The sequence below is a fragment of the Mesitornis unicolor genome, unplaced genomic scaffold (assembly GCF_000695765.1).
Source record: "Mesitornis unicolor isolate BGI_N332 unplaced genomic scaffold, ASM69576v1 scaffold12757, whole genome shotgun sequence".
In the NCBI taxonomy this organism is placed as follows: domain Eukaryota; kingdom Metazoa; phylum Chordata; class Aves; order Mesitornithiformes; family Mesitornithidae; genus Mesitornis; species Mesitornis unicolor.
In genome coordinates this window covers 17584-89672 of record NW_010194402.1, presented here as the reverse complement: position 1 = coordinate 89672, position 72089 = coordinate 17584, and the positions used below count along the sequence as shown (strand labels likewise).

The window sequence follows — 72089 nt, the reverse complement described above, 5'->3', positions numbered from 1 at the left end:
GTTTTTGTGTTCTGTACTTGGAATAGTAGACAGTTTTTGCCTCAGTCTAGTAGTCTTGTAATCATGTCTACGGCTTTGAAATAGTGGTGTAATATTTATTTTAATTGCCAAGCTAAAAGAATTTGTTCCATTAATCAGGTTTTACTACAACAGATAATCCTTTATAAGGGATCAGTAAATCAATAGCCCATGTGATCTCATACGAAACAAGGGATTTTAAAGAACTCCAGTATTTAAGTTTGCTTATTAAAACTTGGGTTGAAATAATTGCCCTTTAGAAGAAAAAAAAAACAAACCAAACAAAGAATCTTTCATACAGTGCAGAGATTGAATTTTACTGCCAGTAATTTATATTACTTACTGACTTCTGTATTCTCAAAACTTGTATTTTTAAAAAAAAAAGGTTCAATAAAACTTCCAGTTCTTTATGCCAGTAAAATTAGTAAACTTAAATACTGTTTGACACGTTGATTTTTACGTGTCAGTTTGCTGCTTGAGACTGATTAAGTACTGTTACTTAAAAATGTTAATGTCTTTACTCTGCTTACTAGTTAAGCTATATTGGCAAATGCTAGACAAAAGGTTTTAGTTACTTGTGTTAGAGCCCACTTTTCAATAAATAATTCTCAAGTTCATTGTGCAGATGCATGGAACAGCTGATGCTGTTCAGAAAAGATTGGAATGAATTCTTGTTAGTGTTTCTGTTTAAACCCTGAATTTGCTTCAGGGTTTGCATCTTGTGTAAGGTCCTGCCACAGGCAGTTACACACAACTAGCTCCAAGCTCAATATTGTTCCTGTTGAGGTAGAACTTCTTTCAGTTTAAGAGCTGAACTACTGGAATAGATTTGGTTACATTTTCACAGTGTTGGTTGCATTAATTCTGCATATCTCCTTAATTTCGTTTCAATTCATGGGATTTTTATTGCTTCTCTGTGTTAGTGCATTTCATATATGCAATCATTTCTACAGCTTTCAATCAAAATATGGGTAAAATCCAAGGTTACAAGTAATTATTTTTTGTGAATATATCGAATGTTTTTGTAAGGTGCTTTTGTTACTGCTCTAAGTAGATCAGTAAAACTGGTGGTTTACTACCTTATCTCCTTTTCTACAATTCCCACCCCCTTCTCTTCCCCTCCCCCCTGCCGTTGAATGCAACTTAGCTAACACCATCGTGAATCTTATTTTTGATCAAGATTGCAGTTGTAGTGCAGTAACTTATGTAACACTTTTTCATAAGTTACTTTTTCTGCTTATAGAAACAGTGAAAGCATTTTGAAGCAACCCTGTCTTTTCTTCCCTTCTCTTCCTGCATGTGAAAATTGTTAAACCTTGTCAAAATCTTTAGCTTTAATTTTTTTTCCTGTTGTGTACATCCCAGATGTGTAAATGTCAGTAAAGCTGTTATTTTTTATTGTTGTTATTATTATTTGGCCCTAGAGAATCTCAAAGATCTCAATTTTTTGAATTGCTGAAAGGAAAGATGAGGGTTCTTCCCAAATAAACACTGAATCTAATTGGAGCTTTAGAAAACTGGCATTGTCAGAAAGTTTCTTTGCTTTAGCCATGGCACAAAAGTGTAGACTTTTGCAATAGTTACCTCACTTAAAAGTATGGGTTGTTTTTGGGGCTAGATATGTCCACGTAAAGTACAACTCAGCTTTTTTTACCTTCATAAGATTGTGTGTACAAGATGTCTTCTAACAGAAAAAGTATTTCTTAAGGAACTTTGAGATGCAAAGCAATGTTATACAACAGAGTGAAGCTTTAAAAAAACCTCATTCTTGAATAAATGTGCCTATTCTAGTTGTGATGAATTCTTGCTTCTGAATGATTATCACTTTATTTTCAAGCTCTGGGCTTCTGTAGGCTTAGTGATTCTTGATACTCCATTCTCTTTATTGTCTTTCAGTGTGCCTCAAGTTCTGCTGGAACTCCTGTCTCTTCATTTCTTGTTGTGAAACTATAGTCTGTTTCTGTATAGAAGATATTTAATGTTTTGCTGCAGTCTTAATACTTCAAAATGTGCATTTTTGACAGAAATTTTCTGCCTGGAAGCTGTTTGTGTGTTAGACCACCACATATGAATAATAATCAGTAGGCTTTGGAGAGAAACTAGATGAAATCACACGTGGAAAGATTCTTTCATCCAACTGAGCATAAGAAGACAGGGGTTCTGAGCAACCGGGTCTAGTTGAAGATGTCCCTGGTCATTGCAGGGGGCTTGGCCTAGATGACCTTTAAAGGTCCCTTTCAATGCAAACTATTCTAGGATTCCATGATAAAATAGAATAATTTCTTATTATTCCAGCAAGAAAAAGATGGAGAGTTTATCACTCAAAAACATTTAACAGCTTCAGACTCTTTCTGGATGGTATTATCTTGCATGAGGTAGCAAATTAGTGGCTCACAGAGAAGTAAATTTGTAGACTTGTTTAAAAGAAAGTTTTCAAATTGAATTTCTGGTAGGCCTACATGGAAGACTTTTTTCTTTAATGTCTTGACACTTCCTCCTTTAAATAAATCTTACTATCTTAGATAACCAAAATTAACAAATGAAACATAAAGAAAATAACGAAAGTAAAAATTGAGAACTTAATTGATAACTGCTAAGCTAGCGGTGTAGTAGGTCAGTATCATAGTCAGGTGTAGGCTGTTTGTAACGTTCCCTTAGGTATAGGAAGCGAGAAAATAATTCCGCAAGATTGTCTGCCTAAAATATGGTGAGGGTACTAAGCTTTCAATTTATGATGCTGCAAGTAACGTACTAAAACTATGGTTTTCAAAGTTAAGTTCTCTTCTTGTATTTGTAACATACAAATAGTGCCATTCTGTGATCCATCTCAAGTATGTGACTAAGACTTTCAGTTCATGTAATTTCCAGGGAGAATTTCTGAATAGGAGTGGAATTTTTCTGAGCTTATCCTCCTAGTTTGAAAACTTCTCATTAATTTTTGATGTTAACTAAGTTTAAAAATACTTGTTTATTTATTTTACTATGTTAGAGATAATGTCACATGACTTTGTTTTGGTAGTAAAATTTCACATGCATGAAGAGAACTTCAGCAAACATTTTAAAATGTCAGAAGTGTTTTTATCTTTTATTTGTTTTCATGTTAATTGGAAACTTTTTAATGTGTGAACTTACATGTGTTTATTTAAATATTACTAATGAAATTAAACTTAATGAAAGGAGGCAACTGTTTCCTTAGTGTTTTAGTAGAGTAAATGGAGAATGTAGTTGTGTGTTATGGAGAGTGAGGCATAACTATGTTACTGATTTTCTGGTATCAACTGCATGTCGATCATGCTCATTATTTCTCGAAAATGCAGAATAGAAATACAGCGGCCCCATACCCCCAGCAGATGACTTGGTATAAAATGGCTTTAAAATGATTACAGACAAAACCAGATTTAAAGCAAAAATCTATAATCTACAAATCACTGTGTTAATACAGAAAAGATTATAAAGTTTATGCTGGTTGATAGATGTGTCTGACATGGAATAGTTGAGTTTTGGATGTCAGCTTTGTCCGATATTGCATTTAGGGCATGAGACCTTAGAGATAAAGCCTATAAAACGTATGCTCCCTGTATTTGGTTAAGCCGAAGTGAAATTAGAAAGTAGAATAATATTACAAAACATGTTTCTCTTTGAGATGTGAATGAAGAACTTCAGGTTTGTTTTATTTTCTATGGAGGCCATAAATGACCCAACAGAACACCTAACAAAACAAGACAGAAACTCCAACATATTTTAATACAGTACTATTTAGTAAAAGGGTTTTCTTCTGTATGTTCTGTTTGTAACATATTTCTGTTTCTGTGGGAAACAGAAGGTCTCATGTGAAATTAATTTCCTGGGGTTTTTGAAAATGGGATCACATTTAATGTATTGAGATAGAATTAAACTTCCGTGGTTCTGGTTTACTTTTTCTTATGCTTAATGACGGGCTGATGTCTTTTATAACTTTTGGAAGTTACTTCTTTTTTGATATTGAAAATGATGGACTGTTTGTATGTGTTGATATTTGATATATTAAAAAAGGGTAATGTAGCGGAAACACTTATATATGTTTGAATTTGGCTCGATGCCTGTTTCCCTACTTCTGTCTGTTGCGGGGAGCAAATAGCAACAGAAGCCTTGGTAATTCTGTGCATGTGATACCCAGTTCCATTTGCAGTATGTGTCCAACAGAATTTAAAAAACATCTAGGATACTATTTTTCATGCTTTAGCATTTTCAAATCTGATAGATACAAACCAACATTTGTGTTTAATTTCTTATGTAAGACTCTAAAATATACACTGTTTACATTTAAATAAACTATACATATATATTTCATAACATACTTGTAGTGACTCTTGTAAGTAAAAGTAGTCGTTGTCTGGAAAAAAGCTTACTGCCTTTCATTTCATCTTGATTTTTCTCAATGTATGTCAGAAACATACATTGGGACTTAAGCGAGGACTTACGTAGCTTATATATCTCTTAATGTTATTGTTTACCTTTAAAAATACCTTATACCAATATTCTTTTGCGATTGGCTGTAACTTCAATTGTCACAGTGTTAAATTTTAAAAGATCTTTTTATACTTTCTTGTTCTTTCCTTGGAGCTTTCCGTAAGTATCTTCCTGGCTTTTTCTTCTCTTCAGAAAACCATCTTGTTGTGCTACTACTAATAATAAAAATTTTAAAAAGCCCCTAAACAAAGCAAAAACCCCGAACAGAAAGGCACTTGGGTTTGTGTAGCCAAGTGTCATAGTTTGTCAGCTTTGAGGCAGATCCTGTTGTGTTGCTTTTTTTATACTCCTGTGTATTGAATTCTTAATATATGTTCTGGCACCTAGATTTTGGAAGCTGGTCAAAAATCAGAGCTTGAATGAAAGTACTTCATAAATCATAGCAATATTTGGATGGACATGCATGTAGCAGACACCTTGAGCTCGTTGGTGTACAGATTAGGTGTCTCTGAAGACCTGCGGTTTATGCTGTAGACTTGACTGCATTTGGAGTCTGGATAGCTACATCTGGAGCTTGTGACTTTTCTAGGCTTGGTCAGAAATGACAGATTCTGAGCTTGCTGGCAGTGCTGTTAGAAACGGTTTTGTCAAATCTTGTGGAGTGTTTGTTTGTGTTTTCTCTTACTCTAGCTCCTGCTATAGTGTTACAAAAGTTCGTTTTAGGTTTATAGGCCACAAACTCTACTTGGAAAAAAAAACCCACAAATTGCCTCAAATAGAGTTCAGAGAGTAGAGAGTTGTATTTAAAATGCATCCATGATGTCAACTTGTTGCAGGTAAATACATACATTATTTTTTTCACTTGATAGTTGTTAATTGCAACAAGTAGTCTGGGATATGGCAAGGATCTGAAAATTGGAGCTGGACATTTTCACTCAAGTAGTGTAGATGTTTTTCCACTTCATTAATTCCATTTTCAGTTTATTGCTCGCTACTGCGTTGCTGGCTGGGGTGCATCAGGACCAGAGTTTAGTAGCAGCTCTGGCTGTAAAGTACAGTTCTGTCTGCTTCTGCATAGGTTTCCTTCTCCTCCCCCTGCACCTTTGCTGTCGCAAGTGTTTGTGCAGGTGTACAGAGAACTGATTCAGGCAGAATCAGTTTCCTGATCCTTCCTGCAGTATGACTGCACAAATGTGCTTATGTGGGTACAAGGAAGGGGATAGCACAGGGACAGGAACAAGTGGTGCGGGCAGGAATCCTCAGGAATCCTTTCAGAAGGACTGGCGTTGTCATCTTCTGCTTTAGAGCCTATGTGAAATTACCGCCTTGGCTTTTCCTCATGTCCTAAATATGCTGAAGTTGTTGAGGAGCAGCTGACAGTATTTGAAGCTGTACAATTAATATTTGGCAATGTGTGTTGTTCAGGCAAATGTAGAATATTCAGGAACCTCATGGTTTTCCTTTGAATGGGACTTCTTGAGATTTTTCTAGAGGTGGAAGACTGCCACTTTAAACTTGCATGCAAATTCTGTCTGACTTTTTTGATGGGAAGAGGCATGTGTTTGTAGTATGAGTTTTATATAATCCAAAAAATTGTGTTAGAATTAATCTCAGCTAATTATCTGTAATGTATGACTTATTCTAAGTTTTAAAATTCATGTTTAACTGAACTGAGTTTCCTCTTTTTCCACTCTGTGATTTCAGTGCATGATTTGAGGCACAGTGTGAGCATTGAGGGTGTGCTCATTGTGTAAGAACTGGCTTCTATTGACCCTTTTAACAACTAAGGAATACTTACAGGAACCCTACACCATTTGCTACTATTTTTGTGAGCCCCAAAATACATTTATCAAAATGGTATCAACCAAGATGCATCTAAGATACATGCAACTGTGGTTTATTCTAATGTTGTGATGATTGTAAATATCACCTTATGTGTTAAGTTTGAGCAAGAGCGTAAAGATATGTTTTTTTCAAAGAAGTGTGACTATCTCTTTTTTACATTCTGAAAACTTTTTTTTTTTTTAAAAAAAGGACACTTTAGATACAATTTGCATTGAATAATTCAGGGTGAACTGGGACACTGTCAGTAGATCTGTCAGCCTGGTTTATCACTTGGTGAAATTCATCATGAGAAAAATATTTAGCAGCATATTAGTAGGAGCAAAACTGCCAGTTGTGCAGTCTGGAGTTAGATGTGAGTGCTAACTGCAGAGCAGTTTGTGTAAGCTCCTGAAAGTAGGATAGTCCTTAAGTAGCCAGCAATCTGCTCTATGAAATCTTCACATAAGCTAATAGGACTATTTAAAGAACCTGATATTTATATGTCCTTAAAATCACTGATATGTTGAATGGCACTAAAAGGAAGTGTTTCATTACGGTGTTATTGACTAAATGATTCTATGCACTCAGTGCCTTTGTATTTCTGAAAGTAGAAAGATTGCATAGGCTGACATATTTAATACTCAGATGCTAGAAACTTAACAGATTGTGCATTAAAAAAAAAAGTGCCCTGATGTTAAGTTTCCTTTATTGTAAGTACAATGTTACATGTCTTTAATTTAGGTTTCAGTTGTATAATTCTGATATGCTCTGTTAAAGTATAAATACATCCTGACAGCATGTTGTTACAGGAACTCTGAGGGAACTGACGATGCTACAGATGGTGCTCACAGAGGATTAAATTTGATTCCTTGGTTAGAACAGTTAATAATATATGTACGAGATCAGATGGTGTAGAAGAAGACTGAAGTAATTCAGTAATGTCAGCAATGTCATGTGTAGACACCTGATTCATGGATCTAGGATATGATTATGAATCATGTGAAAACAAATAGAGGAAAAACTGGTGTGATTAAAAAAATTAGTTAAGATGTATATAATTTTATATATGTTTCAGCTTATTTGTCTAAAAGTGTAAGGATTTAGGTCTTAAAAGATGCTTTTAAAATCTTAAAAACACATCTGTAAACTTGATTTTCCTTTTTACTAAACTTACTATGTAAGGTGGTAAAATCCTTTTCAAGTGCTTCCCCTTTCCCCCCTTTTTCATTCTAAGAAATTGCGAACTACCTTTTCAGCATGAAAAGAGTTTGTAAACTTTTAAATTATCAGCCATGCTGTGGTGGTTGGATTCTGCAGATCATCGTCTTCCAGAAAGGAATTTTGTGGCTCATGCTCTTGAGCCGTATCTGAATAGGAATTGGTACACTGAATATTGACTATAGGCTTTCACCAGGAGGTTACAGATCAGGCTTCCAGATTAATGCACAGCAGAGGTGTTAACAAGGAAGGAATTGGAAGCAAGAAGATGAAGTTTTATCTAGAAAACAGTTATTAGGAAGTTTGCTTCAGAAGTCACACGGACATACTGTCAGGCATTTGGAGGTCGCCTGTAAATCACTCTTCTGATTTCCTGACCAAATTAAGGAGGTGGCTTAAGTGTTGTGCTGCTGTTCTCCCTTAAGAGCTGACAGATTCTTGGGTGGATTAAAGTATATGATCGTGGATATACTGCATCTTTTCTAGCTTCCCGCCGTTAGAAAAGGGAGAAAGTTGCTAGAACAGCAGAAAAGAACTAGTCAGACCTAAAATATATAAAAAGCTTAGATTTGTGTTGTTATATGTGCTTAGAAGTGTTATGCATTGTCACTGGATATATATGAATACACATTCATAGTTTATTTCATCCAACGTAATTAGTGTTCTGTTGACAAATGAACCCAAATAGTAAATTCACAGTCCGATTTCTTTGATAGCTGATAGGGATTATAAGACAGAAATAATGACTGTCTTGATCATTTTTTCTGAGTTAAGGGTGTGTTTTTATTGCAGGTGAAGTTATGAATTTAGGTCATCTTTGAACCTATGTATTTTTTTTCTTGGAGCTATCTTAATTTTAGATGTTAATGATTACTATAACTAATCATTTTTAAAGGTGCATTAAATAATCTTCACTGCCAAACCAAGACAAATGAAAACTTAGATTTAAGTGGCATTAAATATTTCCCTTCTTGGTCTTGCACTAATAAATATAAATGATACAGACTTTCCTATTGCTGAGAGTAGGTATCGGACATCATCAGACATGAACTGAATGTTCATATGTGTTTGTAGGTTTATGCAGTAAGTATTGTTAAAGTACAAGTAAGGTTGTAAGAGAATTTTTGATGGCTTGTGTAAGATGCATCTCCCAGCTTCCTCTCATTCTGCTTTGATAGGGTTGGCAGGAGTTCCTCTTCTAAATCAGTCTACTTTGGTCATTATATACAGTAATTGTCCAACTTCCTCTTCCCTTCAAATTGTGTCATTGCTCAGGGAGGGTGTGGGAAGGAGATGAAAAAGCCATGAATCCATCTTCTTGATTTTTGTTTAGTTAGAAAGAGCACTGTTGTAACTTAATAATTAATTTGCTAGCAGTCTAAATGAGATGTTTATACTGATATTTTTGTCCTGTCAGAATAATCCTTGACATGATTAATGTATTCACACCCCTTTTTTGTAACTTCCTTTTAAACAAGCATTGCTGATTTGGAATAGTTGCTTATAATGTGGTTAAATTAAAGCAAAACCAGATTTGACATAAAATTTAATTATCTAGACAATTCCTTTTGTATCTTTTCCTTTGAGTAAATGTTTTTATTGCTATGAAGTTCTTGAATAGATTTCTAAGGTAGTGGATGATGTTTTGAGTATCGCAACAGGTAATCAGAAATGAAACAGTGCCTGCTGTTTGGCAGTTTGTTTTGAAGCTTTTTATCTAGTAAAGATTAGAAGCTTTAATCGAAACCTTTCTTAATACTTGATATTGCTGATGGCATTATTTGACTGAATTTCTACTTTAAATAATGAACTATGATTTCACTTTTCTGTGTATAAAAAATTAAATTTAAGTTCAGAATTAGACAGCTTTTTTGTGGGTGTGAAGAAAGCAGAGATGAGCTAATGGTGGTTTAAGGAAAAATTAAAGCCTTTCTTGCCTCATCAAGTTTCAAGTTTCCATGTGGGGGGGAAAAATGTAACCGATTTGCATATATTAAAAGATACTGAAATAGCAGAATAAATGGACACGTCTGTGACAAAACCAAGTTTGGATCTCTCATGCAAAGATCACTTGTATACATATTGAAGTGGTGATGATTTGTTTTAAGGTGGTTTGAAATGTCATCTTACTTTAATGAAAAATATTTAGTGGATTTTAAAAGAATTGTGGGAGCTTTCACAGAGCTGAACTGCAAGGAGTTGTCAGATACTAGGCTTTGCAGTCAGGAGATTCATGGAGTTTAATCTCTTGAGTCTCATCTGCTGTTATAAACACAATTTCAGAAATTACTTGAATTTCTGTTATGCAGTAGTGGACAAGCCTAATGTGAGACTTTAAATTTTAAAATCATCCGGAGATGACAATGTCCTGAATTTCCTTTCCTGTTGCATCCCTTCCCCTTTCTCTGCTGTCATTAGTATTATTGCATTTTCCTCTTCAGGAAGCTCATTTAAGTAACATCAGTGTTGTGATTAGAAGATAAGTGTATTCTGCCCTTTATGTCAAAATTTTGTCTGTTTTTAAAAATGTTTTTAGTGGAAAGGTGTGCTGCAATGATGAACCTTATTTTTCACTCTGATCATTTAAATAAAAGTCACAAATGACATTGTCAAGTTAGCTGTTATATCCTGCTCAGCCTACTTGCCATATGGAGGAGTTTAATTATTAGGAGTAGGAGTGATTTGCTTTGGGAGCTTTTAATTGAAAGATTAAATGAAGCTCACTCTGAGGCTGTCTCTTCAAGCTTTTGAAGATTTTAATGACATCTTATGTAAGGATTTAAGATGAAAGTAACACGTTTGTTGCTTTTACTGTGAATCGCTGTTTTGAACATCTAGTGAAATTCTTGAAAACACTTGTTTTCCTGTAATTTCAGCAGTCCCTGATGCTCAGATTTGTACTCAGGTCTTTAAAAACCGTTGTTATCTTACAAGTATTTTTGCATTGAAAAGAATGATATGGAATGGTTGAAGAAACTGTAATGTATTACAGTGTAAAACTAAAGCACAAAAGAAATGTAAGGAAATAAAAATCCTAGTTAGATGAAGATGACTTTGCTGAGGGCTGGGGATATTGTGGCCACCTGGTTTGGAAAATGCAAATAAGTCCTACTTCTGTCATCATGGCTTGCTGAAACATAGTTACTTTTAAGCTGAGAGTATGTACTTAAGCTGACACCCATGCGTAGTGCTTGCCTTTTCTGTGAGGCTTCCCTTTATCCCAGATGGCTCCTTAGGAGCAAGGAATAATAAAACTAGCAGAATATGGTACGCTCATGAATTCATCAGAAAAAGGCAGTCACAGAAACACTGCAGGCTTCTGTAGGACTGCCATATGTTACCATAAAGAAGTGCTAGTACTTCACAGTGAAGGCTGAACATCCTTACAGAACAAAAATGATGTGTAGTAGCCAGTCTCTCCAAATAACTCCCATCCACTAAATTGCTCTGGGTGAGCTAGTAGGGAAATTTAAAGACATTTAAATTTTAAATTGGAGGTGCATATCTGGTTTATGCTCCAGTGTCCGTATGCAAAAGGGTATGTGTGTAAGAACCCTGCAGGATTATTAGCTATTTGTTGGTCTGTCAGTCCTTTTCATTCTGAAGTCTGTTATGCTCACAACAGTTCGGGAAAAATCAATGCGGGGTAGATGAAATACTGCCAGGTGCCTATAGCCTTTTGCTTTGGGACCATCTCAAATGGAGTATTCCTAAAATAAATTTCAACGGCTTTGGTGTCATGAGCGCTTGAGGATATGGGTGTAATTAATTTTCCTTACCACTTTGTGTTGATGGTGTCACTTTGTAAGTTTAACTACTGTTGCTTTCAGGAAATGGGATGAAACAGATGTGGTTCTAAAGTTTTGGAGAATTTTGAACTGAAGTTTTTCTTGTAGTCTTATTTTAGTGTCAATGAAAAAGGGAGAAGATGGGGGGGGGGGGGGGGAGGGGAAGTAGTGGGGAGGGGAAGGCCCCCAAAACACTTTGTGTTAATTTCCCCTTATCTGTAAATACAAAGCTTCCTTCGTAGTGGGTTGGATAAGTCTGTACTCGGTTCATTATCAAACTCTCTCCTATAGGACTGCCTGCACCCAGGGCTTTGCACAGCTCTCTGGACTGGTGAGGACTATTTTCTTCTCTTGCCTCCGAGCTAAAAGGCAGTTACTGAGCTACTCAAGACAGGAAGAAGGTTTGGTTCAACAGCTTCTGCCACATTTGTTGAGCCATAAATTTGATATTTAATTTTTTAGTAACAAATTCCCTCCTTATGACCAGAAGTTCTGAAACTTCCTCACTTCTGAGCAACATTGAACACTGGGCTGTAAAATAACTCCTGCTTAGAGTGACATATGGTGTGTTTGTATGCCTCTTGTGCACCTCGTCTAAGCTGTATCTCTTGTTTACTTTGCTAATTCTTCTGTTCTATTTGTTAAAGGAAGGGTCAAATCCTAAGCTCTTATATTCACTCCTTGAGTGTACTTCTTGTGCTCTTTCCAGTGATGATGATGTTAGACGAAGTGTATTTATGACAACACACCAGACTAGGACAGAGAAATTGGTCCAGAGGTGAAGTTAACTTTGGAATCCCAGAACCTCTTCAATAAGATGGATTAATAGTGAAAAATACATTATCAATTAGTCTTATAATTTGTTGCGGGGCCTCAGGCCTATATTTATGGTGCTTGCTGTGTCTTGAGACTTCTCCTCTTGCCTCTTATCTTAATTAACTGGATGTTTGAGAAGTTTCTAACCATACTTCATGAGTATTAGTTTGAATTGTTTTTGCCGTGCAAGTGAGGCAAAAATACTGCATTTTAGACTCTTCTGCAGAGCTACAGATGATTAAATTTCCATCAGCTGTTTTTTGGATTTGGTAGGGCTCTATAGGTATGCTTGTGAAATGCTTTTCACTTATTCTTTAGGTTGTGGCTTTGCAATTTCTTGTTGTTTTGATATTGTTCTCTGAAGAGGACGATAACAAGTTGTCAGTCTGGGAATGTTTAATTTTACCATATGCATAAGCTTGAAAGTAAATCTGGATTCTGTTTAGAGCAGGTTAATTTTTATTACAGTTAAGCTGTGGTCCTACTCCATGTTTCTCAGTCCCAAAAGGAGCAACTGGAATTCTGTCATCTCTTAAGAGAGATACCAAGTGTTACTGGAGCCAGCATGTAGGACATCTGAAGCACAAGCAGCCTGTTTACCTCTGTAGAAGAGCCGTAGCTCTTTAAAGCGCCTTCATAGCTCTTTTCAGTGCCTTCAAAAACGAACAAAGACGTATTTAAGATAAATAAGTACTCGGTTAAGAAACCAATCAACTTCAGCGTTGAGAAAATGTACTCTCAGAAAAACTTTTTGATTTGAAAAGCTGGGCTTTCAGCTGAACAAAATGGAAAAGCATTTGAGTGGGTGCTTAGTAACTGTGAACGCTATTTATCTGATGTTTTCTTCTATGTAAGAATAGAACTAATTACAAATTAAACAAGTTGGGGAGTATTTGAGGGACGGGTTTTGTCTGTTCTGACAATTATGCTTTCTTTTAACTTAAAATGTAGTATGGATCTAATCTTGCAGTGCAAAGATGGTTCATCTGATATTTGTATAGTAGTGTCGTATTCTTTGTTCATGGCTATTGAGATTTAATTATGAATCACCTCAAAGTTCTGCTAGTGTTTTTTTCATTGCAAGGCAAAAATGTCAAGGCTGTGCATTCTGCAAATTATATCTTTTCTAATGAAGCAAAAGTGGACAAATAATATAGGCTTTTTTTTTTAAAAAAGTAAAACAGTTACTCAGTTTTACTTTTTTTTTTTTTTTACCCTCCCAAGAAATATTAGTTGCATTCCAAAGCTGAAAACTGGTTGGCCTGGTTTAGTAATTTTTCTTTCTTATTTATACAAAGTAGCTCTGAAAACAGCATCTCTCTGTTCTGGGACACTGTCAGTGAAGTGTGGGGGTTTTTTGTGTGTTTTTTTATTTTTTAATTTTAAATTGATACATAGGCCCAGATAACTGGCAACTGTTAACTTCTGTGTAATAGAACTGCTGTATAAAGTAAGAATGCATCGACTCCTGTCTAGCTGTAGGGATCAGTCCTGTTAATGTGTGTTTGAGATTACAGCTAATGCTATGGTTGCTACCTTTGTACTTCTGCTTTGCAGACTTATTTTTGAATTTATTATAAAGACAGAAAAGCAGAATCATGCCACTCAACTGGTATGAAAATATTAACACGATAAATTTATCTTTCTGTTCAAACTCTTGATCCTATCTATTTCTATATGTGCCTCCTTTTCACTGCTTATTATAAATGAGCCTTTAATAAATTCCATAGTAACATGAAAGCTTAATCTAGATAGAGTATATGAAGCAAAAATTACTCATATGCTGCCTCAATTTGTATTTGCATTGGTATGATTAAAATGGAGTGTACCAGTTTATGGGACTAGTCAGTGCATTTTTATAATTGCTATTACAGTGGGAATTCACTAGATTTTTAAAGCTGAACTTTCAAAAAAAAAAAGAATTTCTGGATCCTTCTCCGCCTTCTCTTCTTTGATGGTGCTCAGTACATCAAAGTTCATGAAAATGCTGAGGTCTGTGAAAGACCAGTCTTTAATGGTGGTTGATCATCATGCATTGTAGAATTTTAGACTATTTGGCATTTGCCTTGTGGAAGGGGAAGAACAGAGATACAACAATCTGACAGGGTGGAAGCAGAGCCATCAGATGCGCACAAATCGTGAACCTTCAGTAACGAATGCAAATGAATCCATACTATTTTTGACCTGAAATCCTGCTCCACAGTGACTGCCGTTTTTGATCAGAGCATGCAGGACTGAGATATCATGTATTGTTATCAGCTGAATTTTCTTTGTGATGGGCTTTCTTCTCTTGCAGTTCTTGAATATTTTGCATTCAGTAGTATTATCTACTTCGACTTTAATCTGGTGTGTGGTTACCATCCCTTTGTTTATGAAGCTATGATTATAGGATATGACATTTATTTTTCTCTTCCTCCACTGTGCTCTGTTTAGCTCGGGCTTTCAGAAAGGAGTTTGGAAAACACAGTGACTCTATTTGCTGTTGCAGTGCTGTATTACTAAGGGTGCCTGGTAGGTAGAAAACGAGGTGGAGATAGCAGTTACGGAGTGGGGAAAAAAAATACAAGAGTCAAACTATTCTAGCCTTCAGTTTCCTTCCTGGATAAAAAAGGTTTGTTTTTGCGTTTTGTTGTTGTTTGGTTGGTTGGTTGGTTTGGTTTTTTTTCTTCCCCACCCCTTCACTTTTTTGGTGAGAATTATTATTCTACAGCTAAATTTGACATCTGTGATCTGGTGGCTATGTGCAGTGAAGTACGTGGACACATATATAGAAATTTAAGTCCTTTCTCTTGCTTGGGAGCTTTATATTTTAGAATGACAGTAGATGATATTTCTCTTTTGTTTTGGTTTTCCCTTCACTTTAGATCCCTGCAGTTCACTCAGCCCACCTTGCTTTACTGAGGAGGACCGATTCAGCCTAGAAGCTCTCCGCATGATCCATAAGCAAATGGATGATGACAAAGATGGTGGTATTGAAGTAGATGAAAGTGATGAGGTAGGAGTAAAAAGCCTTCACTTGTGCATATGTCAGGTCTGTCTTTCCCCCCTCCCCTCTTTTATATAGTTGCTCTTTATATTCCAGCACTTGAGTAGTCGCTGGCTATTTTTCTTAATTCAGCCCTTCCCACAGCCAAATGTGGAAGAAAAATCTAATTTCTAGAACTGTCTGAAATGGAATATTATTGTCCGTTGTTATAGCCTAAAGGAAAGTTTTACACAACTATGTATAAACGTTATTAGTTTTTGTGATTAGTGTAAGAGGTAGGCAAATGATGTTGGTTTAGCCTGCAGTGAGGTAACTAAGACTTGATGTGATCTGCCGCTTGGTATTTTAGTTTCTTTGCTCTAAAGTTTTCTTGCTTAAGGCATTGCTGGGCTTTCCTGTTTAACTTACATCCGTTCCAGGCGCTTCATGGTACAAAACACTACCTGTTACATACAACAGTCTAGGAAGCTTTCTTACGTGTTTTTGCTTACATATTGCAGGTAAGTAGTAAGTACCTCTTGCTGTAGGTTAATGATAGATTTAGTTCTGTGAACCTAGGAAGGTTATTGAGACCTGCCTGAAGTTTTTTGTGCTTAAGTGCTTGAATGAGCTTGTTAGGCAGGCTGCTGGTGGTCCTGGCAAAGAACTTGCCTTTACACTTACCAACTCTACCGTCGGGATTCTCAGAATTACTTGGTAGGAATGGAAATATCCATGTAGTTTCACTGTTCTTGTTTCTGCTTTCTGCAAGTTGTCAGGTGCAGGCTTGAGAAAGGAAGGGGGTGGAAGATGTCCCTCATCTCCTGTCCTCTAAAAATAAGACTATTGCAGTGTAGTTTTGAAGCCCGTTCTCACTGGAGGTCAGAGGGAGAGGACTCTAGCCCTGATTTCTCTGCCCATTTCTTAACATCTATGGGAAGATCATTCTCCCTGAACGAGTTAAGTTGTGAATTATCATTGTCAAGTTTAATGGGTTACCACTTACTTTTCTGTGTGACTATGTACAACCAGCATCAGCAGTGATTAATGCTTGCTTGGTTGATAGGAGTTTTCTGAAGGAATATGGTACAATGGAGAGAATGATCCAGAATAAATAAAATAGTGTACTTTTTAACTTTGGAGGAAAATATCTGCTCTGTACCTTAGGGAGTGTCATGGTGAGGTAGTTCAGGCACTGGAAGTAGTCTAGCTCTGTTATAGCAGAGTGCTTAATTATTGTCATTAGTGTCTGGGATAGGCACAACCCAGTCTGCAAACTGAAACATTACTGATGGAGTGTGAGCTTTCTGAGAAGCTTCTCAGCATTGTGTGATTCTCTTGACTTGTGCTGCATTTCTTATATGTGAAAGTTAAGTAAGTTAAAAGAAAATACTGAAATATTTATACATTGGATACTTTTTATTAGTGTTCAAGAGATCTGCCCTGATTTCCAGTGGACCATCTTTGTATCTGACGTTAAGTCTCTTCCTAGTCCAGAGGAATGTTGAGATAAATCCAAGCAACAGAAACCACTATTAAAACCTGTTAAAATTATTCAAATTAGACCAATTCATGAATGATGCTGTTATAGTTGGTGTAATGAGAGATGAGTGATATTATATATTCAGAATACTCACTGTTCATAAAATAAGATGACTGAAATGTAGCCCTTTTTTCTGCTTCCTCATTTTCAATTATTGAAGAAATATTTAATTTAAAACCTTAAATTAGCATTTTTCTACATATAGTTTCCATGAAAGTCAGTGTTGAATATGTTTGCAGAGTCCTGCCTTCTAAGACGTTAAAATCAAACCTGAAATTAATGAGAATGCAATTTAATTGCAAGTTCAGCTAGTAATGTATATGTTCTTGTTGTAGTGCTCTTACTGGATCTTTACCATAATCCTAAAACATCTGACATTTTAACAACATAGTTATGTGGTTACCTGATGACAATGGGTCTGAACATATACTAAATATGTTCTAATATGCTACTTCGAAAGTAGATTTTTTTTTTTTTCTGTCACAGTGGGTAATGCTGCCTGTTTTGATTAAGAATGAGGACTGATTATTAACCACCTCCCTCTATTAAAAGTGAAGCTCACATGTGTCACGGAATCGCACCAAAATGGCTACACGCACACAGATAATGAACTCAAACAAGCTTTAATCTGCAATTGAAATGAAGCAGACAAAACTTCATTCACCAAAACAACATCCCACTGACATTCAACAAATACAGGTTCAGTATGCTGGTTGGGAATACTACCAGACACGGCTGAGTTAAGAATTCTTAAGTTTTAGGCCAAACGATCCAAAATGTGCACTCACTCACTCACCAAAAAGGGAGGGCTTTCAATCTCGAGAAGTTACCTTAAGTGGCGTCCCAACTCAAGGGAGAGTCCCCAGCTGCAGACCCGCTGCTCCGAGGAGGACCGACTCAAATGAGTCCTCCGGCGGGGCCCCATTTATACCCTGGTCGAATCTGATCTGTGGTCAATACACGGTCGTGTCATTCCCTATTGGCTGAGGACCCCAACTTTCCCGCCTTTGACCCCCACTGTGTGGACCAGACATGAGCTGTGAGGGGGAGGCAGTCCTGGCACCACCAGGGCCAGAAACTTTAGCACTGTCTTTTGTTGGGTCTTTCTCAGGTCTTTAGTAGGGTGGGTGCATCTGCCACAACATGAAATACAGAGGTTTTACCTAGCAGCAGGGTAATGGATTTCTTGTTTCAAGCTGTATGGTATTTGCTTGCAAGACTCCTGGAAGAGCAGTAGATTGAATACGTTGAATAGATATTCATCGGCTTTTTATTTGACAGGAAAAATGTGACAAAGTACAGTAACTTTCTGCTATTTTACCAGCACTAACAGTGTTACAGATTACAAGTGTACATTTACACCAAGGAAGGAAGTTCTTGTAAATAAGTTAGTTTGAGATGGAAAGATAACAAGAGCTAAAAATGTTGAACTATTTATTTTAACTATTTTATTATGCTAATCCAGTTGAGAACTCCCAATAGTGATTCCAGACATTTCATTTGCACACTGTGTATTTTTCTTAATGTTCTTCACACCCTGTTTTATGTTGTCGTTTCTTTTCCCTTTGTGAAATGAAGTAACACATAAAATCATTCTGTACAGAAAGAATTTCTCTAGGATATAAGAAAATTTGAATTTTTATAAGAAACTTTATTTCCTCAGAAATTTTCTAATTCTGGAAGCCTGTCGGATCTACCTTGTGTGGACTGGAAAAACACTTGTATTTGACTTTGATGAATTGATATGAGGAAACTTGATCTAAATTTTTAGCATGGCATTTATTAGTCATTGAAACACATGAGGAATTTGTTGAAGTCTTCTAAGGAAGACAGAGGGGCTCTCGTTTGAGCATGGACTAGTTAGATATTTTTTCCTTATTCTTTGGTCTGTTACCAAAGCTACACTAAGTGGTATAACTTAAGAGAGTTTTATAAAGATGAAAAAACATGAACTTTTAAATTCACTAAAATATACTTTTCTAATTTTATGTTACAAAATACTTGGAAAGAAGAGCTTTTGTTGTAGCTATGCATATGTGTGATTGTTGGGGTTTTTTGTTTGTTTGTTTTGCGGTTTTTTGGTGGTTTTTTTGGTGTGTGTGGTTTTTTTTCCATTCAGGATTCACGTAACTTTCTAATACTTGCCCTGAATTTTCAGTGTAGAATTATGTACTTCAAAACAAGAGGTGTTAACTTTAAAAAACCCAAATAGTTTGGGTAATAAATTTGTATTGTACTTTAGAGTATGCTTTACTGTGCAGTTACTAATTTCTGTAAAGTAGACTCTCAGAGTGTGAAAGCGAAAGAGCATGGTACAGGAGAGAAGAGAAATAAGGAAGGATGTGGAAAAAGACTATATTTACCCTTAGGGCAGGCTAATATGAATTTCTCCATCAAATCTAGCTCCTGCTATTGTTACTTTATTATTAATGTACAAAAGATTGCAATTGTTTGAACTGGTTTAAAGAGTAGGCTGTAAAAGGGTAAGTGAAAGGGAGAACTTATTACTGATGTTTTAGTCATGTTGTGGGAGGCTATCTGCCTCAGGAAGCATCTGTTGCACCACATGTACGTGACTCCTTTTAACGATGAAGAGGTGCAAGCAGTAAGACACTTATCGTATGTTCACTATTTACATAGGTTTTTCCTGTTTCCAAAGCACCTCTATATGTAGATCCTACATCAAGTCATTTTCTCAAGAAATCTCTGTGTAGAAATAGAATAAGTTGATGTTTTTTAAATATTAATATATTACTGTGCATCTAATGTTGCACAAAGCTAGTGGCATGAATTTACAGCTTTGTGTGGGATCTCTGGATAGATCACTTAATATCTTGATATTTTGTTTTGATTTTTTTTGGGTGCATTTGCATAATTACTTAATAAAAAAACCCAACCCAACAAAAACCCAACAGAAAACCACAAAAAAAAAGACAAAAAACACTGTGCAGAGAGGAAGAGACTGCAGTATTGAAAGCACAAAATGATTGGAGAATGAGTTTTACCAGTATGGTCAAAGAAGTTGGAACCTCAGGAGTGATATGCAGAAGTGCCTGACTTAAAATGTTGTCTGGAGGCAAGAATAAAAAAGAATCTAGTTTTGGTGGCCTAAAACAGGAGGGAGAATTGTCTTTTATACAGCAATTAAAGCAGAAAAAGTAGCTAGTGTAATCTGGCTGGGAATAGCAATAATAATACAGCGTTTGGGCTATAGTAAGCTTGACAGAAGCAAAGTATTTGACAGCCCAAGATCTTCCTTTAAAGTGACCATTTCTGAATGGATGTGTTCTGTGAAGATACTGTTTGACGGCTTGAGGTCATATTTTGATCCAAGATACCAGTAATCTAAGAGAGGTGAAACAACCATAATGTTTTGAGAGAGTATGCAGTGTTTTTTTGAGAGAGGATGAAGAGGTGGAGTCTTATAAAGGGAAAAAAAAAGGTCAAAGGAAGAATCCAGAAGTGAAAATGAAAACGGAGAAGCTGCAGAGGTCAAGTGTAAACAACTCAGTTAAAAATAAATAATTTATAGAACTGGGGTGAGTTCAGAAATGTATGCTTCAGTATACCCTCTCTTTACAGCTAATTTGTGATTAAGGGTTTTATAATAAAGGGGAACCAGTTCATGCTCTTATTACTTACTTTTATTATGTAATCAGTTTGCTAGTCATAATCTTGGTTGTTTATGCTTCTTGTCTTTTAGCAATTCAAATGGTACATGCATCTGTACATCACAATTTATTTTACAAGCTTGATAAATTAAAATATTGCACATTAGTATTACTATTTTAGGCGAATCTGGAGAAATAAAATTTAGCATGTAACTTTTAAACTAGAAATTATTTTCTGAATTACTGCTGAAATAAAGCTGACTCTTCAATTTATGTAAAGATGAGTTGGTGAAAGAAGTCTTTGGATATCTTTGCTCTTTAATTCCTTAAGAGATATAAAACATAAATGAAACATCATTTACTAGTTTGGACCAGAGACATATTTCATTCAATAATCTGTTCTGGACAGTAGCGAGTACTAAATACTTCAGGCAAAATTGCAAGAAATTCCATGACAGGAAATCCTGAAGAACTAGATGCCAAGATAGTGTGGTGCTCCCGTTTTAAGTATGTATAATTTGGATATTAGGAGCATAAAGTGTGAGTTGAAAAAACACTTCCATAATTGAATATTAAACTCAGATTGACTCTGAAGTGAATTAAGTATTTTTGAACAAAAGCAAGTTTATGTGCAGAATTTCTCTTCCTTTTGATTGTTACATCTTGGAGAGAGTAAAGATTTAGCAGTAGTTTTTTTGGAGGGGGAGGGAAATACAGCTATGTGTGGAACAGATGTTAAAAAATAATGGATGACATAATTCAGAAGCTTGATCTCCCTTTGTTTAGTGCATCTTGGGACCTTGTTAACCTTCAAGAGCCTACCCCAGGTGTTATTTCATTTGGGAGAGTTTCTGCTACAGACTGAGCTCTTGCTTTTTTTTATTGTCTGCAAGAATACACTCAGCAAGATGTTAAATATCATTTAAAGTTCCATTAGTATTCTGGTTTTGTCCTTATAATTTTGTATAATAAAGGTCCCTAAACTGGTGTTCATATTTGTGTATACAAATTTATGCTTTAGTGTCAGCTGGTTAGGCAAAATTCTGCGTAGTAGAGAAATAACTGCTGCAGTGTCAGAACCTGAAAACGCTGTAACTGCTTTGCATGATACTGGGATGGCTCCTGAGTGTGTTTTACGTCTCGCTGTGCAAGAGCATTCTGCTACAAAAACTGATCTTTCAAACGAGTATTTTGAGCTTCCTAACCAGCGTAGCAAACGTTTTCCCCCAAAAGCTATTGGGTTACTTTGGTTCCCTTAGTTTGTGTAGATTTGTTAATAAAGGTATTTTGGGTTATGTGGTGTTTTTTTTTTAAATTGGAGTTTGTAATTCAACTGCTAATGTATTTGTCCCCAGGCAGTGTGTCTGTTAGCCTCCTGAAGCTTTGTAAGCAACTCTGAGCGTGTCACAGAGTGTTTTTTCAGAGCAGGATAGGTTAGAGCCAGGTCTTCTCTGAAAACATTGTGACCAGGCTGTGGTTGTGGCTGTGGCTGTGCAACGAAGTCCTGTGGAGAGGCAGGATGTGTTATCATGGGTACGATTGCATAGAAACCTGTTCCAACGTGATTTGGATCAGACCTACCTCATGCTTTGCCTACTTGGAGGTACTTAAGCTAATATGTAGCCGTCTGCACCTGTTTATGTAGCACTGCAAGCATTTAGTCCTGCTACAATGAAATACCCCCTTGGAAATTCTAAATTGGCTTTGAAGAGATTGCAAGGTTTATTTTGCAGTAGAATACTTACAGTTTGTTTTGAGGTGCAGTAATCTTTTTTTTTTTCAATAGAATTTATCGGTTACTTGCTGTGTAACACATTTAGAAGCCATTTCTGTAGGGTAGGCAGCTGTGAATGCTATCCTACCTGAATCACACTATGTTGACCTTTAAAAGCACGCTTTCCATCATAACTTAGAGAGTGTGACACTGCAATAGTTCCAATGAGTCTCGCAGCAGTAGATGGGGGGGAATGTATTGATGGAAGGCTGTCTGACAGTGACTGGCTGTATCTGAAGGTAGGATTATAGGAAAACTGAAGTTGTAACTTTTGCAGGTTTTCTTTTGAAGAAATAACACTGAAGGAAGTAACTGTTTAAGGAATAAGTGCTCAAGGAAGACAGTAATACTTAGCCAGGAGAAGTTACTAGTTGCTTTTAAAGTAAACCTGTCGGTTAGAGGGTCTGTTTTAAGTTGGTGAAACTGAAAATCATAAACTTGAGGCTTCACCCAGAACAAAATATAAGCAAAGCCTGTGAGAACTTCCTTCTGGGATTAGTGAGCGTGGTTAATTTTACTTTTCCACTGGCATTTGCAAAAGTATGCAATTGTTCATTTTCTCCTCAAGGAGCAAGAATCTCTTGCAACTTCCATATTTTAACATAATATTTTTTGTATTGTTGCACATGGCTTTACTTTGTAAGTGCTCTCTCTATGTCAAACTGGTATTGGATTTCGCTGTGTCTTTTCTTTACATATGGGAAGGATGGGATTTTTTTGGGTGGTTCCTGCTTCAAGTTAGTTCTTGGATATGGGCTAACTGCATTTTGGTGAATGTTACGGTACTAAAAGCTTTCTGAAAAGAAAGCAATGTTGTGGTGTACCTGACCTTGTAACTTTTTCCAGGGCTCCACAAGTCCTGTCCCCTCCAGGGAGGAGAAAGTTTCCTCTCCACCTATTACACTGCTGAACTTTGGGCTTTGGGATGTGCATCTTTGTAGAGACGCAGTTGTTATGGTACTTTTGGGATCAGAACTCCAGTTTCGAGTGTAGGTGTGGTGTGTTTTTACTCTCTACTTGTTTTTGAAGTAAGTACTTTGACAAATGATTTATATTTTTTTGTTCACAGTTTTCAGGAACTTATCTGCTGCGTTCTTGGTCTCAACTTTGTAGTCTTAAAAGGCCTTCTCCCTCTTGAGTAATTATATTGGCTAAGATAATCCTTAGATGTTTTTTATTAGAGCTTATTCTTTCAACCTCCCTATTTAGAGTTATTTTTGTAACCTTTTCTTTGTATACTTAATGACCAGGGCAACAAAAGAGAGATTAACTGCCTTGACAAGGAACAGAAAATCCTCTCTTTTTACCAGAGTTGTCCTGTTTTTATGGCTTTCTTCAATTTAGGATGCAATTCCTTTTCCTAAATGAAATTTTCTTATTAGGCCAGTTTTGAAATGAAGATCTTTTAAACACAAGAAAGATGTTTCTTGTCATATATCTCTTAGTTAGTAAATGCATTTGTTCTTTGAAACCTGTCAGCTTCTTTCTAGCTGTGCATACTATAACTTTACTTGTGACCATCCAGTGTTGGAGAACCTTGTTGAGGAAGTCATCGTGGTTATTCTCACAGGATCTGGGAGCAATACGAGTAGGATTGAACAGAAGAGGGGCTCTTTTCTTCTCTTGAAGAAATCTCATACATGCCTAATCTCTCCCTTTGAGGAGTAAATGCGTTTGTGTGTTAACAGTCTCTTTTAAAAAAGCAATTTAGTCAAATACTCTAAACACTTTATCAGTATAAACCAAATCTTTTTCACTGTCATTTTTCTCTCACAAGAGCTTGTGCTTTGAACTTGGATTTGTTTTCTGTATTTGTGATGAAATTTGAAATCAGGCTTTTTACGTTTCCCTCTCAACTTGTTAGCATAGCCGGTTGTGCTCCAGCCGTGTGCTGTGGACGTGAATTTATGCCTTAACTCTTGCTCCCTCTGCAGGCTCTGTAGCAGAATGACACGAAATGCTGCAACTTTTCCATAAACCGTTGTTTGCATTGCTTATCTGGGTGTCTATGTCCGTCCCATTTTTAAAATCAGAACACTTTCTTATAGTACCTTTATAGTTCTTTGGGGTGAGAGATAACATCTTGAAGGTTTTCTGTTTATCAGTTGGCATCTCCTTTATCTTTTTCCTAATCTTGTATGTAGTATTGTTAACAGTAATTCAGATTTTCCTTGTTCGCACCTGTAACTGTTCAAATGTTCTCATCTTAAAGTATTTTACAACCTTTGCTGACAACTAGCAGGAAAGACAGAAGCAAGCTTATTTCTTATGAACAAAACTGATCTGAGGTATGAGTTTTAGCTGAGGAGATGCAAAATGTGCCAAAACATTAACATACAACATATATTCCATTCTGTTCTTCTTCAGAAACTTGTCTGGGCTACAGTGGTCTTTTTTAGAGCAAATGTGCACATCTGAATTTTGGGGTCTTTAAGGGCAGTACATCACTGGTCACTAGAAAGCTGAGGAGTGAGCATTATTGTGCACCTTAAGCCCGTATGAAAGGATACAGTCTTATAGGTAGGGACCTATAATATATTTTTCTCTTCTTAGTACGTGTTTCACAAGTTCCCAAAAGACACATTGGGGATGGTAGTTGATGATTGCGGTCTAAAAGGAAAAGGTGAGGTGGGCAAGCATCCATTCTTTCCTCCTGCTCCAACTGTGAGACTGTACTTTAATCTGAAAAAGCTTAGAGACATTAGTGGATAAGAAGATTTTTGGCTTTGTTTTCTTATTGTTTGGTTCCTTTTGTTCAGTTTACCATTTAATAAACATGGAGCGGAAATGACTAAGATAATCTGCCTTTGATTGCGCTTTGCATATTAGCTGTGGAAATTGCCAGCTTCATGGTAGTTGCGCCAATTTGGGAAGTACTCAGAGTTCGGACTTGGACTGTGGAATGTGCAGCAGAGGTTATGTGGCAGATATTTTTATATTTGCATATAGTACAGGAATCAGTCATTTTCTGGACTTATTGTACCATTTCACAGTTGCTGGTCCATGGTGTTTCAGAAGTTCTGTAATTGTCTCTGCCCCATCCGGCTGCTATTTTCAATTGTTATCATGTATTTCATAAGTTTATCCTATATTTCTCATGTGTGTATGTGTATGTATCTGTATTTATGCCTTTCTCATATACATAGGGAAGAGTAGTTAAAAGTGAAGTTTATATGGGCTAAACTGAACTATTTTAGGAATAAAAGGGCTTTAGAAAGCTAATGTCTGACAATGAAAAAAATTGTGAAGTGGTGGATTGTTGTCATTTAGATGTTGTTCTATTACCTGATGACTCTTCTCCACCCGGGGAGGGGAATCAGGAAAAGGAAGGGAGACCCCTGGATTGAGATGGAAACAGCTTTAATGAAATAATAATAATTAAAAACTCCCAGTATTAATAGCAATATTAATGTGAAGTACACAAGGTTATACTTAGCCAATATAGTGGATGAGTAGGCCTTGGGAGCAGAATGATGGGTGATACCCTCCATTGATGGAGACCATCGAGGATAGAGGGACATCCCTAGCAAACTCCTCAGTTTATAATGAGCGTGACGTTTATGATATGGAATAAGTCTGTTGGCCAGCTTGGGTCAGCTGCCCTGGCTTTCGCATCCTTTCTGCACCTGGTTAACTCAAAAACCACTAAAGACTTTGATCATGCCACACCAGTGCTGACTGAAAACTAAAACGAGTGTCTTATCACCATTGTTCCCATGAAATTGAGTATTGTAGTCTTTGCAGAAATGTGGCTTTTCTGAATAGAAAACTGATTCTATGTTTCTATCCCAGTGCAACCAGGACATAGATGAATGAGACAGAGTTTGCATCCAATCTGTATTTGGAACCAAAAGACCTGTGTGGGTTTATGATTGGATTGGGGAAGGCAACTAGTACGTTATCCTAAGTCTAGCAGTTAGAGGAGAAACTTGAATTACTTCCCATATTTTTAGAGTCCCTGACTTCCAAATAGGATTGAGGTTTTTAATAAGGAGAAATTGATAAGTGTTTGGGTTTTTTGCATATTTCTGCTATCATACAGAGTCTCTTTTTATTAAGAGTTAATATTATGGTTTAATATTGACTACTTTTCAGTCTTTCCTGCAGTTTCTTGAATGACACCATGTCTAGATTTTTATAGAAGTGGGGCCTATGCAGGAAGCTCTGCAGATGAATTATTACCAGGACTAAATTTTAAGAAGTGGGATCTTCTGCAGTGCATCACAAGCTTGGCCCTCTTCCTTACCTCTGCTTGAAGTGGTGATGACATATGACCAGCCACATAAAAAGCTGTTTTTTTAGTTAGCTGTCGTAACTCTCTAACTGTTTTGGTTTGAGCAGTATGTCCTTCAGGAACTGAAGAAAGCAAGCAATCTATTGAGGAAGATTACTTAGTGCTCATGTTAGCTTTCTGGTACAAATACTAAGGTCTTCACCCACAGAGACTGCTCATGCTGTGCTTTTAGGGACTGATACCTATGAAAGGTTTCTGCCACTAATGGGAGGTGGTTTACTAATCGGTGTTTCAACCTCTCTAAGCCTGTGTGAAGTAAAAATAAAATGGGTTTTACAGTTCCATGCTTTTATTTTTTCTTGCACGTATTTGGAGAACTTGTTTGTAGTGACTTGTGAAATACTGATACAATACTGCTGTATATGGTGTGATTGTAGAATTCCTTTTTATCGTGTTTACTAAAAGGAAAAGTGTGGTATTTTATCATAGGCTTCCTATTAATTACTGTGAATGAAACAGCTTTGTGTAATGCTTTTGTGCTTGGAGTGTAACCACTGAGGAATGATTAGCAAGAAGGAAATTGGCCCTAAGATGACGTCTTTTTTTAATTTTGTGAAATAAGAGCTATTTTTTCTTGTGTAATCAGAAGACTTTAGTAATACTTAGTCAACACCTTTCTCTCAGCCCTCAAGCAGTTGCATTTAACTGGTGTAGCAGGATTCAGATATTACTTAACCATAAAAGACTGGCACATTTTCAAATCTACATTGTCTAATCTTCAAGTAAGTGAAGTTAGTTAATTGTGTTCAGAGTTGAGAATTATGCAGTATGACTAATGTGGTGCATTTTTGTAATCACTGTAAATCTAAGCCATACTAATAATGTTGTTAAACCTACTACACTACCAATTGTACCTTATGTTTTTCTAGAATTTAAGACTTGTAAAATCAAATCCTGTTTAACTTGCTTTCTGAGTGTCTGATGTAGTCAACTTATATTAATTGTGTGCTGCCTGCATGGGGAAGAGATAGTAAAGATTCTCTTCTGCTTGATTTCCTTATAGTTTCTGTTTTAGAAATTGCTATTTTGGCATTTAAAGGTGACGTTTTCCTCTTTTTTCAGTTTCTAAGGGAAGATATGCAATACAAGGATGCTTCTAATAAACACAGTCACCTGCACAGAGAAGATAAACACATTACCATTGAGGATCTGTGGAAACGCTGGAAAACGTCCGAAGGTAGCTAAAGAAGATTAGCTAAAAATGGTGGTGATTATTGAACTAAACATAATTCAGCATTTTTTCTACGAAGTCATTTATAGTAGTAAATGGATGACCTGTTTTAAAGTATCTTCATGAATCTGTTTTGGTACTGTTACTTATGTAAATGTAATATGTAAATGTGACTAAAAACTCATTTGAGTCCAGCTAGTGTTAATTTCCTTTTGAAATGCAGGGTGTATTGTAAGTAAACTAAGCTAGCTTACACACTGATCAGTGTGAGGTTGCAATGTATGAAGGTGACTGTTGAAAGTGCTGAATTCCAGACAAGCATGTTTTTAATTTAGTAAGCCCAAAGGGCTGCTGTCAAGCTGTTTTTAAACATTTATTATATTTGGAAAATCCAGTGTGCTTCCACTTCAATGTAAACATTCTTTGGGCTATGAAGAGCTAGAATTCGTAGTCCAAAGCATTTTGGAAAAATCTTTTTAAACTTGGGGTACAGGAAAATGTACTGATAAGCCAACACCACCATCCCTCCCTGACTTTGATTTGAGTGAAATAAGCCAGTTGAGCCAAATCCTCCAAATATCAAAAGACACTACTTAATGAGCAGTACAGTGTTCATTGCTAAGTATGTTCCAGAACATAGTGATTAAAAAAAGAAATCTCCAGAGGTCTGGAATGTTACAGTTGTTAGACGAAAAGTACTTATTTCTTCCCCCAGGCCCCCACTGTGAAGAAGGTGCTGTGCTAATGGTGAGCAGACAAAGATCTAAAAGTTGGTATTAGTGAAACAATTAAAAGTAGAAGCAAAAGAGGAATGAAACTAGGAACGCACTATTGGTTCATTATGCTGGTGTAGGTAGTTATTTAAGTGCAGTCTGAGGTAATACATTGGCTAAGTATTTGCTGTGTAGTAAATATCTATGTTTTAATCAGCGAATTTTTAGCCTCATCGCTTCAAATATTCTCTAAATGCTTATTCAGTGAAGATCTTGTTCAATGAAAATATTGCAACTAAATTATCAGAGAAAATTAACTACATATAATTGTTCCTCTAACTTATGAGTAACTCTTCAAAAATTTAGACTATAATGATATCAGAATTATCTAATTTGTCTATTATGTATATCTTTGTTCCAGCTTTCTTGAATGTGGTCATCATTGTGAGTAAGACTCAAAAGATTTTGAGAGGGATGTCCGCTCTTATTGCGACTGCTCATAATGGCTTAAATGTGCATCCTGTTGAGGAAACTGAAGTTGCACCACAGGGAGGCCCTTAGAATGAGACTGTCAAGCAGTGTTAACAGTGATCTGGTGGCTGTTAAAAGGCATGAAGCCTCTCAAATAAGAAACTACTTTAATATTAGGAAATATGGAAAATACTGCTTTTCCTTTCTATATGTTTTAGGAATTTTGATGTCTTTGTTTCTTATGTGCTGCTAGTTTATAGTGCCAGTTTAGTGCAATTTGACAGCATTAAACAAGAGGGTGGAGGGTAGTGTAAATGATGGTTTCAGTAATTTGAAACTTTGTTAACTAGTCTGTTGAGGTATCTGTGTGAGAATTGCAAGCTCTAAATAGTGCCCTTGACAGTGCCTTTTAGTGCTTATGCAGAAATGTCTTCTGGATCTGTTGCTGCTGAGTTTATGCTGAGTAGATTTGCCCATTCCTTCCCATGAAGCTTGCTTTATGTGGATGTTTGTCTTAATTATTTGTCAAATAGCTTAAAGTTGCTTTCTGTTTAAGACATTGATGATGTGAGATAAGATCTGAGGGAAGAAAGTGAAAACACTATTTATCGTTATAGTAAGTGCACCATTGCTGTTTGACGTATCCTTTTAGGATTAAGAAAAATAAAGGTCAGTTTTAAGTAATTGCTTGAGAAGGAACTTATGCAGTGAATGGAACCCTAAGGATTGGCTCCATTCAGAGTTTTAAAAATTGCCTAATAAAAAATACAAAATCCAGCTTCAGAATATTGCTTTTTACTATTTCTGTAACTGGGCAGGCTTTTGATATCTCCGCCAGCTGCAGAATCCTAAAGGCATGGTGTGTACTGGTGCAAATTAAAGGAATTTCAAGGCTGCTATAGGTTTTACCTGTATGGAAGGAATTATATTGTAGCTTAAATCAGCATCTAGCCTATTGTTTTGTTGCCAATGAGTCCTTTAGTACAAAACAGGAATGTCTCTTAGTTGTTGTTACTTATGCTTTTTCTGACCATTAAATTTTTAAAATCTCAATCTAATTCTACAGAGAGAACTCCATTTAGAGGAAGCACTGCTTTCTCTGACTTCTACTATTATTGTGTATCTGTTCTTTAAATGTAAATACCAGTAAATGCTTGTTGTATTGTATTTTCTTTGACTATCTCGTTTTTTCTAACTAAGCAGTATTTATACTTATACAGAGCCTTTCAGCTATTCGAAAGTATCAAGCTTAGTAGTTATTGTTGGGTTAAAACCAAAGGTGCATCTTCAGTATTTTTTTCTACAAGGGCCTTGAAGTTATAAGTGCAGCAACAGATGAACATTTGTTTTGATGTCTGAATACAAGTCTTTATACTATTATCTTTGAAAGTTCTGTGTTTCAAGGGTGTCTGCCTTCTCTGTTTTTGCCCCTGTAGTGGGCTAAGATTGTATGAATTTGCTGTCTGAAGAGACATGTGTAGGTATTTAGTCTCAGTAGTAAGGGAGTCTGTAAAATTAGTGCAGGGGTCTTTAGCTGGGTAGTTCTCTGACCTGTCTTGGTGCATAGCTAGTGTGCTGCATTTCTGGTGATGTAGCATTATCCTTTGGGAAGTCTGGTACCTTATTTAGAAGGAGAAAAAGATTAAAAAATAGCTTTATGTTTGTATGTGTGATCACCTCTTGTATTCTGAGGTAACGTTGCACAAATTCTTGCAGCAAATGGGACTAAACTGCATACCACAAAGATGTTATTGTTGCCTTGCACTTTCTTCATCGTTTGCTGTCTCAGGTTTTAAGTATCTGGAGATTGGAAATGCGTGCAAGCAGGGCTTGGCTAAGGATGAGTTACATAATGCTGTGTGCTGTTCCAGGCAGGACCAGTGCAGTACTGCAGAGTGGCCCTTTGCGTGAGAGGAAACAAGAGTTGTAATGTGAAGTGTTGCAATGTTTAATTTTTTAATGTAATGTTGAAAAGATAGTCAGGGTCACTCCTGTCTTTGGACTTTTCGTGCTATTTACAAACCAACTGGTGGCAGCATATTTCATGCTGCTGTTGCTGCTGAAGGTCCTTGTAAAACAAAACTAACTTTTGAATCCTTTTGTGTGCTTGATACAGGAGTCTGGTGTTTTTCTATATTGCCAGGTCAGCCTGTTCTCAACTTTAAGCCTAATATATGGCTGTCATTCACTCCTTACCATGAAATACTCTTATAAAATGTAATTTGATTTCTGAAAGGAGTAGGAGGCCCATAGGAATACTGTGGCTGACACTGTAATGTTGTTTTATTTCACGCCTCCTTGCCCTGAAGCACTGTGCTACATGATAAATTTAACATTAAAAAGTGATATATAGCCTGATCTTGTAATCAGCTGTTAATGTGGGTTAGCAAGGAGCAACTTTTGCACAGGGCCAGTTTGAAGGTACTTTTGCTGTCTTCACCTTCAGGCATACTGTTATAGCAGTTGAGGGGAGGGGAAAAAAAAAGGGGAGGGTCACAAAACTCCCAAACTTGTGATCTGAAATGGAACAGCTGATGCAAGTCTGCACTGGGGTGTAAACACTGAGGCTTCTACACCTGCCTGCCCAAGGCATGTTGCTGACATCCTTGCTCTCAAGGTATCTATTTGTGAAAACAGGTTTGAGAGGAGAGGATGTTATGATTACTGTTTAATGCTATATTAATTTAACTTTAAGTAATTGTCAGTTGCTACTCCGCTGTTCGAAGCACTATATTATTTTTGGCTGTTTAAAATATGGAAAAGTTACAACCTCAGTTAATTAGCAAGAGCTGTCACATGCTAATTGGCAATGCTGATGGAAATTAACTTCATCTGGCCTGCTTGACTTTCAGTACACCTGGTGTATATTGCTTGTCTTGTCATGTTTCAGTAGACTATAACTGCTTCTGCTGAAGAAAGGCCAGTTTGTTTCACAATACTGTATGCTGTTATAGAATAAAGATCTACAGTAAAATGAACAATAATGAACACTGGAGTAAATATTGCTTTTTACCATTTTTTAGCATATAGAAGATGCCAACAAAAAGAAACAATCTGATAGTTTTAACTGATACAAATCAATCTACCAGGACTCCACTGTGGTGCTGTAGAAAAGGGAGGACAGGGTAGTTTAGGGTCCAGTTCCACCCAGAAAAGTCCAGAATTTGTGGGCACTGACACTGGAATTCCATTAATGCAGAATTAGTTTACATTAATAAATCTACTTTTCTTGTTTGAATATGTGCATGGACAGATTCATACTGTGAAAACCCAGAATAGGAGTTACGTGTCTGTATTGATTATGCTTAGTTTAAATGACGACTGTCCATTTAAAAGGACACAATATATACAAAAAATAATTGAGACTAACTTTTATGTAAGCAGGTAACAGTGTAAGAAGAATACAGAAAGTACAGGTTCTGATTCTAGCTTGGAATAGACCTCTGTTGCTGCTTTTTCTCAACTTCTGTACTAATGTAGGTATATGATACAGTAATAGATAAGGAATAGTTAAAGAGTTTTTTTCTAAATACAACTCATTTGTTTGGGAAAACTTCCTTGCTATTCTATGAAGGAAACCTCACACTAGTCAAAGCAGTAGAACAGATATGATTTGACTCTACTGTAAACAACTTCAGTATGTACCTACTTTCTTACATAATATGTTTAAAATTACTACTGACTACAAAATACTTTAAGCAGTAAAACTGAAACTTCTCAGTATTTTTGTCCTCGTCCCCTCCCCCCCACTTCCCAAGTTATAAACTCATTGAATTGTATGGCTTCCAAAGTTGCATGTTCTGTACTGTCAGTCTGTAGTGTGTACAGGTTCTTACCGACCTGGTGTAAGGCTTAGAATGCCTTGTAAATCTGATCACTTACTATTCACAAAACAGTTAAGAATCTTTGCAATGTGAAAATGATCTGTTTACAAATAGAGCGGAGACATTTTGTGTAAAAGTTTAGAGTGATATGACAAAACTGAGTCTGTTACAAGATCAGTACTTGAAAAACAGCTTGTGGCTCAAAAGCAGAGGAAGAAATGGGACAGTATGCTGGGAAGGGGGTGTAGTCATCCATAAGGATAGAATACAAGTGGTTTTTACTGTGAGTTTATTTTTTAAAGCTTTAAGGGGTCTGTGAAATGCGTTCTGTCTTCAGTTATCTGGAATGATGAAAATCTGAAATGTTTAACATTATTTTTCAGCTATGCTGAGTGTAGATGAGAGACCTAGAAGTCCTTATTTCAGTTCTGGTCTGAACTGAAATCTGAATTTGAACTCAAATTTCTGTTGCCTGCAGCAGGAAAGGCAAGCTTTCAGCAGCTCTTTCTAAAGGATCATTGTCAAAGTTCACCACTGAGAAAGAAACCTTATCATAGGGACACAAAAGAAATCTCTGCCTAGCATTGTCAAATGCAAGTAGTTTGAGAGAGAGCAATGTTTGGAAAAAAAAAATAAAAATTCATACAAACATATGTCTGTTCAGAAGGGAGGCTGGCTGTTTATTTCTTTTATGGACAGACAAACTTTTGCAGACATAATAATTGGAGAGAACAATTGCTCTTCAGCTTTCGGTGTGAAGCTGCAAGCTGTAGCAGCTGGCCTGTAATGTGCTGGTTTTTTCGTGGTTTTTCTGTTTTTGTTTTTAAAATCTGGGGGTAATATTTCCTTATTTTCTTGAAGCCATATGTAGGTATGAAAGACTATGTAGGCTGTTGCTGTTATTAATGTTAATTATTCTCTACGTATTTAAATAATTTCTCTTAGAATATTATTGTGTGTAATAAAGCTGGTTTTGGCTATATTTGAGAGAGATTTAATTGTCTTCTTGTTATGTTTCTGCTATCTTTAAGTATTTTCTTTCAATCTCCTCTCTTCCTCTTTCTCTTTGTTTTCTGCTCCCATTTTGTGGTTAGTAGGCAGGAGTCTCTATGAAGATTTTTGTGAAAACAAGTTCTTAAGCCATCATCCTTGGAAGATCTTGGTACATTGCCTTAAATGGCTACAGCACCTGCTGACAAGGACAAAAGGATTGAGGCTGAGATCAGTTAAAGCAGATAAAAGTCACGAGATGCTGTTCTGATTTAAACTGAAACAAAACACTACATTATTCTGTGGAATTTTTAATAAAGAAATGTTTCTATTGGTTCCATGCTTTTTTGTTTATAGTTTGTCTAAGCTTCCTCTGAGAAACATAATGAAAAAGGCAAAATGCCAGAAACACCTTGATGAACGTTGATGCTAATTTTTCTGCAATTATTTTTGACTAAAACCTCTTGCTCATTGTAATCAGCTTTTCTATGGCTTGTCTTCTATGTCTTGCTATTGATTTTTACAAAACTTAAATATAATTTAACTGACTTTTTCTGCTAGTTCATAACTGGACTCAAGAGGACACTCTTCAGTGGCTGTCAGAATTTGTTGAACTGCCCCAATATGAAAAGAATTTTAGAGACAGCAATGTCAATGGGACAACACTTCCCAGGTGAATGTTTCTTCTGAATTAGCTTCAAATAATTCCCTGTAGGTTGCTGCTTTGGTCTGTATGTAGAAACAACTATGTGAGCCCAAATTCTAACAAGATATGTGGGAAAAGAGAAGCGTCCTGGCAGTTTTGAAGAGCTAGCTGCATTTTTTTGCTGCCAAAAGACTTCAAAATAGAAATGCTTCTTGCCACTCCTTTCATCTTAGTTGTGCTTCATGCTGTCAAAGCTTTTATCAGTAATCACATAAATCTATATGGTAGTGTTTTGGACAACTTCCAATCTATTATGTGGGTATGCATGAAAAACTATCTGCAGAACCCTTTTATTGAGGATAACTACTAAATTTGAGTGTTGTATGTATTTCAGAGAGTTGGTGTCATAAGTCTGCAAATATGCCATTACCTTTAACTATGCCAAATGGATTTATTTAGTGGTTATTCCAGAAAGAAAACAGGAAAATGATTTGATGTTCTTCCTTTGCCACGTGCTGATATGCTTTTTTTTTTGCTTCATAGCACTACTGTCATTGTATCATATCTCTCACTCTAATTGCATAACTACAATCTAGATAACTGTGGGAAATACTACTGATGTATTTCTTCCCATACACTGGTTTTGAATATAGCTTGTGGAATAGGTAACATTTTGTTTTATCATTAACAGGATAGCAGTAAACGAACATGCTTTCATGATCTCTCACTTGAAAATAATTGACCGGAGCCATAGACAGAAGCTTCAGCTTAAAGCCTTGGATGTTGTTCTATTTGGACCTCTCACACGTTAGTAACTTTGTGAAGTTTTTCCTTATGTCTTATTTGTAAGAATTCAACAGAAAATACTTTGTGACTCTTGATACTGTAGGTAGGACAGCTTATCTATTTTGTGGGTGTACTGATGGATTGCTTGGCGTGCATTGTGGAACTGGGCAATGAATTAAAAAAGGTTATCAAGATGCTGGGATCCGGACAAAAGTCCACCTCTGTGTGTAAGATTGCATTGCAACCCACTTGACAGATGGATGTTGGCTTTTGTGTCACAAGAAGTGTTCTCTAAATGTTTTTGACTGTTTAAATTACATTTATAGCTAATGTTACATTCACTTCCCAATTAGGTTGGACAGTGTAAGCTGGGCTGCTGAAATGAGGGGATGACCTTCCCCAAGGAAGAATAAAGGAGATGGTGGTGCAAAGCCAATACCAGTGTCTTTTGTGCAGATTGGAGTTTAAATGCAGTTAATTTTAATGCAGCAGTTCTAAATCTGACACATTTTAGCATATGCAGACATTTCCTTACCACATCACCAGTGGTCTGCATTCTTGTGTGTACACGGTTAAGATCAGTTGTAGTACTGTGGAGGCTGGGTATTCCTGAACTAGAAGGCCCTTCCAGAGCTTGGTGGTCAGTTTGAAGAGTGGTCAATGACTGCAAAAGTCACGCCAGTTCAGATCTGGCTGGACTTTTGCAGACTGATCTGAGTTAGCCTGACCAATCTGAGCTGGGAAGTTTTAGAGGAGGGGGAAGGGAAGTCCATAGCCTGTTGTCTGTATCAGTGAACTAGTAATGATCATGTTATTCTCTGCACAGGTCCCCCTCACAACTGGATGAAGGATTTTATATTAACAGTTTCTATAGTTATTGGTTTTGGAGGCTGCTGGTTTGCATATACACAGAACAGAACCTCAAGAGAACATATCACAAAAATGATGAAGGACTTAGAAAGCCTCCAAACAGCAGAGCAAAGTCTTCTTGACTTGCAGGAAAGGTATAAAAAAATTAAAAAGTTAATGTTTATTTGTCATTTTGTTTTGGGGTTAAATACAAATACAGACCTTTTGCAGTCAAATTCTTTGCATAACCTACCTTTGGATTTTATTAATTTTCATTTTGCATGGAAATTTTGATTTCAGTGACAGTTTGTTTTTTTGGTTAGAAGTTGCTCCTGGATATTTTAGCAGGAAATATGAACTTGAGGATGAAGGTAGAGAATTGAGGTTCAGTCTTTTTTACCTGTATATTTAGAGGCATGTACTGTTATTTTCATATAGTTACAGTTTACTTTGGAATACTTACATACATGAAAATTAGAATTTCTCCTGTTTTTAAGCTCTTAAGATTGAAACAGACCTGGACTGATTACTTTCTATTGCTTATTTAGCAGTGTGATAATTAGTAGTCTTCTCTGGTGCACCTGTAACTCTATTGTCTATAAAGACTTGTATTTTGATCTTCATAGACCTTTAAAGAAGATTTACCTGTAAGTTCAAATGTTTTGTCTGATATGAACATCACATTGCGTGGTGTAATTGCTGCTCTTTGATGAAGAATGAGGTTGGAAGGGACTTCTGGAGGTCATCTTGTCCAGCCTCACCTGCTTTAGCAGGATCATCTAGAACAGGTTGCCCAGAACCATGTCCAGGCAGCTACTGAGCAGGTTCAAGGAAGGAGACTCTACCACCTCCCTGGGCAACCTGTACCAGTGCTCAGTCACTACCATGGTGAAAAAGTGTTTCCTTATGTTCTTGTGTTTTGGTTTGTGCCCATTGCCTCTTGCCCTGTTGCTCGACCCATCGTCTCCTGAGGACTGCAACTTTTAACAAATATGCTGTGTATTTTCCCGTATTTTTTTTGTTCAATTGTGAAGGCTTGAGAAGGCACAAGAAGAAAATAGAAATGTTGCTGTGGAAAAGCAAAATCTGGAGCGCAAAATGATGGATGAGATCAATGATGCAAAACGGGAAGCTCATCGCCTAAGGGAGTTGAGGGAGGGAGCTGAATGTGAGCTCAGCAGACTCAAATATGCAGAGGAAGAGTTAGTACAGGTATCTGCAAACTGTTTATAATTTTAGTGTTGACATTTAATTGGTTCTGGTTTTATTAGGTCCTTATGAGTATTTAAAGCAGCATTTATCTAATGCTAGATTTGAATGGAAAAATTCTAAGACCACTTAATGATTGTCTGTCAATCATGCCGTTATCTAGTAAAATAATCCTGAAACTATAAAAAGACATGTACTTTGTATATTAGCTTATGATAATGTTGTTGGATTCATGAAACAAAATATACGAAAATGCTTTTTTTTTTTCTATCTTGTTATCAGATGAGAGACAGTAGCTTAATCTCATTCTTCTGAGTAGCAATAGATTGGATTTATTGTACTGAATAAAAATGCAGTCTCACAAAAATACTTAAGCTTCAAATTAGGGACTATATATAATGGGAAAAAAATTTTGAGTATCATATAGTACATGAAAATTCATATACTGTATTTCAGAGATGCCTGATCTGCCTTCCTGACAGCAATTGGCACACACCAAAGCTCTATATAGCCTTAATATGTTCCTGTGGGGTATAACGATGCTTATATTTCACTTTCTTTTGCTGTCAGTACTAATGATACTCTTGGTGGCACTTTTATTTCTTTTTGGTTGCTAGGTTCGCATGGCTTTAAAAAAAGCTGAGAAGGAGTTTGAGCTGAGAAGTAATTGGTCTGTTCCTGAAGCTTTGCAGAAGTGGCTTCAGTTAACACATGAAGTAGAAGTACAGTATTACAATATCAAAAGACAGCATGCAGAAATGCAATTAGCAATCGCCAAAGATGAGGTACTAACTCTTACTCTTCAGCTACATAAAGACATTTCTGATCTGTTGCTAAATATATGAAATGGTAAATACAAATTACTCAGATAAGCATTTGGAAATTCTTTTCTCCTCTGAGTTGTTTGCTACCTGTCGATGTTGCTAATGTTTTGTCATCTGTGTTAAGTATATAACTCTGTATATAAACTTCCATTTTATCTTGCTTTTTAGGCAGAAAAGATAAAAAAGAAGAGAAGCACTGTATTTGGAACATTACATGTTGCACACAGCTCTTCCCTAGATGAAGTGGACCAGAAAATCCTTGAAGCAAAGTAAGAGTATTACCAGGATGCATATTCTTTTGTGATTATTTATTCCTGGAACAGTGGAATTTTTTGAGAGTTACGGAATTTAGTGTCTTAGTGTTTTTGAACTTTTAAGTAAAACAGTTTAAAAGATATTAAAGTGCTAAAATTTGGACAGTCCTAATGGATCTTCTTGTATGCTAGAATTACTTCACTTGTTTTGATTTGCTTTGCTTTATTAAGAACAATATATGTAATTTTAATGTGTGCTTCTCTTCAGGAAAGCACTCTCTGAGTTGACGACATGTTTGCGAGAGCGTCTCTATCGATGGCAACAAATTGAGAAGATTTGTGGTTTTCAAATAGCACACAATTCTGGGCTACCAAGCTTGACCTCCTCTCTCTACTCTGATCACAGCTGGGTAGTTATGCCTCGAGTTTCCATTCCTCCTTACCCAATTGCAGGGGGAGTTGATGACTTAGATGAAGATACTCCTCCAATAGTTTCACAATTTCATGGTAAGTGAAAACAAAGAGGAAAAGTTGTGGAGGCATGGGATTTTAAAGTCAGGTGGGAGGACTGTGCTGAAATAAAACAGGATTGCATCAGAGTCAAAAGGACCAAAATTCTATCCAGCATTTCAGATGCATCTTTTGGGATTTGCATAAACTGAAAACTGGGTTTTGCAATAAAGACAACATGAAGAAAAAGCCTTTATTCTGTTTCAGTGAGGGTATGGGGGGCATATCCAGCTTTTGAAAAGGGGGAGGGGGGGTGTATCTAGGTTTTGAAAGTCTGCTTGTCATACTTGGATTGCCACTTAGAAAATAATTAGTAATGCTGATTTTTTTTTCTTGTTGTTAGAACATTCATTTAGATGGAACGGATGGAGTTAGTCTAGGGTCCCTTGAACTACTAGGAAAATCACACCCTTTGAGAGGCTGCATGCTACATAGCTTTTCAAACATTCTTTAGTGGCTGGAACAAAATCTTGTTGTCCAAGGGAAGCTTTCAGGCAGAATGTTTCTGTTTGGTTGTTTGAATATGAGGCAGAGAGGCCGAGTGCTGGAGGGAGGGATATCCAGCTTTGGTTATACTATGATAAAAAAAAAATACACTGGGGATTCAGACCACCCTTGTGTCTTAAATCATTGCATCAATACAAGAGCTTATTTCATGGAAGTTGTGATTAACTGGACTCTAGAGGCAAATCAATAAGATGAGCTCCCATGTAGCTATTCAAACAAGCAATATCAAGCTGAGAAATGAGTAGGGAAGAAAACTTTGTCATATGTATATATTTTTCTTCCAGGGCTGGAATTCTCAGAAGAAACTAGATCTATACTTTAAAATGCCATAAGGAGAATAGCTGCCACTTTGCTGGTTTCATTTAGTATGTCTTGTGCACACATTTTTCTTCTGAATGTAGCAACCTTTTTTCTACAGGCCACATTGAAAACTTCATTAATCCCTTTGCAACACTAATTACTGCAAGTTCTGATCACTTTTAGAAAATACTGTCTCTCTAGTCATCTTCAGTGTGAATTCAGGCAGAATGCAGTGTGCAGACAGGTTGGTTATGAGTAGGACTGTGTCAGTCTTTTTACCTAAACTGGGCCGTTACCTTGTCCCAGCATCCTTTGATCTCTTAAGACTGACAAAATTTGAAGTCTGCCAGACAGCTTCTTTGTGCTGCAGCAATTGGGATGATAGGCTAAAATGGTGTCTAGTACTAGATCTCTTTAATCAATCCTGAGCTGAAGAGCAAAATGAGATAAAGAAATAGATGTACGAGACCAGAACGAAGTTATTATGAGAAGGTGAAACTTCTGCTTTTCCATTGACTGATAACGATTCAGCACATTCCTTGATTTAGTGAGTTTCATTTGTACTAGAAAATTCTAGATGTTAAATTGTCATAGCTGAAACCTTCATAATCCCATGTATATACACCTACAGGAAACCAACGGGCTTGTAATGTCTCTCAAAATTCACTGATTCACTTGTTATTTTTTACACCAGTGAGTACGATGGCATATGCTTTACCTGGACACACAGTACAATTTTCCTAAAGGGAATCCTCTTATCTCAGTTCACATTTGCTTTTTTTAGTAATATTTTTGTAATGACACAAGCTTATTTTTGAGCTGCCAAGACCTGCTTTTCAGGTCAGTAGAGAGTTCATCAAAAGTAAAATCAGAAGTTTGTGTTACATGGCAACTGTCATCTTGGAACTTACAAACCTTTCTTTTCAGCCCGGCAGGAAAGAAAAGTCTGAGTGTTTGCAAAGGTGCAGTTACTTGCTGTTTTCTGAAAGTTGTGATTTCCTGCACTAAAAGCAGAATGACAGCTCAATCTTTTCTGAGGTTCCAGGAAGGGAAACTGTCATTTACCTGTTGTTGAACTGGCATCTTAAAAAATAAAATGCATTTTGTCAGCCTAGACATCCTTGTCTACAAAAATAGGGTGTTTTTTTTGGTGGTGGTCTTTGTTTTTGTTTTTTTTTGTTTCTTTGTTTTGTTTTTGTTTCTTTGTTTTGTTTTTGTTTCTTTGTTTTGTTTTTGTTTCTTTGTTTTGTTTTTGTTTCTTTGTTTTGTTTTTGTTTCTTTGTTTTGTTTTTGTTTCTTTGTTTTGTTTTTGTTTCTTTGTTTTGTTTTTGTTTCTTTGTTTTGTTTTTGTTTCTTTGTTTTGTTTTTGTTTTTTTTGGTGTTTTTGTTTTGTTTTTAGTGCATTGTATTTGGTAAATGTTTTGAATATCCGTAAGGGGATGCTCTGTCTTAACTACACAGTGATGCATTTTGTGGGACAGTTTGAGGAGGGATATGAGAAATCCTGAAGCTTGTAACAGCTAGCCTGAAAACAGGTCTGTAGGTTTATTTACATAGAAGTGTTGCTGCCTAATCATCTTTTGAAGGAGGAATTGGATTAGGAACATTTTAGTTTGTCACTTAGTTTGCTGTCTCCACCTGTTATTAGTATTTTTGTTTCTGGAAATTCATAGTTAACCTGGCAAAAGAATGTGTTACCAAATTGGAAATTTTGAGCTTAAAATGACATTGAATTACCTATTTTCTATAAAGGTGTGTATATATACAATTAGTCTTCCATGTCTAACATAACTTTCAGCTAATGCAGTGTGTTTCAGTTGGCTGTTTGGTTATGTATACCTAAGATACAAAACTTTTATATATTCTTTTAAGCTCCAAATTGCCACACAAGTAAAATACAGGGTATTGTGTAACATACTATTTTCAGCACTGCTATTTTTAGTTTATAAAGGGACAGAAGTTTCAGTAGACTCTTTCTCTTTGTTCTCAAGAGAGCATGCTGAGCCAGAGCTTTGGTGGTCGGCGTAATATTTGGCAGGTACAAAACTGCTGCATTTGCATCTTGATTAGCTGCTTCATCTAATCACAGAATGTATAAGGTGATGCTAGTCTTTCTTCCCTCTTAACAATTGAGCAATGTCAGATATCTGCTATTTAGTCTTCAGAGTAGATATTGTTAACATCAATGTCACTTGGAGGGTTTTGGTTTGCTTTTTCTTTGCCTCAGGGTCCATTGTAAAACCTCCCAGCACACTGGCAAGAAGCAGTAGCTTGTGTCGATCAAGACGCAATGTTGTACCATCATCTCCACAGTCTCAGCATGCTTTGCACTCCCCTGACCCTGACATCCTTTCTGTGTCAAGCTGCCCAGCTCTTTATCGAACTGAAGAGGAGGAGGAAGCCATTTACTTCTCTGCTGATAAACAATGGTATGGAGATTAGCAAAGAGCACGTGGAACTCTGATAGGCTTATTTGAGACTAATGGTTTAGAATTAGAGGTTGAACCAAGCCAAAAGTTAAAAGTAATCTGAAGGATAATGTAAATTAATATAGTCCACATGGAACCGAGAGAGTTCTTGTCTGAGATGTGTATGTAAATAGCTAACATGTCATAGACAGTTAAGTAATGTTACAATCCAGGGTGCACTGAACTAACCCTGATTCTCCATTGCAATATGTTACTGGCTTTTACATCTGAAACTAGGATCAAAAGCAATGTCAGCTACTGGGCGAAGAGAAGATGGATGGTAACACAATTCTTACAGCATGTTGAGCGTGTACCTACTCTTGTTACATGGCCTCATAGGAAAAGGTTAAATTCCTTTTGGAAGGAGCAAATGAGCTTGTTGAAAGGTAGGGACACTTGTCCTGAAGAAACTTTCTGTATGTGATAGGCTTAAATCTCCTCCTTTCATTTCATAACTTTTCTGACTTCATGTGCCAGAAAGATAGTTTTTGTTCTTTGAAGTGAGATACAGATAACTGATTCTGGGCAGATGCTGCTGCCCACAAAAACAAGATCACCTGAATTAATTGTCTTAAGTTAATAAAATGATGTAATGCAAGTTGTAAGTTAAAATGTTTAACTTAATGGGTTTTTTTATTAATTAACTACTAAGGAAAGGTGTGGGTGGTGCTTTTAGACTAACGTTATTGATTCTAAGTTAATTTCCTTTTTAACAGCGTGACGGAAATAGTAGTTTCATCATGTTTTCTCCTCTCTTTGCTCTGACTCAGGGAAGTACAGGAAACAGGTTCGGAATGTGACTCCTTAAATTCATCCATTGGAAGGAAGCAGTCTCCTCCAGCAAGTCTTGAGATGTACCAGACACCTTCTCCTCAGAAAGTATCCCCGGAAGAATTCTCACTGGAGGAATCATCTACAGGAGACTCCTCTTCTCTAACTGCAGATATTTCTAGGGGCTCTCCTGACTGTGTAGGCATGGCAGAAACTAAGAGCATGATCTTTAGTCCTGCAAGCAAAGTTTATAATGGAATCCTGGAGAAGTCCTGCAGCATGAACCAGCTTTCAACTGGGATCCCAGTCGCAAAGCCTCGGCACACCTCATGCTCTTCAGCCAGCAGTGATAGTAAACCCAGCCATGAAGCTGCTTCTGTCCCTAGGATAAGTAGCATCCCACAGGACCTGTACCAAAATGGTGAAAAAAACAAAAAGCCATCAAAAATAAAAAGTCTCTTTAAGAAGAAGTCTAAGTGAGGTGGGCAGGAGAAACCTATAGTAATGTTATAAGAACTCTGTTTTTTAACTCTTTAAGAATGTAATTCCATTTGAGCATTCCAGACTGGATGCCCTAATGGAATGCTCTGTAGGTCAACTATATTTAACTGACTGTACTGTCAAAGGTCGTGCCAGCTGTCAATGAGAAATCATTAAAAAGTTCAGACAGTTTACATTCATTTCTGCCTATTTATTTCTTTTTTAGTTTGTCTCTTTTTTTAGTTTTTTTTAATTACTGTATTATTTTGTTTTGTTGGTTTGGGGTTTTTTGTTTTTGTTGAGTTTTTTTGGTTTTTTTGTTTTGTTTTTTTTAGTTTATTCATAAACCATTTTAAGCCACTTTGGACTTCTAAGCTTTAATGGACTAGTAAGCCTTCCTGGGCTGCCAAAGTTTCTTGTTTACTGGAGCATCTTCCTATCTTTCCATAGAGTTAGGACACTTATCTACTGGACTTTAAGAAAAATAAAAGAAGTAGAACTAATTGAATTGCACTACTGTTTTACAGACTGGAAAAGTCTCTCTGCAAGTGAAACTGAAAGACTTGTATTTGACTGAGAAGATGAATCTTTCCACTTTTAGATCTTTTGGGGTTTTTAAGTAGAACTTAGGATTTCTAATTGACTTGATTTCTGGAAATGGAAATGCCATGCTTTTATTATGGGAAGCTTTGTTAGATTCATTTATTATTAGAATGGTTCAAGTCCTGCTGTAAAGATCATGTTTTTCCCAGGACTTTCACTGTGATTTTACTTCACTGCAGGCTGTATGACAAAAAAAAAAGAGTAATGTATACAAGAGAAGAGGCTCTTGATTCCTTATGCAAGTGATGGATATAAAACTTGACTGAGGACTGAAAATATTCACTCTCTTAAAATGAGAAGGGACGATAGTAGCTTTTGTTTACAGACTGGCAGACAATGGACATTTGGTTCGTGAAAGTTTGTACTGTGGTAAAGATGAATTGGAAACATTGTTGTGCTTGGGAATGTTCCAATTTTAGCTGATGCTTGTTTCAGAGGTCCTGTTAATTGAAAGCTGTTGTAGGCTATATTGCTTATGCTGACTGCTGTGTATAAGTTGTTGTTATATTTTTTGGATTAGCTATTAATGTCTTAATGTCCTCCTTTTGTAAGATTTCCTACACTTTATTTTTGTATAGTTTGAAGACTTAGCTGTTCAGACATGTCTGAAGTAAATGGTATAATTTTATAATGCATACTGGTATACTAACTCATAATTTTAGATATAAAGATAGATATAAAGGTGAGACTCAGAAAGCTTCACATAAAAGCAGTTTTTATGTTAAGCTTTTGTAGGGAGAGATGAAATACAAGGTAACAAGGAAGCCTTCTTAGGGCAACAGTAGCTAGTTGTTCGAAAACATTTTTATTTTTTTTAAACAGTTGGAGACAACAAATGTACTGCTTGAGTAACAGTGCCTTTTATTCAGTTTGTCTGAAAATATTAATACTAAGCAGGAAATTCTTTTGAGGTACATTCCAAAGAAATACTTCTTGCTTTAGTGAACACAAGCAATTTACCCAGTGATGACTAAATAATTTCAGCTCTTCCATAGGGGTATTCTGATTGCCTCAGTAACAGGTGCCACTGCCAGGGACCTGTAATTAGGGGCTCACTTCTTTCCAATATGTACATGCTGTACTGTATGAAAGAATTAATTCACTGACTGCCTAATTTTTTTTTCCTAGTAAGGAGCCTTCAAAACCTGTAGCTAATCGAAATCAAGAAATACATGTATTTTCTATAATTTTCTATTTAGGTTCCACTGTACGTAACCAATGTGTTAGTTCTGTCCTCAAAAAGTGGTAGTGATGTTAACAGAAGCATTTACTGTGGCTATTGAAACGGTTAGAAGAGTTAGAAAATGGGATGGACACATTACATGTGCAAGGACCTTAAAAGTCCTGGTACGTTGATTAAATCCTTGAGAACAGAAAGAATCCAGAGTTTTACTGTCTAACAAAAAATGATTGTATGTCATCTATACAGAAAAGTATAGGAGGAATCAACTGGTAAAGTTTGGAGAAGAGAAAAAATGGCAAAATATGAAATAATGAGAATATTATATTGTTCCATTATTCTCTGAATCATCAGAGAATCATTGAACAGTCATCATAGGTAATAATGGTCTCCTTGAACAGAAAATGTACACTCTACATGGTAGACAGAAAGCCACAGTGATGCAAAATGACTTCAGAGTTGTAGTTAAAAGCCTGATAAAGTACTTGAACCATGTACAAAGGGAAAAAAAAATACATTAAGGTAGGGAACTTATTTTGACTCCCAGACAGTGTGAAGAAGACTACTACCAGAAAAATGTTCAATTTTGATATCTGCCCGTGAGAAGGCTGTAGCCGTAGTTGAGTTTAAAGTAAGATCTGTGGCTGCATAGGAGATCTTGCAGTGTGAGGTTTGAGGAACTCTGTCTCTATCATTACCAAAGAAGATGAAGCAACATTTTGATACTGGAGAGTAAATATTTACACATGGGGAAAAAACTATCTGGTACTGAGGAGCAGAGCACAGTACTTTTTAATCCAAAGTCAGGCAAGCTGAGGAGCCAAAAGAGACAAATTCCGTTTTTCTGTAGTAAGTATAACTAAAAATTGAAATAGAGGAGATGGTGGACTCTGTGTTTGCTGTGAGTTTAAACGTTAAGTATCTTTTTAAAATGCACAAAATAACTGTCTTTTGAGAAAAAAAGAAGTCATGGCATTGCACAAACAAATTGGATGAGATTATCATAATGATAGATTTTTACTTCAAAATGGCAAACCGTTGGGGCACAGACTGCTCTCGGCACTCAGTTTATCACCAGCTGTCCTGTACCTTTACAGCTTCTACTTAATAAAGATTATAGAACTAAAAGCTTAAGTTAATAAGATCAGAAATGATGAGTATTGTATGTTAGAGCACAAGCTGTAATTTTAATTTCATAGAGGTGGGGTTTTTAATTATTTTAATAGACCCCTTGCACATCTTGCCATGTAAATTTGTCCACAGTCTAAGTAAGTGACTTGCACTGCTACTACTATGGCTACTGTAGAAATGCTCGTCTTCAAACTGTTAGCGTGCTTTTGCTAAGTTTTATTGAGAGTGCTGACTCTAAGGCAGATCCTCACTGGCAAACATCAAATCCGGTCTTAATGCTGAAGTACCTGGCATATATCAACATCTCAGAAGTGAGAAAATGTGAGAAGATGATCTTTGCTTTCTTAAATGTTTTGTTAAGAGTCCTTTGTCAGGACAGCAGCCCCTTTGTGGAAACTACCTAAAAGGCTTCTCTCTGAAGAGGTTCCCATTTAAGTCTTTCACTTGTAAAAAGAGGAAGTGTCAAACATGTGGTTCTGCATAAAGAAGAAGGAAAAAAGCCCAACAGTTCTTCCAAAACTGAACAAACCCAAAACTTCCCACAATTCTTGCTAAAGCTATGTGACACTTACAGCATGAAAACCTTAGGAAAGGCATTTCTGGTTGCTGTGAGGAATGCTTTTTTCCAGCTTACATTGGACTTTGAGATTAAAACTCTTGATTCTTTTTCCCTGCTTAGTGATGGAATTTAAAATTGCTCATTGGCAATTGCAGGCATATGTCAACTTTTCTTTTCCCATTTCACTGGTACCTAGGTAGCACATTACCCTCCTCTTTCTGATGGGAAGCTTGCTGAAAGAGGGATGATTCTCCGTCACAGTCAAGGTAACCATGTTATAGTAAGAATACCATTCCTCATTTGGAAGCCTTGGAGGTGGTGAAGCCAAGGATACTTGACTTCAGTTTTCTTATGATATTTATGGATACCAGCTTGAGTTAGGCATTAACTTATGACTTATCAAAAGCCCCAAAAGATAAAATTAATTAGAAACTGAAGCTTTCAAGATTTTGCCTTTTTGCTTCCTGATATATGGGAAAACAGCATGCACAGGAGAGAGACGTGCTCTAATTAGCATTTCTCATACCACCAGTTTTTCAAGATAGTTTCATTCTATTTCCAAGGTAGGTTGCTGGAGAGGGATTCCTACCTTAATTTTACCATGTATGCAAAGAAGCATTTAATTTTATTTACTTCCAAGCAGGGGAGAAGAATGTAAATAAACTCAATGCTGAACTCTAAAAAAAAAATTTAAAAAAATTACTTTTTTAAAAGCGAAATAGAGGAATTACTGGTTCTTGGACCTCTTTATTTGCTTACCTCTTTATACAGTATGTTAAGTAAGGTGAATACAGTTTTCTAACCTATTCCAGTTGCACTGACTGAAGTGATGCATTACTGTCTCATATTTGAGACACTGCTCTGAATTGCTGTAGGCATTTTGATCCTGGATGTTGCATCTTCATTGAATAATGGTGAAGCCTACCAAGGCTGTTTGATTCCAAATGCTGGTAAAGTTTTCTACTAGTGACTTAAACATGGATGTTGGTCTAACCAGTAACCAAAAAGGCTTTTGCCAGTAGAGTTTGACTGCATGTAAATGTTTGGATAACCATTCTTTGAGGCTTCAGTAGCAGTTCAGCAGTGTCATACGCATTTTCAACAGATAGCTTTCCCTTCAAGGCCTGTAGAGATGGTGCTGATCTGAAACTCCAATTACTGCTCTCTTGCATAAAGCACTGCTTCATATAAATTGTAACCATATTAACCTTTAAACTGTTATTCCCAGTTGTTCTTGCATCTGACACTACTTAAGTGAGATGGCAGTACTTGTCAGTCCACTTCAGTCTTTCAGAAATAAAATGGATTTTTGTTGCCTTTTTTCCTCTACAACTTTGAGTCTCAAGTTTACTAAATTGTGTGTGTGTTCTGTGTATTTAATGTTTCACTGAAATGAAAGTGGGAAGGTTGATCTCTGCTTACATGTTATGGAAAGCACATTCGAGCAGGGTAAAAAGTAATTATTCTTGCTCATTGCAGAAGATGAAAAAGAGTTTAAAGGTATTTCATCTGCTCCTAAGTCAGAAGGCTAAGGAATGTTGACAAATTACATTGCTGGAGATAAGAGGTACATTCAATCTCAAAGCTTTCAGATTAGGATCTCTTTATCTAAGAAAAAATCTTCCTTCTTTAGATGCTAAAGAAGTGCATCTGCAGAGACGCACTCTGCAGGGCATTCATTACCTTCATATTTCTAATGCATTTTTGACCCAGCATTAAATTTGGTAGTTACAGCACTAACTTACGTGATTGCCAGACCTCAGAGCAGTTTCAGATAATGATTGCAGTAATGTGTTTGAAAGTGGATTTTGGTTTAGTAAGTGCTAAAGACATTGGAATTAAGACTTTATCCTCTGTGTTCCTTTTATTTTAATTGAACTCAGTTCTTTGTGATCCCTCTACTGTTAAAAAAATAAACAGGTACTGGTATTCATGTTTAGAATACAGGGGGGTTTTTTTTAGCTGAGAATTACTTACAGATAAGTGGTAGATATTTGCTTTTTAAAGACTAGATCATGTTTGGATAACTAGTTGTTAAACACTGCTGTAGTTCAGTTGAACTAGGTACAGCATTGACCGGTGCAATTTGTGTATGAGTGGTAAAGTTATCCTTAAATTCTCCTTAATTTTTTTAAATTTGTATCTTAACTTGATGCTGCACAATTGCTTTTAGACTTGAATTAATTTAAAATTAAGGTCAGTATGTCCAGCCCTACAGAAGTCAGTCTTCAGTTGTCAGCCATCGGTCCGTTCTTACCAAAATGAATTAAAATATTGAATATTTGTACTAGCTTATTAGCTTGTTAGGTGGTAGAATGGGTTATGGAAATCTTCACGTGGAAGGCAGAGAAGTTCTGAAGTGAACCAGGTATCCTCTGTTCTTTATCAGTTTTCAAATCCATCTCCCAGTAAGACCGAGTCTCCCAAGGGGAATGTAGATGTACTTACTGCTTGAAACCTTGTATTTAATTATATTTGGCTATCCAATTCTAAAAACTTGCATGTGCGCTATGCTTGCTTGCTTTTCAATAACTGACAAAAGCTATAGGAGATCTTGGGGGTTTGTTTAAAAAAATGCTGTTAAAAATAGTAAAGATTGGCAAGAGAAATCTGTTCAGGCTGTGAACTGACTAGAACCAACAAAGATCCCGCTTTTTGCCTAAAAGAATAGGTTAAATAGTTCTTATTGAATTGAATTGGGTAGCATGTGTATTTTCACATTGCTGTCCTCCAAGCAACAGAAATAATTAAAATACCCTACATTTCAGCAAGGCGATCTGGGAGACGTCTTGCTTCGTTTTTATTTTTTAATTTAAATAACATTGAGTTGTAGTGAGTGTTCGGCATATTAATGCCTGACTAAAAATATTAGAATTAGCAGAATTTGAATGACTTGCATTGTTTTGTTTAATTACAGCTTCATAAAAATGTAAATATTTGCATAAAGCCAGTCATTGGATCTAGGTATGTTTCAATGACGAGGCAAGAAAAGGACCAAGACAAGTAAATATGTGCACAATTTAAATCTTACTTAAGATTCTTTACTGTTCTGGGAAGAGATGTTGTTCTCCTTGCAGATTCTGTTCTTCCTTTGTTTGCTCTTAGCTTCTGTTTGTTTTCATGGGTTGAACTGAAATAAGAAACAAAGCCCTCAGACTGACTAGTTTCTGTCTCTCTAATATATACACACTGTACTTGCTTTTAACCTCATCTACTGCATGTTGTTAATGCAGTTGGAGTATTTCTTTGGTGGTGTACAGCATGATGCATTTCATTACCCTTTCTAGTTTACCTCCCATTAGCTATATATTGCTTTACAACTGGAAAAAAACTGAGTTTTTGAGAATTGAGTCTGCATATAAAGATTTTTTTCAAGTCTTATGAGAAATGTCCTGCTTGGAGAGTCTCAGACGGTATTTTCCTGTGTTTATTCATGTTACTTTGCTTTATTTTATAAGTGGATATTGATTTCTGATGTGTTGTTGCACTTAATGTTGAATAAATCTGACTTTAATTTTGAAAAGTGAAACTGTGTTAGTGAAAATGTTATGTAATGTTAATTCATCTTAGACGGTTCCCAAAGTACATAAACTTTCTTTATTTAAAACTTCAGATAAATTTATTTGTTCTGCTTAGGATTCTGGACAGTAATTCTTTGCTTCATGCTATTATTAAAGCTTGACAGCAATATTACTGGCAAGGGAAAGTTGGAGACAGTTTTTTTTGGCAGCTAGGGTGCTACAATTAGGCTTGGAAATCATGAATCTTAACTGCTTTTGCTTGAAAGAGCCTTTGCTTCATATTTTGAAGATTTGGAATTCTGTGTTTTTCCTTCCTAACAAGGTGAAAAGCCTTTCCAAATGACTGTTGGAATAATGCATAGCCTTGTGATTTTGAATGTGAGGATTAGTTTGAGAACCTCTGGCACTCTACAAAAAAAATAAATTCTTCTTGTTTAATGTTCCTTTTAACTTGTAGCAACTCTGAGAAGGAAGAAGCAGTAGCTATACACCAAGAAGAGCTTTTTAAAAGTGGCTTCTCTTGTAACCAAAAGTCCCACCTATGTGGAGGTGGCATGGTTGCAGTAAGATAAATGAGTGAGTGACAATACAAGTGTGGACTGTGGGATCAATGAGAATCGTTATGAGAAAACTTACAGTACAAAATAAATTAGTTACTTTTTCCTGGATAGAAATAAGACCTACTATTAATTTCTCCTGCAAATTTTGATTTAGCTTATTATAGCATAGTTTATAAGAACTGTCTTCCTTTACTGCAAAACTTGGCACCCAAGCACGTGGAACATAGAGCATTCTAATCCCATAGGATATTACTGAGTTTTGGATAATTAACAACTTCAGCAAGCTGGTGTTCAGTCATTGATGTCAGGTGTTTGGGGAGGTTTTGTTGTATTTTTGTTTTGTTTGTTTGGGGTTAGTTTTGGGTTTTTTTTTTGGGGGGGGGTTGGTGTTTTGGGTTTTTCTGGGTTTTTTTTGGTTGTTTTTTACCTAGATGAACTGCTTTTGATATCTATTGAATTAAGATTAATTTTCTTACCTTGCCAAATCTAGGCTTTTAAACTGACAGTTTTGCCAATTCCACTGGGTAATGGCATTGCCTGGGAAATTCTGTAGCATCCTGCTTGACCTTGGTGAGATGGAGAATGTGGAATAGTGTTGAAATGAGACAGCTAATCTCTTCTAAGGTCCTTTGAGCTGTTCCTAGGGATGGGGTGCTCCTGGTTAAGCTGGTTCTGGGTCAGTTTCATAAAGATACCTCATGTACCCGTTCTTCTTGGGTGCCTTTTAAGGATGTGTTAAGCATCCGCTAACATAGCTGTGCAGCAGATAATATTCTTTATTCAATAATTTATCTGTATTCAAGTAAAGTTTAGTTGAGTTTCTTATCAGCTTGATGCTGCAGTATGCTTCAATCTTGTTTCTCTCCTACTTCTGTACTTAAAATTACCACTTTTTGCCTAGTGTTACCCAGAGGAAGTTAAATGGCAAACTCATGAATCTAAAATACATGGTGAAGTTCTGAAGGCCAGGGTTTGTCTGTATTCTAAGAGGTCTTATCTTTCAGCTAGTGACTGTTAGTATTCTGGAAGTAATTCTGAACCTCATGCTGGATTTCCATTTGTTCTGTATACGACTTATATTTTATAAGATGCTTATTCTCCAGGTTTTCTCATAGGTTTTATGCAGTGGAGGCTTAGCAATAGGAAAATATTCCAGAAATTGTAAGTCACAATTACAGCATGTGGGTGAAGGCCTGTGAATACATATGTGAGTGAAGAAAGAAGCTGGGGACAGAGGCACAGGAGGAGGAGTATACCATTATTTGTGTGTACTCCAAAATCCAGGAGTCTGGAAGAATGATAGGAAAGGTGAGGTATATGTGAGGGAAGTTCAAACACAGAACACAATTGCTGAAGCGCTCTTCTCTGCCCCTCCTTACTCCTGTGCTCGTTACCCTGTTTTTAAGGTGTAGAGAGAAAATCCTGAAAAGGATTGTGAATGTTAATACTGCTTGGAGGGGTCAGGGGGAGACAGCCATTCTGATTTCTGCTTAACCTATAAAATGTGTTAATTCTTTTGTAGTAAATTTAAAGAAAATAATTTGAGAAAGAATCTTATTTATCATGTGTTATTTGTCTGTCTCCAATAGTGTGTCCAATATTATCTGCCAAGGATACTCCAAGATAGATTACTCCCCTAAATCTCTACAAAAAGCCAAAAAAACCCCCACCAAGTCCAACCACCAAACCCTGTGGTGTTTAAAGTATTTTCTTTTTTCAGCATGCTGTTGCCTAGTTAGAGCAGATAACAGCCTGGATAGCTGTAGTTTACATTGCTAGAGATCTTGTTTAATTTCTGTCTAGGGTAGAAGCAGTAGCAGAAGCACAAGAAAGCAACACTAAGTTTTAATGAAACTTGTTCAAAGTTAACGTATCACCAGTACCTAACAAGCAAAGGGCTTCTGAATATAGACTTTTTCTAATGAGGTTCACGACACACTTTTTAGTCCTTGCATTCGTAAGTTGAGCAGTTGCTGAATTGTTCAGCCAAAGGTGTGCTTTAACTGTATAGTTTCTGCTTTGATGTATGTCTTTGGATTTGTAAACAACATTAATTCCAGATTTAATATGTAGAAGTAAAGAAAAACAAACAACCCTGAAAATCCAAAAACTTCAGTTGAGAAACTTAAAATATGGAAAAAAAATCCTTTTAAGATGAGTTTTTTAGTATAAAATAGTTGTATCAATGATCTTGATTTTTTTTTATAAGCTGCTCAACCCATGACTGTCAACATGAAGCTGTGTTTTGTAGTAAATCTTAGTTTTGTCTTATATATTGCAAAGAAAAGTTTCTGCAGTGCAATTCATGCCCTTAAGTGTACCTCTGCAATGTCCAGTGTTTAAATTGCGCCTGGGATACATCTACTGCTTTGCTGTTGTTGATGTATCTCCTTGTGTTATAGGCAAACCTAAGTTTTTTGACAAGTTCTAAGTTTTCTCTTGGGATTTTGTTTTGTCAAGCCTGGATGGTCTGGCCAGAGATACTGAGCATTGCTAGGGGTTGCATTTCTGACACATCTGCTGTAGGTGCTCAGTACCATTGCTAATATTGGCCATAGACAGGTATACTAGTTGAGGCTCTACAGGGAGTAGAGAAAGTTCTCATTCACCAAAATATTGAAGCTTTTTCTATATAAATCATGCCAATATAAGTTAAGAAAAAGCTTTGAAGGCGCTAAAGTTACTGCAGTCTTGAATCAGGTTGTTTCAATGAAAAGAAAAAAGTAGTATTGCTTTATCTTTCAACATCCCAGAGTAGTGTGAATAAAGGAAAACATAGTAGCTCTTGCAAAGGGCTACAAAAGTGTTCATGACACTGGAGCCAAGAGTTAAGAAACTAAAAGGAGAAATACGCTTGCGTAACTGATGGACACAGTGAAGGCACCTCAAAGGTCCATGTTGGATTTATCAGAATTTAACTTCATTATAGATGAGAAAGATGGAATGTGTATAAACAAGTGCAGAGGAGTGATTAGGTGGACAGTTTTGATAGATGTATGTTAGGAATGTTAACTACTTTATCCCGGAATGTTAACTACTTTATCCCTAGAGTGCTCTAGGTATAATTTAGAACTCAGGAATGGGACTTGGCTACCCAATGTACAATTTGATGTTGAGCTGCTAATCCACTTGAACATGCACAATGTCAAAATTGGAAATGGGTGTGTAGAAAATACAGCAGTGAAGGCATTTAAAGTGTGGCCAGTTGTGCAAGGTGATCATTAGCTGCTGTGATGCTAATTTCTCTTGAAAGAGCTAATTTTGTTCTTTCTGAATCAATCATACTAAGATGTAGTGAACTATTCAGCGTTAGAGCAAGAGAAAACCAAACTGGGCTCCTCCACTTGTCTGAAGAGACTCCTGCTGTTCAGAGCCCTCATTAATAATGTGCAATGGTAATCAATTGAGGAATATCTAGAGATCCTGAAATTTAAAAATAGATGTCTGGCAGGAGTCCTGTGAAGGGGAGCTGCACAAAAGCAGAAACTCTACTGGCATTTTCTCTAAACACAGCTAATAACCATATACTTTCCCATGCCTTGCTCCTGAGTGTATAGCAGAGAATACAGTTCTCCTGCTTATGCTCCCTCTGTTTTACAAAGAGCTATTAAAATTAAGTGCAAGTTCTCCATTAACATGTATTCATTCATTCCTTTCTCTAGATTCCCTTAGATATAACATTTGCCAAACTTAGGAAGAATATTTGCCCATGCTGCTTACCTGCCATACACATTTGTAGGTAAAAGGTAATGTAGTTTAGTTCAGATGATCATCTTGTCTTTTTGGCTTCTGCCAGATCTTTCAGTATTACCGTGGAACCAAACTGTTCTGAGATTTGTATGGAAATAATTCAGCCTTCCTTGGCAGCACTAATTCGCTGCAACTGCAAAGGATATTTTGGATTTGTATCTGCTGTCGTTAAGAATTCTCAAGCGTCCTATTTTCCAGGGGAGCTCAGACAAACCTATTATCAAAGAGCTGTGATTGATTTTGTTTCATTGCAACCAAACATTAATTTTCTTCTTTTGTTCCGGAGGGAAAAGGGGGCGTATGTTTTCCATCCTCTTAAAGATGCTCTTCATCTCCAAGCAGTGTGTAAGATGGCATATGTTAAATTCTGAACATCACTGGAGAAAGCAGCACTGTAATTCACACATTTTGATTTGACAGCTAGGTCGCAAATATGCTAACGTTCAACTTGTTGGTTATTATTGCTGCTCCTTTTCAGAAGGGAAAATTAGTATGCACATTAGAGGATGACTTCTCTACAAAGAATTATATAAACTAGGCGGGCAGCTCAACTTCTTAGCTGTTTGTTAAAAAGCCTTTTATTTCATACTGTATTCCCTCTCTGGGAGAAGTCAAACATTCATTTGAACAGAAAGACTTTGAAATTAAACAAATAGTTCCCTCACTTTAAATGCAGCCTGAACTCTGCTGAAACACTAGCTGTTTCCTCTTTATTTATTTATTTATTTATTTAAGTTGAGGGCCTTGCACTGGTAAATGACTGTTTTAGTGCTGTGCTCATGATCTATCTCATTTATAATTCGCCTACTGAAGACTTCAGGGAAATGTGTCCTACCATTGGATGCTTTTCCATGGAAGAAAAGAGGAGACTGTAGCAGCAAAAGGCACCTGCTTTGATCCTGTAGTCTACTGTAGGGTATAGTTGGAGCAATGAAGAATTTGGGGGAGAGAGAATAATAGAAAAGGCAGGGATTCAAATATTCATTGGTATTACTTTACAGGAAAATACTGTTGCACTGTTAATCTATAATTGGAAGCCTCCTTGAATTTTTACAGCTTACTGATATGGGCACCAGAAAGATTTACCAACACTTGTTTTTAAGTTGGTTTAAAATAGTGTCCTATACATTTGAGATGCTTAAAACAGTGCTCCAGCAACTTGCCAACTTGAAATTATAGTTCATGCAAGTTACCTTGGGCATTTCTTCCAAATTAAGTGTCTTTCAATAAGATTACTACTAATGTTTCTATTACACTTCTGCCTCCATCTCTGGTAGTATGATATGATCAGCTGAAACTAGCAAATTCTTGGTAATTTGTGCTGGAAGTGCAACCAAAACTGTAATTACTGAATTTTTATTTACACTTTCTGTCCACAGCATTGTATAATTGGATTGTAGCAGTACATAGGAAATGACTGTTGCATGTGAGACTGCACTTTGTGTCTTTATAGCATAAGAATATAACTTATTATTACATATATTCTGCACTGTTGCAGATTACTTACCTGTTTTTAGTGAAAATGAGGTAGTGTAGTGTTCTTTATTTCTGTTTTTCAATGGTAAAACATAGCAGTAATGTCTTGCTCACAACTGTGAAGAAGTTTGCTTCATGAACCTTTCTTTACACAGTCCTCTTCATCTTATGTGGTGATGGCTGCTCTGGAAATACTCTGCAAAACTACAGGTCTTTCAAAGCTGCTTTTAATGAACCAGTAGGACTTTGTTCTTCTCTGTTTCAGCAGCCAGATAAAGCAGCCCCAGCTGAGCTTTCCCAGTGCACTCCAAGTTAGTATTTGATCGCTCTGCCTAGACTGCTACTGGTTGTGCTTTGTACATTTTGAGGGCCTTACCTGATAGGACCCAACGCAGAGCAGCTCAGACAGGTTCAGTCTGAATGAAATAGCTACTACCTACTACTTCACAGTAGTAGAATAGGGGAAAATAACTTCCTTAAAAGGAAATTGACATTATCTGCTTTACACTCAACTTCAGCTAACTATGTGTATGTGTTTATATATAAACATATATACATATACATAGTTGTATAAAATAAATATATGGCTGAGGAGCCATATAAATTTCTACTAATGCTTTAGAGCAATGAATGTTTAAAGAGAAAAATTCTGTTGCTTTATCTATTTTCACTTTGAAGTGAAAGATTTCTGTTGTTTTCTGGCCCTTCAGAGATGAGTATTGACAAAGGTACTGCCTTTTGATCTTTGCTTTAATAAATAGAAACACAGGAAGTTGAATTCTAGTTCTTATTGTAATTTATTTGCTTTGTGACTTACAATTAGACAGTTAAATTGCTCTGTGAAATAAAGGCAATAGTGACTCGCTTCTTGCAAGGGATTGAGTAAATGTTAAGCTTCTGTTAATTGAAAGTACTATTCTGAATTCTAGATATTATTAGTATTTCACCAGATTAAGGGATAAAACTCTTCTGAGAGCTAAACGTTTTCTCTTGCAAAGAGAAGTGTTGATTTTCAAAGCTACATTTTAAACTCTGGTCTGTCTTTCAGGACACTCTAACCTATTCATTTTCGGGGGGGGGAGGGGAGGAGGAGGAGGGAAGTGAGTGGTGAGTAAAATGAAAAGCCAGGAAGGAGTATAATATAAAAAGCAGGTTTGACCTTCCTTCATCTTAAAATGTTTCATAAAATGACATAATGGGAGGAAGAAAAAGACAAATGTATTGAGAATTTAAAGTGCAAGTGGTTAGGAACCATCACAAAGACTTTTAAGAGTGCTCTATATGTATTTAACACCTGTGCTGCTAGTTATTCTAAAACCCTCTATAAATTAATGGAGTACACATAAATAGGAGAGAAGAATGTTCAAGCTTAGCCTGCGATTGCTACTCATTAGCCAAAGACATTAACATATGTACTCTGCTAAAGCATAGCTCCTGTTTCTGGAGACTGTGTTTCCTTTCATGAAAAAGTCTTGCAGCTTGACTTCAATGGAACTCAACATTCTCAGGAAGCCCACCTGGTGTTTTAAAAGTATTCTGAGATCTTATTTTGGGTGAGTTGACTGATGGTTGAACCTGCTGGTGGAATGCAGTTAAGGTACGTTTCCTGAAAATGTCTCAACAGTCTCTGATCTCTTTCCATATGTTGATTTTGAAACATTGGTAAACAGTTTCCTTTTTTTTGGTCTTCGGTTTTCTTCGGTTTTTTTTTCCCTTCTTCGGGTTTTTTTCCCCCTCCCACTCCCTCCTCTCCTGTTATTTTCGTCTTATTCATTCATCAGAACATGGATCACAGAATCTCAGAACTTTCAGGATCAGAAGGAACCACTGGACGCTGTCCAATCTAACACCTCTACTGAAGGCAGGGTCACCTAGAGCAGGTTGCTCAGGACTGTTTAGTTTGATTTTTGAATATCTCTTACAGATGGAGACTCCACAATGTGTCTCTAGGCAACCTGTACTAGTGTGTGATCAGCCTCAGTGTAAAAACAGTGTTTTCTTTGAATGGAAACTCCTGTTTGAATTTATAGCCATTACCTTGTGTCCTTTTGCTGTGTAACGCTGTGAAGAGTCTGGTTTAGTCTTGCTCTCATCAGATATTGATACACAGTGGTAAGGTCTCCCTGAGCCTTCTCTTCTCCAGCCTAAACAATCTCAGCTTTCTGAGACACTCTTTGGATGTTCCTGTCCTGTAATCATCTTCGCAGCCCTGTGCTGAAACTGCCCCAGTTTCTCCATGTCTCTTGTACTGAGAAGTGCAGGACTGGTCACAGCACTTAGGATGTATATCAACAGTGGACGTATCATCTCTTTCTACCTGCTGGCAAGGCTCTTCCTAATGCCTCCTGGAAGACTGTCAGCCTTTGTTTCAAGGGTACAGGGCTGACTCCTGTTCAATTTCTCATCCTTCAGGATCCCTTGGCCCCTCTCTGTGGAGCTGCTTTCCTCCCAGTTGTCACCCAGCCTGTGCTGGTGCATATGGTTATTTCTCCCCAGATACAGGACTTGAATTTTCCTTTTCCTGAACTTCATGAGGCTTCTGTTGGCTCATTTCTTCAGGCTGGTGAGGTCCCTTGGAATGGCAGCACACCCATCTGTTGTATCAGCGACTCCTCCCCATGAGTTATCATCTACAAAGCTGTTGTTGGTGCTCTCTGTCCCATCTTCCAGTTTGTTAATGAAGAGGTTAAACTCAGTGTCAAACCCAGGGATACAGTATTAGTGATTGGCCTCCAGCTAGGCTTTTTGTGCTGCTGCTGACAACCACCAATTTCAGCCTGGCAGTTCAGCCAGCTTTCAATCTGCTTTATTGTCCACTTGTCTAGTCTGTATTTTGTCAGTGTGTCTACAAGAAAGTTATGGGAGACTGTCAGAAACCTTGCTAAAATCAAGATAAACCATATCCATTGCTGTCTTCTCACCCACTGAGCTCATCACTTTATTGAGGAAGGCTATTGGGCTGTTCAGGCCTGTTTTCTGCTTTGAATTTGTGACCGAAGTGATGCTGATAACACACCAGTATTTTTGCTACTGCTGAACAGTGCTTGCACAATGTCAAATCCTTTTCTGCTTCTCACTCTGCCCCCCCCCCACTGCTTGGAGATAGAAAAGAGGCTAGGAGGACACACAGCCAAGACAGCTGACCCCAACTGACCAAAGGGATATTCCATGCCATATCACATTGCTCTCAGCAATAAAGCTGGGGAGGAGTTTTCCAGAGGCTGCTGTTGCTCATGCACTAGCTGGGCATTGGTTGGCTGGTTGTAAGCAACTGGTTTTGCATATTTTTTTCTTTTGTTTGGTCCCCCCCCTCTTTTTCTACCTGTTATTAAGCTGTCTTTATCTTGATCTACAAGTTTTCTCACTTTTTGCCCTTCAAATTCTCTCCCTCATCTCTCTGTGGGGTGAGTGAGTGAGCAGCTGTGTGGGGCTGAGCTGCCTATGGCAGGCTTATCACAACACCCCTGACCAGTTCTTCTTTCATTGTAAGTATAAAGTCTAGCAGAGCATCTCCCCTTGTTGGCTACATTAGTATCAGAAAGTCGACATTAATGCACTACTGAAACATCCTCAGTCACTTGTGCTCTGCTGTATTGTCCCTCCACCAGATATTGGGGTGGACAAAGTCTGCATGAGGACCAGGACCTGTGCATGTGAGGCTTCTTATAGCTGTCTGAAGAAGTCCACAGTCATCTAATACTTCCTCCTAATCAGGTGGTTGGTAGAGGAGAGTCACTACAGCGTTACCAATTTTGGTCTGCCCAATGATTCTGACCCATAAGCTGTCAGCTGGTCCACTACCCATCCCCAGGCAGAGCTCTATCCTTCCCTGCAGTGCTCTCACATCAAGGGTAACTCCACCTCCTCACCATCATGCCCTGTATCTGCCCATTGCAGCAGCTGGGTTGTGTGAGCTACCCCACCATGTTTCCACGTTTCCAGTGGGATCATAGCCCTCCAGCTGCATGCAGACCTCCAAGTCTCAATGTGCGTCCTGCATGCTGTGAGCGTTAGTGTACAGGCACTTCAGAGAGGTGCTCAGTCATGCCAGCTTCCTGTTGATACCATGACTGATACTGTAAAGGCATATCACAACACAAAACGCACCAATTATTGAAACTCTGACACATCCTTCAGTGTATTTCTGCTTTAATGGAAATGAGAATGGAAGTTGTGGAGGACAATGAATGCTGGTTGCTGCTTTCTGCTCCTGACATCCACTATGCCTATTTACTTCCTGTTCCTAGCAATAGAAAGTGATTTGTCCCCCGGGGAGTCAGAAATGATCAGTGCAGTATTGAGAAATGTGGTAAAGGTTGAGGAGGAAAATGTTCTCTGACTTCTAGGGGGAATGTCAAGAGAAAGAACATGAGGGATAGGGTGTTTGGAGAAAATGTGATGCTCAAAGGACAAATGATTGCAAGTAGGTCAAGACTAGCCAATTTGGAAAGAAAGGTGAATGTACTCAGGGTTAGGAAGAGATCAGAATAAACAGAAATAATAATAGGACTGGGAAATGCTAATAATATATAATCCTACAAGTGACAAGAAAGAAGGGTCAGAAGAAACCAGTACATTTTTTTTTAAGTATCTATGCTTCATAAGTCGTGTGAAAATGAAATATTCTGTTCTGAGTAATCCCTGACTTGGCTTTCTTTGTCCTGAGGTGCACATAGGTTGATGTAATCTGAAATAAAACCTTGGGCTTTCAAGGGCTGTTTCCCTGTACTTTGCTTCAGTGTCTTTCTTTCCTGCATCCCTTGGGTGTGATAATTGCATTCTGTGAATCATAACAGCAGTGCAGAGCTTAATTAATGTTTGCAAAACATTTAGATCCTCAGATGAAGTGTGCTATGTGCATCCAGTGCAACGTATTATTGCCAATAAGCACAGGCTATTTTTAAATCCAGCAGCAACTCATTCTTGGTGTTTTCCCTATCACAGAAACAACCATATGAGGATGGTCATGGGGGGTCATGCCAAGGTCCAGCTATCTCACTATCTTGTCTCCAGGAATAGCAGATGTTTAAGTAAAAAGACAGATACGTTACCTGGTTAACCCTCCTGGCTCCAAGCAATAAATGCTTTGAAAACCTTGTGATCTGGAGGTTACATCCAGAACCTGCCTTTGAAGGGAATTCTTGTCCAGGCCTTTTCAACCAGCGCTTGTTGAGCTGGGGGATTAACCTTGCATACACTCCACAGGAAGTTCTCCTCTGCCTGAAAGAGAGAACCTAAAGGAAGAAAATCATAATTTTAGGCTGGAAGTAAATCTTCATCTTCCACAATGACAAATGTACTTCAGTCACTAGAGGAAAAATTACATGCTATTTGGTACTTTGACATAACTGTTCATAGAAAAGCTCAGCGTATGTCCTTTCAGCCCTCAGAATAGGAAGACTTATTGCTTTAAATTTATCTGAATCATTAAAAGCACAGATTCGTATCCAAGGAGGCATCAGTTCTTCACCTTTTTGAGCTGCAGAACTGGAGTTAGATGCATTAATTCATATTAATTAGATGCTAAAATCCAAGCTTTTATACAAATCAAACCAAAGTTGATCAACTCTGTAAAGAATTGCTTTGCCTTGCCGTTATGTCGCTTCTCTCCTCCCAGCTAATGGATAGTGTTTTACTTAGCAACTGGCAGCAGTTTTTGGCCTCAGACACAGAAATATTTTGAAGTGTGAGGGGGTGTGTGTGTATATATATATATATACACATGTATGAACTGTAACCATTTTTCTATTAAATTGGGTTACAATTTAATGATTTGCCCAAATAGACAAATTCCTAATTTAAAATCTTGTTAAGGGAATTCTATCCTAATTATATAGGGAAATGGATAACTGCTTTATGAAGTTTTGGAAATATTTGGAGATCTGTGTAATGAAAGGGCCAATAAAAATGTAAATGATCTCAGCTGTATTTATCACATATTCCACCTAGTTCCCTGGCAATGCTGCTGATTCTGATAGCAAGCAGCCTACTAAATGTTTTGTAGCATAATTTAAAAAAAAAATAATTTTAAAAAACCATAATATTTTAATTTAATTATCTGCCACAGAAGGTATCTCTTCCATTTCAAATTAGTCAAGCAGACAGTGCATGTTCACCAGTATCTTTTTATCTTGGTCCGGCATTTTACTCTAGGTGGCAGAATTGTTCTAGCTACAGCACACACAGAACAGATTAAGAAACAAAAAAATGGTTAATGATGTATACCTTCCCAGTGTGAATAATTCTTGTTTCCTAAATAAGCTGCCTTATTTTTCCAATAGTGTCAAATGTATCAGTAAGCAGGTAGAATTCATAAGCTGCATTTTTTAAGGGGGGCAAGGGGGAAGCTTTTCTTCATAAAAACTGCCTGACTCAATTAGAAGCTGCAGAATATTTTGTAGAGTATAATTGCTATGAAACGCTGATACCGGGAACAACTTTTTGGGAATGTGTATGAACTGCCACTTATGTATAATTTTCTAGGAGGGGTTGGGGGGAACTTTGATCTTTCCAACAGCGTTATGTCAAATTCTTTGCATAGGGAGGAATTGAATTCCAACAGAAAATGCAAGTTAAACATGGAGCTGGGGCACTTTTTAGACATGTTTGTAAGGAAATTGCTCTTTTAGGCTAACATATGTATGTGTATGCTGAGCAAGGGTGGTTTGTGTCTGTCAGGTGCCCTGTAAGAGCCTTAGAAGGATTGAACTGGTCTAATGGTTAAATGGTTACCTGGATGAACACTTTGACAGAAGCTCCACTCTAGATCCTCTAATTCAAATATTTTTGCTTTGAAACATTGGATATAATTTCTATGTTATCCAATGTAATAGATTTTTAAGCATAATCTCTTGTGTCCTCCTGACAGTGTTTCTGAACTTTAGATTACAGAGAAAAGGAGAAGGAAACAAAAAAAACCCACAAACCAGCAGCCAGGTCCTTCAGCCTAGGCAGGGACCTCAGGCACTGGGATGGGCTCCAGTAGCCGGGCAGGGAGGGGGAGTCCTGGGTGGGAGATGTTGGAGGTGGCTGCTTCTCCCAACATCCCTTAACAAAGCTCTTATGTTCTAGACAAAAATAAATGAAAGGAAAACTGTGCTGCTGAGTTTTTTTTAACTGTGAAAAACAAAAGGAAGCCTAAATAACGAAAACTTTTAATGTAAAAGTTTCAGGAAAAATATGAGTATTTGAATTTATGAAAAATCTGCCTAATCAACTTTGACTCAAAGAAAATATTTTTAAACAGGAATGGAAGAATACTTTACCTATTTTTCAGCCTCAGATTTATTTATGTATAAATCCTCAAAGCCTACAAGTTTAGCATTTCTATAGACTATAAAAGCAGCTATTTATTGACTAAAACTGGTATGAATTTGTACTCTTACTGCTTCTAAAAAAAAAATAACCTGATTCCTGAATAAAATTGAAGACTGGCTTCAATTGCTCAATCTGTTTGTAAGAAATCTTTTGTGTTTACTTTACAACACTGTAATCTGTGATACGTATTTGAGGGAATATTTTGACTCTCAAGGGATCTTGGCACTCTGCATGCTAACTAGTGCAACCACATTGTAACCATTTGTCATTAGGGAGTCTTGAAGGTCTGCAGCATTAATGCTGCTATGCACTGCTTGATATGACAAGAGTGGTGTTTCTATAGATTACTCATACCCTGTTGTCAATGGAAAAGGTCATACAAAACTGAATTCTGCTTAATGTAATCATATTTCTTAATTTTAAACAAAATACTTTCACCTTGCTAAAGGACAATTGAACTAATCCTCTTTAGCTTGTAACTGCAGTTCTTGTGCTGTTCTATTTTGGGAGAATAGGTTTATATTATCACTTCTCTATAAAACTATTCAGAGGTCACCTTTTGCAACATCATTTTTCTTCTGACTTGCTCTAGTCACCATAAGGAAATTCTGTTCTCTGTGAAGTGGGAAGCTCTATGCTAATATTGTTTAATGTGTTTTCCACAGGAGTTGGCTATCAAGTAACATAAAGTGACGTTCAGGAGGTGAGGGTTACTACCTTTGTAGCTGTTCTTTGTACTAGAAGAATGTCATACTTTTACATCTTGTTAATGTTAATGAAGCTGTCTTAAAAAAAGGGTTTTGACTTTGTGTTTTATGCCAGAGAAAGCATGAACGAAGCCTTTACACCCATCACTTTACAAAGTATTGCACACAGTTTTATTTATATGAGCTGCAAACAGTGTCAGTATCTATTCCAACCTTACTAACATGACATGAAGAAAAAAAATCTTTGCTTCTCTCTGAGATGTCAGTTCGGGTGCTTTGACCTTCCTCTGTGTCAATGTTCCTCTCACTTTCCTGTAGTGGTATAATTTCAGTATTTATATTACTCACACACAGTGCTTGAAACAATTTGCCTTGCTTCTTGAAACCAATGTGCTGTGTTAGGTCTGCCCACCTTGGAGAGCCGCCTTGCTGCTGCAGAGCCCAGTGCAGGAAAGCCCGACAAGGGCTGTTCCAGCAGCTACAGCCAACTGCCCGGTGGGGCTGCTCTAGCTCCACCGAGAAAACCTGCTGTCACCTTAGTAAAAGTATTTGCTCAAATATTTTGCAATTTAATCAAGAGAAGTCAATTTTCTGAATACTTTTTTTTAATATACTCAATTTCAGGCTTTTCTCTGTGGAAAACATTTTAACAGAAGCACAGGCCATTTTAGGGTATGGTTTTAACATTACACGCGGTATGACTTGCAGAGCAAAAAGATGTATGAGAAATCTGCAATTGCTTAAGAGTACTTTAGGACATGCAATATAATTATTTGTAAGTCTGATGATTTTAGACCTACAAAGAGCCTTTGAAGGAAGTCCTATTACCAGATGACAGGCAGAAAAAATAATTTAAAGTTGAGTAGTTCTCAAAATATTATCTGAAGAAAGACATACAGTCTATGTTGTATCTCAAATCCAGTTATTAAAAAGGAATATTACAACACAACAAATGCTGAAGATCAAGTAAGCTCTGAACCTCCATGCATTAAAGGGGGTTATTCAGAATAAAGATAAATATTTTTTAATTAAAAGGTGTTTCAATGGAGTTTGCATGCTGAAATAGTGCTTAGTTATTAATTGTAACATTTCATCATTGTTGGATTATCTAAAATGCATTCCTAACTAAAGTAACATTATAGGTTTGCCCTTAAAATGTGCTGTTTATGGGATGTTAACTCTCATTACGTCTCGAAGGAGGAGTGGGTCTGGTCTTCCTTCTGCAGCCACTGGCAATCTGACAAGCCTTTTCTTCGTTTAAGGCACTCCTGAGAATCAGACAGTTGTTCTGCTAGCGATTTATGTCCTTCTCCCATACGATGGAGATGTTGCCTAGACCCTAAAGGCCTGAATTGCCTGTGTATTTTTGGCCTGAAGTGTTTATCTGGGAGAGAAAAGAGCAGGTGACTGTGTCTCTGCTTGCATTTTAAGGGACAGTTTTGCTTTAAAGGGAAGGGAGAATAGAACTTGTTTCACATTGCAGGAGCACAGTTTATCCATTTACAACTCTTTTAAGGAAGGTAAGAGTGAGTAAAACAGCTTCCGGGGTAAATAATGAACAGAGTTTTAGGGTATAGCTGGTATATCCTTACCCTCATGAGGAGAGGAGCCAAGGGATTTGCTTTAAAGTTGCTGACTGTGATTCCTTGACATCTTCAATTCTCTTACAACTCTTGATGCAAGATGTAAGAGATCATTTAACTTCAACGTAGACCCAGTAAGCTATCAGGTTTTTGGGAGAGAAGGATCACCTTGCACCTAATAAAAATTCAACCTTCTACTTAAAAATCTGTGCAGATGCATCATGCTTCTATTTTTGATGAATGTTTAATACTAGAATGTTATTAATAACTGAAAGTGGCAAAGTAGAGATTGGATGGGTGGCACACATTGGAAGCTGATGGATCATGAGAAAGAAGATTATTGTGTCAACAGGGGATTGAAGATCCTTGAACTGTAAATAGACTGGATCTATTTACAGTCTGGGTTTTGAGGAGTTATGGAACTATAATTTTTTTTTTTTTTAAAAGGCAATTGAAGTGAAGATTCTACCTGAAAACTAAACAGTTTTAAAATTTTGCTTCTCACAACAGAGTTTCCTCTGAGCATTTGTGCTTGCAGTTTTACTTAACAGAATTGTAATTGTAAAATCCAATTCAAGGGAAAACTACTTCTCTTGATTCACCTAAAAATGAACTTCTGGGATGGAGGGAGAATGGGGAGAAAGAGCAAATTATATGGAAAAACTACTATGCCATCTTAAATCATGCTTAGCCACACAAAACTCTTATCAGAGCAGACTCTCTGGCTATGGGGAGTAATTTGTGGGGTTTTTTTTCTGCAAACAGTACAAGAATGGGATTTTTAAAGTTTGTTCAATATGCTAAAACTCTCTCCATTACATGTTGAAATAGGTTTTTAAGCTTCTCTTGATGTATGTAGCTCAATACCAATTTGCCTGTATTTCAGTAGTTTTTTAGCATTTCTAATGTCTGCTGATTAATACCTGTGAACACCTGATCTTTTACATGAAGGAGCCTATGTTAGTTCTTGAGTCAACATGGAAAAAAGCCCCAAACATTTCAAGATCTGATTACAAAAATAATTTTCATGTCCTTAATCTGCATAGATTCTTAAAATGCAATATTTATTCATAATAACAGGAGTGGAAGGATTTTAGACAGCAAAGCAGCCTATCTTTCCTAATATTTAGGATGGCCAAACTTGTCTCGTGTTCCTCCATTTCTGGCAATGAGGCTCTGCTTGCTCTTCTGTAGACCTAGATTTGCTATTTTATTAATTCTTCTCTTGTAGGCTTCAGGGATTTTCTCCTTTTACATTATTGCCCCTTTAAAATGGCTGCTGGTATAGGGAAGGTAAAAGCAAGGGAGATTGAAAGCAGCCTGGTGTAAGCCTCAAAAGCAGCCTACTCTGTCATGGTTAACCCTGCTTTCTGCAAGTCTGCGTGTCTCAAACTCCTGAAGCAGCACACACTATCGGTCACACGGCGCAGGGGTGTATTTACAGCATGGGGGTCAACTTACCCCCGTGGGGAGGTGACTGTCTTTGGAGGAACTATGCAGGTCATATGCACAGAAAGAGAATATACCAGTTACCTAGTGCAGCTGCCATGTTTGTAGCTTGCTAATTTATTTTCAGTGTCACAGTACTTTTTGAGAATTTTTTTCTTCCTATTTAAGGGTCAGATTCTGTTACTTCTGAAAGTCAGATGGTGTTTTAGGCATCACCTTAGCGCTCTTGTGTGCACATCTGTATATGAGAATATACTTTCATATGTTCTCATGATTTCTAGGTACTATTGTTGAAAATTTTTGCGGCTATGAGTCTGTATTCTTTGGCACAATCACAATATTTGCAATATTACTTCTGTATCTGGGAATGCTGTTTAACCTGCAGTTCTTTGCTTTTATCGGTCATGATAACCAGAAAACCAGCAATAGGGAGAGCCAACTACACAAGTGGGAAAAGGGTCTCTCATGTTCTTCAACTTCCTATGAAGGTCAAGCACTCGTCTATAAAGACTCCCTTCTCCTGTAGGCCAGTAATTTGGACACCAACACTTTTGGTGAAGTTGTACCCTAGTCACACCTAGTCAGTACCGAAACATATTTTAATGCAATTATATCCTACTTATTTTTTTAAGGTACTGTTCTTTCATGCCTTGCCAAGAGTTTAGATATTCTGGTGGGGAGAGGGAGAGAACAAAGAAAACTCTTTCCTGCTTTTTTATACACTGAAACTTTTCAAAAATTTGTGGTTTGTTTTTTTTTTTTTTCCTTTTTGCTTATTACTGGACACATGATTTTTATGTAATTTGACCTTATTGTCTTGATTAGAAATCCTCTTTTTAATGATGTGTGAGAATGAAGAGAATCTAGATTGTCTACAAAGAGAACTCCATTGCTGTACCCAGCCAGAAATTTGTATTCTCTGTTATCCATGTGATACCTCAAAAATAGCTTGTTTGAAAGCAGAAAGAATCATTAACTTCTGGTTTTGCCTTAATCTAAATGGCATTTAGTCATGTGACTTTGAACAGAGAAAACAAATCTGTCTGAAGGTCTTCAGTAGCTCCCCTGGGAGGGGCACATCAGCCTGTGGGCAGAGCAGAACACTGCAGCCAACGTCTCTTTCTGATGACACCCAAGGTACCTTATTTCACCGTGTTGGAAAACCTCAGAGGCTGTCACTGCAACTACTCATTATTTGGAACGACTCTGGAGTTCTGGAGACTGTGCTTCGTTACTGTTAATTTAAAAAAAAACCTCACTCAGGATAGCTTATTTAAGAAAAAAAAAAAAGGGTTTATGCTAAGCATATTAAAGAAGGCATTAAACACTGCCTATGGCAATGTTCCCCAACATTGCTGGCCTGGGGGTAGTGATGTTGAATGAGTCATGTGCTGCAGGCGTATTGTACTTTATTCTTCCCTTCAACTTGAATTCATCTTTTAATTTTCCTCTGCCTGTATCATGGGCAAACAGAACTCATGAGCGGCAGGGATGGAGGGCTGGCCCATGGTGCATCTCCCTTTGCTGCCTTTTATCTCTCACGTTTGTGGACTCATTATGGAATTATTCCCAGGGTTAACTCAATTCTATGAAAAGTTTCATAAAGTGAAAAGTGAGGTGGCAGAAAAGCATGGAGTGTGTTCAAGACCTGTCATATGATGTTACCAATGCACACAAGGAGGCACGGTTATGCTTTTCTATGCAATTTTAATGTCTTAATTTATAACATCTCAGGAAATTAAGCAAACATTCTCCTGTTCTCTGAAAATACTGGGTTGTTTAGTACAATAATATATTAAGCTGTTCAAATTCTGAGTTGGCATTTCTAAGATGCTAAACTGTAGTTTAAACTCCATCTCTCCAAAGAGTTTGTACAAAAAACAGATTTTCAGATCTTCAAAATTTATCAGTAGAGGCTATCTCATGCAAGCATTGCACATTAATACTTGTGCACTAACTGTGATTACATGATCAGTTCTGAATTGTTGTTTTTCTTCCACATTAAACAATTACAGCTGATTTTGATAGCCTAGGTTTCCTTCCTCATGGCCTGTTGAGGCAGGTTAATTTAATAATGTGCATCACCTTAACTGTCTCATCATAATTTTGTGTAGTTTTATATTTATATAGTTCAAAATATCCACTTTTTCTTAGGTTCTTTGCATTAGAAAAACCTCAAACTAAGCCAGCACAACTTTTCATAGACTGATGGAGATTACAACAAACAATGAGTTGTGATGCTACTAGAAATGAATTTGAAACACTGATGCATGACCACTGAAACGTTTATATCATGAGGTCTTTGGAAAGCTTGTGTCCCATTAAGGTATCCCATCATATACATGAAGTATTGGGTGAAACTAGAGCTACTAACATTTTTACTTATTTTCCATGCAAAAATCTACTCCCCTAGAAAAACATTAGCGACTTGAATATGCTTGTGATACTTGAGGCCAGATCAGATGTAGCTTCTAATTTAGACTCGATGCCTGCATCTTGCAAATGTTATGCTAATTCAATCACAAATAGTGGAAAATAAATAATAAACAATGCATGGAATTTCACCTTCAGCCAAAAATTCAAGAGTGGTTACTTCATGAGCTTCATTTGTTTTCTGCTTTCACAAGAGATTTGGTTCAGGTGGGAACAGACTCAGGCATGAAAATTTGATCCTAGGTTCTGAAGTTTTTAAACAGAGACTTTTATATATATGTATTTTATTTTATTTTTGCTAATTCCTATTGCCTTCAACATTATATCTTTTTTTCCAAATAACAGCAAAGTGAGATTTTTACATGCACTGATGAAAAATAGTTGTGCCTGAATTGTCTCTGTGGCAATTTATACAAGTATGCAATTATTATCTTAAATGCTCATAAGTAGGGCTCAATCATGTTGGAGTGCAAACACAAAGCAATAATTAGTTCTTGTCTCAGAGATGCTGTAAATTAAATGGACTTAATGGAGATAAAAGAAGTGTAAGCAGCATAGTGGTGGCAACTGTTCATGTTAATGTCATGATTATTTAAATAACAGGATTTAGTTAAAGTTTTGTGAAGTCAAAAGTCAAGAGGCAGGTATGGGGGGACCTGTTCTTCTGCAGTCATTGAGGAGAATTCTAAATATGTTGTGGCCATCAAGATGAACCTTTTGCTAAAACACTGAAGGGTGGAAATGTGGTGAAGGAGAGGTGAGAATGTCCCCTTGTGCTGGGCTGTCTCTGTTTCCAGCAGTTACACGTTTGTACAAGAGTGTAGTGTTGTTTTAGAAAGGCTGCTTCCCCTGCTAAAGAGACAGAGATGAACATATTTTGGAAGTCTGAGCCTGCCAGAGGGTGGCCAGAAGACTTGCACTGTAAAACCAATTGTACAACTAAAACCAGTAGGAAAAACTGTGTAAGCTAGGACTTATGTATGCTGTTGAAGTAGTATCTTATCACTTTTTGTACTTTTTGGAGGCTGTCCCAAACATGTTTTGGGACACCTAGGCCCTAGCCAGCTATGGAGCTTCACTTAGTAGACACCATCTTACTACAGGTCAGTGCTTTAGTCTTGACTGAGCATAAAAGTGCTTATATATGCTTTGGCACAGGCATAAGCTTTTGCTGTATATGAAGTCTAACTGGAAATCATTATCATTGGAGGAGAAAATTATTTCTAATGCATATTATTTTATATGTAAATTAATATTATGCAAGATATAAATATTTTATGCCTATAACTATTTTTCAATGTATACATGCATGCATATAGTTGTCACTGCAATTACATTAATTATAGGCCAACTGTGCCTGTCTGGTCTTACAACCTTACAGTAATCTCAGGCATAATACTTCATGTATTCTGATTATGTGAATATCAGCAATAATGTTTGTATTTCTTTTGAGAATGCTTCTGCAGAGCTTTGTAAGGGTGTCTATAGATATTGAACTTACACTAGGCTACTACAAAAGGTCACCATTAATTTTAAAAAATCTAGACATACCTATGCTATTATGGCTATGCAGCTGGAAAAAACACCACCCAAACCATAAAATCAACAGGTATAATTTTGAACAGTAGATAGATATTTCCAATTCCTTTGAATGCAGCAAGTTTTGAATATAGGCTGCAGCACTATGGAGTTAGTGGCCTAATTTTCAGGACTGTTGAAGCTAAAGTTTCTCCTCTGTTGCTGAGTGAGTAACTTCTGTATCTCAAAGATGCTTGCAGTTTCACAGCGAGAATCTTTGTGATGGGAAAATGGTTAACTGATTTCCATCTGCAATCGATATAAAGCTGACACAATGTCTGTGCTTCAGCAGTTCCAATGGAGGTGATTTGCTGCTAGATGAAGGGTTTATACTGGTGTTATTTTTGCTCCTTCACCTGTGTATTATGTCTATATGATGTTAAAGGGATGTGAATATTTTCTTTGTTTCTTCCTCTCTGCCTAAAGGAGCTTGCAAGCTTAATTTTGGGTGCATGACAGAGAGAGTCTCTGGCTGTGAAGACTTTGTTCACAGAGATTCTGAGTGATGTCTCCCAAAGACTGTGTAGGTTGATGTTGTTGCCTGAACACCACCAGCTGAAGATTTTTTTTGCTCATGAAATGAATGCCTATACTTTTTGTCTATACTTCTTGTTGAATCTGAGATTATCTCTGAAATTATACTTATGTATCTTGTTAGCCATAATAGAGATTAATCAGAAAAAGAAAAAAGCCATACGCAGATGGGCTGTGACTTCTAACACTACAGTCAGGCTCAATGAACTTGCAGATCAAAAATAAGTATAGGTTGTAGCTGTTTATGGAAATACAGCTAGGAAGAAGCTGTGAGGAGGTAGGTTTAGAGATAAAAATAAGTAGGAATCTCTAACTTATGGTTGAAGGGACAAAAGTATCTTGGGTACAACAGATATTCCTCCCTTCCAAAAAGGCTTCTTTTTTCTTCTAGTCAAATGTTTTATGAGAAAAATACCTCACCTTGGAACAGTAGTATATTGGAATATGCCCTAGTGTGAAGAAAATCTAGGAAGAGTTAAGGTGACTTCTCTAGATGAAGTTGAGGGAAGCTATTGTGTCTGATCAAGAAATGATCAAAGGGAAATTATTTCTAGAGATTTAAGTTTCCCTTTCTCTACTACTAAGCTAAAGAATGTCTACGCTGTCTAGTTTCGGAGAAATATAATCTGGATGTG

At 36.9% G+C, this 72089-nt stretch overlaps 1 protein-coding gene across 1 annotated transcript; it reads left to right on the top strand.

Annotated features, from left to right (window-relative positions):
* Positions 1-14981: 14981 nt before the first annotated feature.
* Positions 14982-43269, top strand: STIM2 (stromal interaction molecule 2). Its single transcript, XM_010187784.1, has 11 exons — positions 14982-15108; positions 27363-27477; positions 34031-34142; positions 34807-34922; positions 35728-35905; positions 36785-36962; positions 37577-37744; positions 37952-38052; positions 38306-38544; positions 41582-41783; positions 42593-43269. The coding sequence occupies exons 1-11, from the start codon at positions 15046-15048 to the stop codon at positions 43071-43073; spliced, it is 1953 nt and encodes a 650-aa protein (XP_010186086.1). The 5' UTR covers positions 14982-15045; the 3' UTR covers positions 43074-43269.
* Positions 43270-72089: the final 28820 nt, after the last annotated feature.

Coding starts and splice junctions, on each gene's coding strand:
- STIM2 (XM_010187784.1), top strand. CDS start 15,046: ATGATCCATAAGCAAATGGATGATGACAAAGATGGTGGTATTGAAGTA. Junction 15,109..27,362: donor AAGTAGATGAAAGTGATGAG/GTAGGAGTAAAA, acceptor CTCTTTTTTCAG/TTTCTAAGGGAAGATATGCA. Junction 38,545..41,581: donor AATAGTTTCACAATTTCATG/GTAAGTGAAAAC, acceptor TCTTTGCCTCAG/GGTCCATTGTAAAACCTCCC.